This window comes from Scyliorhinus canicula, chromosome 7 (assembly GCF_902713615.1).
Source record: "Scyliorhinus canicula chromosome 7, sScyCan1.1, whole genome shotgun sequence".
Lineage (NCBI taxonomy): Eukaryota > Metazoa > Chordata > Chondrichthyes > Carcharhiniformes > Scyliorhinidae > Scyliorhinus > Scyliorhinus canicula.
The window spans coordinates 42,254,978-42,327,066 of NC_052152.1; the positions used below are offsets into that span (position 1 = coordinate 42,254,978).

Sequence of the window (72,089 nt, forward strand, 5' to 3'; positions counted from 1 at the left end):
GGAACGATGGAGATTGAGGGGCGACCTGACAGAGGTCTACAAAATTATGAGGGGCATAGACAGTGTGGATAGTCAGAGACTATTTTCCAGGGTAGAGGGGTCAATTACTAGGGGGCATAGGTTTGAAGTGCGAGGGGCAAGGTTTAGAGGAGAGGTACGAGGCAAGTTTTAGACACAGAGGGTAGTGAGTGCCTGGAACTCGCTGCCAGAGGAGGTGGTGGAGCAGGGACGATAGTGATGTTTAGGGAGCATCTTTTTTTTTTTGTTTTGTTTTTATAAATTTAGAGTACCTAATTAATTTTTTCCAATTAAGGGTCAATTTAGTGTGGCCAGTCCACCCAGCCTGCACATCTTTGGGTTGTGGGGGGAGAAACCCACACAAACATGGGGAGAATGTGCAAACTCCACACGGACAGTGATCCAGAGCCGGGATCAAACCTGGAACCTCGGCGTCGTGAGACAGCAGGGCTAACCCACTGCACCACCGTGCTGCCGATTAGGGGACATCTTGACAAATACATGAATAGGATGGGAATAGAGGTATACGGACCCCGGAAGTGTATAAGATTTTATTTTAGATGGGCAGCATGGTCGGCGCAGGCTTGGAGGGCCGAAGGGCCTGTTCCTGTTCTGTACTTTTCTTTGTTCTTTGTTTTTTGAGAGTTCAAGATAAATAAAGCTCAACTGTTTTGGTTAACATAGGAAATTCATTACAGAGCAGATTCTGAAGCAGGACTCTTCTTGGTCTGTTGTACTAAATATTAAAAACACTAGATTGTGCTTTAAAAGATGTGACCTGTGCGTAGACATTGGGTTGCTACTTTTTTTGCAAATGTGAGCTGGGATATTTGAGTTATTTTTACTGTTGTTGAAAATTGAGAACGTTGCCTCATTTGCTAGGACTTGGGTACAAAGTGATGTAACTATCTGAAGTAGACTTCCTAACAGCCAAGTATGATCTTTAATAACACAATGTCCGGTATGTACTGTTCTGTTTACAAGCTATTTCCAAATTAGAAGTAACGCAGAGTCCCAAATATACTACCTTAGTTTGCAGATTTCCTCCTGCAATTTAGACAAAGGTTATATTTTCCAAGGTCGAGACTCTTGAGAGGTTTAATAGAGAAATGAGAGTCTGTTTTGTCCTTGCAGAAATACTATCTTGGTTGGCCAGAGTGCTGTCTTAGAAATGTAAAGTGTGTTGGTGCATTCCTTTAGAATTTGATTTACTGCAGTCGCCGGAGGCATTAGTGCCTCTTTAAAGATAATAAAGTCCCTTCTGGTTTTCTGAAGGCTAGAAATTCTTCTGCTCTGAATCATGGCTTTTCAGGCGTGACAGGTTAAAGCCTTTGCCCATTTAAAAAATAAAATAATCATAAAAAGTAGCCACGTTGGCATAAATATATATTTTGCATCCTGGCTTCTGGACAGGACATTACTTTTACAGCAGTATGCTGAGGGGGGGGGGGGGGGGGGGGGGGGGATTGGGAATTACTCAAACTGTTTGGAAGATTTGCAACTGAACCTGAATATTTTGTGCACGTGGCTCACCTGTTGGTCACTGGAGAATGTAAAAGGACCATAGCTCTGGGAAATTCATGTTCAATCCCAGCACGATGGACGCCTCTGAAAACGGGTTACAGGCTCTACAGGCTTAAGGTAGCCTTGGGAAACATCGGAATATTGGAATTGCTAGGCATAAAAAAATACATTGTTCACTTCTTGCCATCCTGTTAATCATATGATTCAATGATAATGGAGTTGTGGGCTGATCACAACAATCAATCTCTATTAATTCAAATACTATGCAATCCAACCGTGAACTGAGGAAAACATCAGCAGTGGGAAGTTTTGGGCATTATTGCTCCAAACTCAACATGTCCCTCCTCAGCCTGCTATGCTTACTATCACTAATTAACCACACTGCACTACAAAATATTTTCAGATCATGTTCTTGTCTCCTCCTTGGTAAAAACTGAGACAATAAAACTTTTGAGCACTTTTGACCCCACTCCATGCCTTGATTTCCTTCTTCTTGTAATATACAGTGGCACAGTGGTTAGCACTGCTGCCTCATCGCGACAGGGACACGGGTTCAATCCGGTCTTGGCTGACTGTGTAGAGTTTTGCACGTTCTCCCTGTGTCTGTGTGATTTTCCTTCGGGTGCTCCGGTTTCCTCCCACAGTCCAGAATTGTGCAGTTTAGGCGGATTGGTTCTGCTAAATTGCCCCATAATGTCCAAAGATGTGCAGGTTAGGTGGGGTTAGGGGGATAGGGCGACAGAGTGGGCCTCCTTAGAATGCTCTTTCAGAGGGGTGGTGCACACTCATTGGGCCGAATGGCCTCCTTCCGCACTGCAGGAATTCTATTGTTCTATAACTAGAATAAATTACAATTGCTCATCACTTCTCTTGTCTTATTCAACACAAATATTTTCTTTGTGACTTTGATGCCTTCTTTCCACTTCAGGCATATTCTTTCATCTTAATTCTGTGCTATTTCTCTTCATTAAATGCTGGGTTTGGGGCTGGTTTAGCACAGTGGGCTAAATAGTTGGCTTGCAATGCAGAACAGTGCCAGCAGCACGGGTTCAATTCCCGTACTGGTCTCCCCGAACAGGTGCTGGAATGTGGTGACTAGGGGCTTTCACAGTAACATCATTGACGCCTACTTGTGACAATAAGCTATTATTATTATAAATGCATTTTCCTTTCTTTGTGAGTTGCTTGGCAGTCCCATTTAATCAGACAGTTTTGTTTATAAGCTTGGTACCTTGGTTTGACCCATTGTATTCAGTATCAGCACCATTTACATTCCTAGCCATATTCAAACCTTCAAGACTCACCCTTAACAAGATTTCTCAAACTCCTAAAGTTGGTCCTTAAATTTCAGCAGTTATGTTTCGCCATTAGTAACCTTTCCAATTCTTGTAATATCAAATGTGATCATTGTGATCACTGGTTCTTGTGTTGGAGATGTGAGAGTCCCTGTTCTCAAAAACTCCAGATGTTGATCTCCCCTTGATGGCTCTTTTACAAACTAGAGATTTTCAAGAAATGACAGCTTTGGCATCAATGTTCACATCCTGGAATTTAAGCTCTTTCAATTGACTATTATATGGAGACTGGATGAAGAAAGCACTATATTCACTCTCTCCGGCAACTTGGCAAGCCTTCTTCTAGCAGCATCTTCCAAACATGTGACCTGTACCACAGACAAAAGGATAAGGACAGCAGAGGCATAGGAATGCCATCACCTGGAAGTTCCCCTCCAAGCCACACATCATCCTGACTTGGTGTTATATCAACATTGCTTCACTGTCGCTGGGCGCCAAAAACATTGATCTTCCTTCCAACAGCATTGTGAGCATATCTACATCATATGGGCTTGCAGTGGTTCAAGTAGGCCGCTCACCACCACCACCACCTTCTCCAGGGTAATTAAGGATGGACAATAAATTCTGGACTTGCCAGGATTCATATTCACAGGGTTCACTGTCACGGGATACACATTCACAGACGGTGGTATGGTGGCACAGTGGTTAGCACTGTTGCCTCACAGCGTTAGGGACCCAGGTTCGATTCTGATCTTGGGTGATTGTCTGTGTGGAGTTTGCACGTTCTCCCCGTGACTGCGTGGGTATCCTCTCAGTGCTCGCGTTTCCTCCCACAGTTCAAAGATGCGCAGGTTAGACGGGTTGGTCATGATACATAGCCCCATAGTGTCAAAAAAGTTAGGGGGGGGGTTACTGGGTTATGGGTTAGCTTGGGGGTGAGAGCCTAGGTTGGGTGCTCTTTTGGAGGGTCGATGTAGACTCGATGGGCTGAATGGCCTCCTTCTGCACTGTAGCGACTTTATGATTATACAATAGGATTTACATTCACAGGATTCACATTTAAAGAATTCACAGTCAGACGATTCAGTCACAGGATTCACAGTCACAAGATTCATATTCACAGGATTCACAGTCACAGGATTCACAGTCACAGGTTTCGAAATTCACTTTTTAGACATTTGTTACATGTAAACCTTGCTGATACAAATAATTTGTCGATCATACCATTGTACAGCTGCAAAGTGAGTTTCCTTCGCACCAGTACTGTGAGATGAGCACAAACGCAGTTTTGATGCACAGTCAGACCAGACTTGATAACAGAACAAAGGAGAATGGGACCTCCTCAGAGGAGCAAGTCTGGTTATGCTTTGCTTCAGAATCAGTTTTGATTTAACATAGAATTTACGCTTCACAAGTTTAGCGTCGGTATGGAAGCACAGCAGCTTTACACTGACACTAAAGTTGTATATCAATACATTTAATCTTTGTTTGTACTGTTCACAGAATCACAAGACCTTCATGGGTGAGAAAGGCCATTTAGTGAAATGAAGTTCGGTCATCCCGAATTGCACCAAATTCCCTCCTGTTTCAGCATATAACTGTTTCTTAAATCATACAACACCAGGTTACTTGAGGAAGGAGCAGTGCTCTGAAAGCTAGTGATTTGAAACAAACCTGTTGGACTTTAACCTGGTGTTGTAAGACTTCTTACTGTGCTCACCCCAGTCCAACGCCAGCATCTCCACATCATGTTTCTTAAATGATTCCGGGGCTGTTGCTTCCACCACTTCATGTGGAATCCATAATATGTTGATCGTTCTCTGTCTGAGGAGTTTTCTGATACCACTCCTAATTTTTGCCTTTTGCTGGTTTGGACCTTGTCCCCTTGGTTTTAAAACAATTGTGCATATTTATCGTTTCCTTATCATTTAATATTGTTTCTATCTCTATATCTATATATATTCTGTCTGGACGGCACAGTAGCACAGTGGTTAGCACTGTTGCTTCACAAAGCCAGGGACCCGGGTTCGATTCCCAGCTTGGGTCACTGTCTGTGTGGTGTCTGCATGTTCTCCCGGTGTCTGCGTGGGTTTACTCCGGGTGCTCCGGTTTCCTCCCACAAGTACCGAAAGACGTGCCATTAGGTAATTTGGATATTCTGAATTTTCCCTCTGTGTACCCAAACAGGCGCTGGAATGTGGCGACTAGGGATTTTTCACAGTAACTTCATGCAGTGTCAATGTAAGCCTATTTGTGACAATAATAAAGATTATTATTATCTCTTCTAGGAAGCCATCCTCATGGCTGAAAGACATATGTTTATCCAGTCCTTGCTCAAAGTGGAGGATCAATCTTGTGACTTCTCTCTGTTGTTTCAATGCTTGAATATCCTTTCTGTTCCTGTGGTGAGAATTCGACACAGTGAGTATCCTTTCAATTTGTGGCTATCCATTTTTTGAGTTGCTGGAAAGGTTGGAGTCTGGATTCATGCTGTGAGATGCTCTGGGAGATTTTTCTATGTTACAGGCCCTATATGAAAGCAGTCAGATGCTGCAGATTACTTGCTAGGTAAACTGGTGTTAACGTATTGAGATACATATATTGACATGGGGCTATTTCTGCATGCTAGTATTTGTGCTTTTACACCACAATGTTGAGCCATGTGGCTAGGGGTAATATTTGATAAATGTCACTCCCACACCTCATGGAAAATATTCCCTGATTTTCATTTCATGTGCAGAAGGCAAGGTATCGAATACAACACAATCATTGGATTAACCAAAATCATTTAACAGACCTTCGGAGCCTCGTTTATTTTCGTTTAGAAATGGACCCTTTTCCAACATAGCTCACCCGGCAGAACAAAGTTTTAAATAGTTTTGGAGTGATCAGAGTCTGTGTGGCAATCAACTTCACTCCTAAAATGTCCTGAATGGTGATGACTCTGTCATTTAGTAACTTTATAGCCAATCAATCCACAGCTACCAAGTTCCAAAACAACATCTCAGAGGAAGTTCTTTGGACCAGAAGCACAAAACTCCAAGACTGTTGGGGTAATTCACTCCCTTCCCCCCCCCCCCCCCCGCAGCAAATTGAACGGGTGTGGAAAATGCAAAATTAGGACACGAAGCTGCAAGCTTCAAAAGTCAAAGTATTAAAAGAGCTGAAGGGCTGATGTTTGCAATTCCTCCACGAAAACAGGAGGGAATAGAACAGTGGGACTAAGTGACGTGGGGGAACAGTGCACAGCCTCAGACTTCAAGGCTCCAAGACCCTTGGGTGAGGGTGGGGGTGGGGGCCCTTGGCTGGGCACCAGTTCCACCTCAAGAAGGCGCCCCACCTTTACACACGTGTCATTGAGCAAGCACACAGTGTGCAGAGCTCTCTTTCTGCATTCACTCGGACGTCGTATGTGTTGCTGAGCGCCGGTAACTTTTTGTTTTCATTCCTGAGCAGCTCCCCCAGACTAAAAGAGGGGAAAATATTTATCCGCCTGTTTATTGCAGGAGCAAGCGGTAGGTCAGAGAAGTAGGGACCGAGGTGAGATTCGAACATTGGACAGTGGGTGCAATTAGATATAGAGACAACCAAAGATTGGGGCAGAGATACTGACTACTGAAATTAATTGGAAGACTGGGCCTGACTGGACATTAGGAAACCAGAGAACCATTAGGAAACCGGGGGAGTTGAAGAACTTGGGAGGCACTGCACAGAGTGAGATCAAGGAAATCAAACGGGGGAAATCAGGACTGGAGGGAGAACAGAGGCAAAATATTGGAAGGAACGATTTAGAGGCTGAAAGGAACACAGAGAAATGGGACAGGACATGTTGAGCTGTTGGTTTTTAACAGTGTGCTGCATGGTGCTGGTTCTGTGGGTTCCCATTGATCAGGTAAAAAGTTCTAGTGTTGGGAGGGAAGGTTCAAGGCGATCATCATCTAACTGGAGCAGAAAGGCATTTGAGATGCTGAACGGTAAAGTCCTTTGCCAAAGACGGGCAGGGTCGGCACACATCCGTGATCTCCTCAGAAAGGGAGATACATCCATTGACACTTACTGCAAATACTTCTCAGGTTTAAGGAGAAATCAAGGAGGTGACTGGAAGCGGGGTGATAGAGATGAAAGGAGGGGGTTTGCAAAGGAGATTGAAGCTAGGTCAGGTCTGAGGGCCGTGCAGAGGTCGGAATGTCTGAATGCCTGGGAGCGGGAAATGCTGAAAGCATTTGTGCTGACTGCTTCCCCCAAGTCAAGCTTCAGCGGGTGTGATGCTGAGAAGGAAACAACAGCCCAGAGTTTCCGACAACGTCTAAACCTGCATTTACTACAAAGCATAATAACACTGCCACTAATACAAGGTGAGGAGAAAAATATTCTGCTTTTCCGCTGCATGGTTAGTATTGCAAACGGAGAAAAATGTAAAACGAATCGTGGTATTGTATAGCACCATGATAGTAAGGGTAGGCTTTAATCGGGAATGATGAATGGTTTTCCTCAGAATTTCCCCCCTGAATCAAAATATTGTTCCGACACACAATCTTGAGAGGGGAAGAACACTGTCATTATTCCAATGAATGAATCAATTTACTTAAGTTTTAACATTGCAGTTCCTTGATGGAAATTGAATAAATATCCAATCATATTAACTCTGTGGTGCTGACCAAATAGCAGAGGTCCCTAAGCAAGGTGTATGTGTGAGTGTTTGCAGCATGTCTAACCTCTGTCCTCACTCCCAACACTAGACTTGTTCTCAAGAGTTAGGGATTGAGGGATAGAATCACACACCACAGAAAGTGGCTAGTCTGCAGATCAGGCTAGTGCTTGCTCTCTGAAAGACATAGCAATTTGGCCCTTCCCTGCTCTTTCCCCCATAGCCCTTCAAATATTTCCTTTTAAAGTAGAGATCCAATACCTTTTTGAAATTACTATTGGACGTCATTCCACCACCCTGTCAGACAGCACATTTCAGATTTTAACAAAGCGATGAGTAAAAAGGATATAATTTAATGGAGCAAATGTTACATTGTCATGGTGCCTTCTGCTTGCTGACTGCAACCCATTAGAAAACAGAGTGAGTTAGGATCACTACAATACAGAAGGAGGCCAATTGGCCCATCGAGTCGGCATCAACCCCCAAAAGGGCACCTTAATCAGGCCCACGTCCCTACCCCAGCCCGGTAACTCCACCTAACCTTTTTTGGGCACCAAGGGGCAATTTAGCATGGCCAACCACCTAAGCTGCACATCTTTGGGCTGTGGGAGGAAGCCGGAACACCGGAACAAAACCTACGCAGACACGGGGAGACCGTGCAAACTCTACACAGAGTCACCCGAGGTTGGAATCGAACCCTGACCCCTGATGGTGTGAGGTAACAGTGCTAACCACTGTACCACCGTGCCGTCTCCAGTTGGACTATATTGATCCATACTTATGTGGGCTGAAGAAGTAATTTGTTATCTAGTAGTACCACTGATTGATGTTCGGGCAGCACGATAGTACAGTGGTTAGCACTGTTGCTTCACAGCTTCAGGGCGCCAGGTTTGTTTCCCAGCTTGGGTCACTGTGGAGGCTGCACATTCTCCCCGTGCCTGCGTGGGTTTCTGGGCACTCCGGGCTCCTCCCACACGTCTCGAAAGACATGTTGTTAGGCAAATTGGACATACTGAATTCTCCCTCAGTGTACTGGGGTCGGAATGTGGTGACTAGGGGATTTTCACAGTAACTTCATTGCAGTGTTAATGTAAGCCTACTTGTGACAATAAAGATTATAACGCTGTGTTACTTCAAGTTTAAGCCTTTTCGCAGCCACCATTGAAGTACAAATGTGAGTACTGCTGGTCCCTGGTATTGGGCTATTGAGTTATCCTTCTGCTGTCTACCAAAAATTCTCTAAAAGGACTGACTAGAATGTGCAATAAGCATTGCAGTTCTTTTCTTTCAGAAAGGAAGGATTCTCACTGTAACACCTCAATGTATTGTAAAACTACAGCAAATGTCCCAGCGAAGGATGACTGCATAGTATAATGGAATGAGAACAGTAATGTGGCCATGCAGTTGTATGTTCAAAATCTGCTGTGTAAGGCAGAACTTGAACAATAATATTAGATATTCACCATGTGCTCTTTAGTAATTCATGGCATGTATTGATCAAATCGAAGAGTTTTTTGCTCATGAAAGAATTGAGCAACAAGATTCACGTGCCATTTTCATCACGTGGCTTCATCTGCAAGTGGAATAATGCTGTCAACTTTATATCGTTGCAGCTTACGTTTATCAAACAAGTTCTCATTTGTTTACATGAAGTTTTACATCAAGAGATTTTGAATAAAGATATACCCCTTGTGTTATTTCTGGGAAACAACAGAATGATGGGGTGAACTCCAGTGATTGGAATGAAACTTTTATAAAGTTGTTTTTAATACAATGGTGTCCGGTAATAAGTTTTAAGTTAGAGAAGAGTTTTGGGTCACATAGAAACAAAAACAGCATCACGATAACCTTCAAGTTGTTTTGTTTTCCAAGTGTAATTTGCTAAATATTTATGCCTGTATTATGAAACAGTGAGCTGGAAAGAAGACATTGAGCTGGAGTTCCGAAATTATTCAGTGGAGAAGGAACTGCGGAAGGAGGTCAACCTGTTAGGTGCTTTCCTCGTGTTCTTTCTGGGTGACAAAGAAAAAGATTGGCTTCAGAGCGAAGGGAGGAACTTCAGCGTCACTCTCAGAAAAGGCAAATGGTCTAAATACGAGGTAAATTCAAATTATTCATGCTGTCCACTGGATAGATTTTGAAGCTTTCAGACGATATTTTTCAACTTCCTCTTCCCTGCTTCCTCATGTTGGTAGTGGTGTTCGAGAGGATTTCTTAATAAATACAGCTTAATTTCTGGCCTCCCTCTGGCAGTTCATGTCTTGTCTTGCAAACAGAGAGGTAATCTGACGTTATAAGTTTAACACGCACACTGAGTGACAGACAAGTCTATTTTCCAACCTATTGTGTGTGGCTGCAACTGATCATGTACTCTGCAGCTAGTGCATATAGGAGTTAAGATTTGAATCTGAGAATAGTTTCAAGATAGAAATTGCAGCATACATGGGAGCCACATTGCAGCGTGACCATGCATAGTCAGCTACAATAGCTGCTGATTAGGTCGCAGTGTTGGAGGTGGGGTCGCTGAGTGGAGAGATGATGTGATGGTCACCGGAGGCAACTGCGCGTGTGTAGGTTAGGGTATGATCCCAAGGGTAACCTTTGGGAATAGGGGGCACATTTTGTGCAGGTGCGGATACTGAGGTTGGGGGTCTAGCAGCCTGTTCATTGATCAAGGCAGCCCTGAAGTAGTGGTCTTGAAGCACAGGTAGAGTTGAGAGCAGGCACTGACCAGGGCACACTGACTCTCTCTCCCTTTGGAATAATGGGGCAATCCCAATGAGTCTGCTTCTTTAGTTTGGACATTGTACCACCGTAGCCAGACAGTAACTTCGGACAGGCTTTCATCTGTCAGTCGTTCTATTTCGCTCCAATAGCTCCAAGCAATTTCACTGAAAAGCTTGTGTTCTGCCTGAGAGGCTACTTCAAACCGCTTTGTGACATCAAGACTAGTAATCACTCAGCGGCCATTCGCCCCTAATGCCTTCTGCTGCATGCTGGCCGCTCGTTTTATTTTCCTCACTATTGCATGATTGCCATATTGCAGAGGTAGGATCTTGCTCAGGTAACCTAAATCAATGCTGAGGGTCAAAGCCGTTGCAAAGTAAAGGCCTGCGGCCAAGATTACTTGTAACAGTTTTGCTTTGTGCAGCTTGAAACCTCCGTTGCAATTTGTGTTAACGGCACCCTGTTGTCTCCGTCGCTTGGTGGTGTTGTCTCTCGATGGGCAGTGTTCTCGATCTTGTCATTTTGTGGAACCTGCGTCTGGAACGCCATCACACTCAAGTTTGGGAGGCTGTGGAGGAGCAGGTCGTTCGAAGTCGCGGCAAAATCCCACGACGCCGTCCGTCTACGCTGTTCTTTTCCTGGCAGCGACAGATTGGCTCATTTTCACAAAATGAAGCAACGTGGCGGTTTAGAAACAGGGTGACCCGCATGGCCCAACCGGTCCCTCCTGTTTGGTTAGCTTTCAGTCCTGCCTGCCTGGATCCGGCCTCCTGGCATTTTTAAAAGATGCAAAACTGCCATCCGGTTATATTCTTGCCACTGCAGCGCGGTATACAGAAGCAGCACATCCCACTAGGCCACTAACCTAAGCTAAAAAAAGAAAAAACTCCAGTCCCAATCATCTGTACCTGGGGCTGGGTTTCATTGCGATGGTGAAGGCAAGATCCGATACAAAGAGCAAAGAAAAGTACAGCACAGGAACAGGCCCTTCGGCCCTCCAAGCCTGTGCCGACCATGCTACCCGTCTAAACTAAAATCTTCTACACTTCCTTGGTCCATATACCTCTATGCTCATCCTATTCATGTATTTGTCAAGATGCCCCTTAAATGTCACTGTCGTCCCTGCTTCCACCAACTTCTCCGGCAGCAAGTTCCAGGCACCCACTCCCCTCTGTGTAAAAAACCTGCCTCGTACATCTCCTCTAAACCTTGCCCCTCGCACCTTAAACATATGCCCCCTAGTAATTGACCCCTCTACCCTGGGAAAAAACCTCTGACTATCCACTCTGTCTATGCTCCTCATAATTTTGTAGACTTCTATCAGGTCGCCACTCAACCTCCTTCGTTCCAGTGAGAACAAACCGAGTTTATTCAACCTCTCCTCATAGCTAATGTCCTCCATACCAGGCAACATCCTGGTAAATCTCTTATGCACCCTCTCCACATCCTTCTGGTAGTGCGGCGAGCGACCAGCATTGAACACTATACTCCAAGTGCGGCCTAACTAAGGTTCTATACAGCTGATATGGGACTGCAATTTTTGCAGAGACTGTGGTGGTAAAATGTGTTCCTGATGGAGCTGTGCTTCCACCTTGCAGTTGTGTTTATTTTAGGAATCATGGGACGGCTCGGTGGTACATTGGTCAGCACTGCTCACAGTGCCAGGGATCCAGCTTCAATTCTCTCTTTGGGTGACTAGAGTTTGCACATTCTCCCCCGCCCGTGTCTCTGTGGGTTTCCTCTGGTGCTTTGGTTTCCTCTCACAGTCCAAAAATGCCCAGTTTAGGTGGATTGGCCATGATAAAATTGCCCGTTAGTGTGCAAAGATGTGCATGTTATGTGGGATTACTGGGATAGGGCGCAGGAGCGGGCCTGTGCAGACTTGATGGAGCAAATGGCCTCCTTCTTCACTGTAGGGATTCTATGGTTTGAAGAAAGGGCTGTGAGGTTGCGTGGAAGTTTTAGCATTCTGAAGAATGTAATACCCAATATAGATTAATTAAAATGAGCACAGAATGCACTGCCCACTGGAGCATAAAGACAGAACCAACGGTCTGACAGAGGATTCAGAAATTGTCACTGTCGAAATCTTATTTTCATAAATAAATACCGGGGGTTCACAGAAAAAGACAGGGTGGATAAAGAGAAACTATTTCCACTGGTTGGAGATTGCATACCCAGGGGGCATAGTCTAAACATCAGGGCCAGAGGGTTCAGGAGAGATGTTAGGAAGAACGTCTTCACGCAAAGGGTGGTAGAGGTTTGGAACTCTGTCCCACAAACAGCAGTTGAAGCGAGATCAGTTGTTAATTTTAAAGATGAGATCGATAGATTTTTGTTAAGCAAAGATATTAAGGGACATGGTGTGGTAAACCACTGTTGCACCTATATTAGGTGATGTATGGTAGGACCTGTACTACAGGTACGACGGTAGTCCCTGCCTGCTGGCTCCGCCCAATAGGCGGAGTATAAATTTATACTCCGCACGGACACACATATTTATATGTGTGTCCTCCGTGCAGCAGCCATTTCGCCAGCTGCTGTGGGAGGCCACACATCTTAGAGCAATAAAGCCTCAGTTGTATTCAACTCTCGTCTTTGTGCAATTGATCGTGCATCACATGGGAAGGCCCATATGGAGTTAGGCCACAGATCAGCCATGAACTCATTAACTGGCAGGATAGGCTCGAGGGGCTGAATGGCCTACTCCTGTTCCTATGCTTTTAGCTCCCCAGTATTAAGCATGTAACCGTCAGAGTTTATCTCCCATATTCCTCTCTTTAATCCTTCTGGGCCATGTGCCCTTGCAAATGGTAGAGTGGACCGCCAGGTTGCTCCCAAACCAGTGGCAATATATTATTTGACTAGTTATCATGGACTAGCTTGTCACAGATTCACTTGGGACTCCCGACTCTGCTTCGCAATTGTGTGGGCAAAATGGCCTCAACTTGGAAATGAAAAGAACAACCTGCTAGTCTGAGGTGCTGTGCCTCAATGCTCCAATACACAATGTTGTGGATGAAATTAAATGAAAATGAAAATCACTTATTGTCACAAGTAGGCTTCAATGAAGTTATTGTGAGAAGCCCCTAGTCGCCACATTCCGGTGCCTCTCCGGGGATCGAACTGTGCTGCTGACCTGCTTGGTCTGCTTTAAAAGCTAGCGACTTAGCCTAGTGAGCTAAACCAGGATGTTGTAAAGCTGTAGCAAATGTGTTATGGGCTGAGTCACAGTTCTGGTGCCCATATAAAGTTCTCTTTTTCATCACAAGATTTTGAATACAAATATACAGGGCACTGTTATCCAAAGAGCCTTGGTGACGAAAAGGGTGTGTACATTTGATATGACCAAGTAACATCGCATAATTAAATAGCCTGTCAGCACTCATTTGAACAATGAACAATTACCACTTGGTTGTGGTACCTGACCGGAGAGAAGAGGGACATTTTTAGAGGCGATGGTTTAGGGGCAGCGAGAGAGAAACAATATTCAGCGAACAACTGTGGAATTCCAAACATTCTCTGTGAGGAAGATCTTGAAATTTTGGATTTTGCCTATATTTGGTGGTGGATTAATTGCTGTGCACGTCATGCTCCCTTCATCTTTATTTTGCAATCTCTAATTCTTGTTTTTTCAGCCAGTGTGTGTTACCAACGACTCGAACTATATCATACTGGAGCTGCCAACCAAAGCCTGCAAGTGGTTTTATTCCAGATCCCTTCGCCTTTCAATGCAGATGTGGCCCGTAACTGTTGATGGTAAGTATTATTTTATTGTCACTCTTCAAATTGGGGTCATTCTAAGGTTACTTTTGAAATTGAAATACATTGGATTCCTGCTAAATATGTAATTTCCAAATTGGTGTGTGGAACAGCCATCCCGCAGCAGGGTAAACATTGGTCACAGTTGTCCCCATGTTTGTTTTGGACAGTTTTCAGGCATCTGGAGTGGCTACCATAGACAGGTGGTTAGGACCCTGAATATGCTAGTACTGAGGCTCTTGAAATCTGCTAAGGTCCCATCTTAGAAATTGGGTTGCCTTGTGTTGTCACCATGAGTAGTATATTACTTGTATTACGGCACTGCCCGTATATTAGAGGTACAAGGGTAAATCCCTGCCTTCTGGCTCTGCCCAGTAGGCGGCATATAAATATGTGTGCTCTCCTGTGCTGCAGCCATTCTGGTTCCAGCTACAGGAGGCACAACATCTTTGCTCAATAAAGCCTCAATTATTCCACTACTCTCGTCTTTGTGGTAATTGATAGTGCATCAATTTATTGAGCAAAGAATTTTTTAAACAACAAGACCCTGAGGTGGAGGATCGAGCTCTCCACCTATAATTACGAGATTTTGTATCGCCCGGGGAAGCTCAACGAGCCCCCTGATGCCCTATCCCGCGGTACATGTGCCAGCGAACAAGCGGACCGACACTGGGAACTCCACCATGACCTCTGCCACCCGGGGGTCACCCGGTTCTTCCATTTCATCAAGGCCCGCAACCTGCCCTACTCCATTGAGGAGGTCAGGACCCTCACCAGAGACTGCCAGGTCTGCGCAGAGTGCAAGCTGCACTTCTATCGGCCAGATCGAGCGCACCTGGTGATGGCCTCCCGCCCTTTTGAACGCCTCAGCGTGGACTTCAAAGGGCCCCTCCACCGACCACAACACGTACTTTCTGAACGTGATTGATGAATACTCCCGATTCCCTTTTGCCATCCCATGCCCCGATATGACTTCTGCCACGGTAATTAAAGCCCTCCACAGCATCTTCACTCTGTTCGTTTTCCCCACCTACATCCACAACGACCGGGGATCCTCCTTCATAAGTGATGAGCTGCATCAGTTCCTGCTCAGCAAGGGCATCGCCTCGAGGAGGACGACCAGCTACAACCCCCGGGGAAATGGGCAGGTGGAGAGGGAGAACGGGACGGTCTGGAAGGCCGTCGTGCTGGCCCTTCGGTCTAAAAATCTCCCAGCCTTCCGCTGGCAGAGGGTCCTCCCCAACGCGCTCCACTCTATCCGATCGCGCCTCTGCACCGCAACTAACGAGATCCCTCATGAACGGGTGTTTGCCTTCCCCAGGAAGTCCACCTCCGGGGTCTCGCTCCCAACATGGCTGACAGTTCCTGGACCCGTCCTCCTTTGGAAGCATGTGCGGACCCATAAGTCGGACCCCTTGATCGAAAAAGTCTACCTCTTACATGCTAACTCGCAGTACGCCTACGTGGCACACCCCGACGGGCGCCAAGACAGTCTCTCTCCGGGACTTGGCACCTGCTGGATCTCCACCCATGACCCCTGACCTGACACCGCCCCCCCCGGTTGCCTCTTTCACCCCTGCGCAACTCATCCTCCCTCCAGCGAACCTCACCGCAGCCCCCACTCCTGCAGGATCCGTCCTTCCACTGGTTCCACTCAGGGGTGACGAGGACAACACGCTCCCGGGGTCACAGGTGACCAAGTCGGCGCCCACATCACCACCAGGACTGAGGCGATCACAGAGGAGGGTCAAGGTCCCCGACAGACTTAACTTTTAATGATTTCCACCACCCCCGCCGAACCCTTTTTTTTAACAGGGGGTGAATGTGGTAGTCACCACTAGTAGTATATTGCATGTATTACAGCACTGCCCGTATAATGCTGGCTCCGCCCAGTAGGCGGCATATAAATATGTGTGCTCGCCTGTGCTGCAGCCATTCTGGTTCCAGCTACAGGAGGCACAACATCTTTGCTCAATAAAGCCTCGATTGTTCCACCATTCCCGTCTTTGTGGTAATTGATAGAGCATCACCCTGAGCTTAGCTGGTATTGGTCCTACTCTGCTAAGAGTTTCTGAGCCTGGTTGCTGCTTAGCCATCACAGTAAAAGGAAGGTAATGTTTGTCTAGCTCAATGTGAAGCCAGGGGAAGCAGAAATACTCCTTTCTGCCCCACAGTACTCCAGAGGCCGGCTGTCGACCTGTGACCACTCTTACCCATCTTCTATGGCACTTAACCTGCTGTTTGCAAGACAAATAGCCCAAAATTAATCTTTCAATTGGGTCAGTTGTCTCTAGGGGTGTCGAAAGCAAGCCACAATCAACTTGTACATCCTATGAAACAGTAAAAATGCTTTATCAGGGTGTATTGGAAATACTGTTTGAACTGCTGGCAGATAAGATTTACACATTGTGGAACCATGCACAGAAGTTGGGATTCTCTCTTATCTTCTACCTGAGCCCACCTCATCCATCAGACCCATCACCTGCTTGCTTGCTTGACCCATTGCTGTCCTAATTGCTGACCTCCTAATATCCATTTCCTGCCTCCTCTCCCCACCGTACCAACGCCAATTGCAAATGGTACCCATAGAATCATAGAATTTACCATGCAGTAGGAGGCTATTCAGCCCATCAAGTCTGCACCGGCCCTTGGAAAGAGCACCCTACTTAAGGTCACGCATCCACCCTATCCCAGTATCCCCACTTAACCTTTTGGACACTAAGGGACAATTTACAATGACCAATCCACCTAACCTTCACACCTTTGGAAGTGCAAGGCCACTGCTAAATTGAGCATTATCAACATCGATCGGATACAAATTTGTTGTATGTCTCAGCCCACCTCACAGATCTTATTCTTAAACCAACAGGAAGAAATGAATTTACTGCTTCAGGTAGTTGTGCCAAAGCCCTCGGGACTGTCCAATGCCAAGAGTCCTTAGCACAGAAGTTGCTGTTTGGTTGGGATGACAAGCGATACACACGCCTTCCTCCTGTCATTCTTGTGGCACTGAAAAATAGAAGATCTACCAAAAACAAGGAGCCCTAAGGCATTTTGCTGCCCAGCTGCCCCAAAGAGTGGGCAAACAGTAACAGAGCAAGAGATTAAACAAAACAAAAGGCTTGGCTGAGCGACATCACACTTGTCATCTAAACGCGGGGTTAGATAGGGATACACGGTTTCATGATAATATTCTGTTAATTTCTGGAAGATGCATGCATATCACTTTTAATTTACATGCACAAATCCTCACATCTATGAATGTTTTTTTTAAAATTGCTGTACCAGCATTGTGTAAAGAAAGCACTTAACAAACAAAATGAAACAACATTTTATGTTCATTAAGAATTTGCAGACCATGTTGGCCTGTTAGAGATGTTTTATTTTTAAGTTCTCTTACTTTGAGCTTGCCAAAATCGATGTGCTTGAAAATATGTTATAAAAAATAGCTAATGTAGCAATCAAGTATGAAAAATTTAAACTTGTTATTTCTGATTGGGATCAGTAAGGAAAAGATGCTTGGTGTATTTTGAGTTGTCTATAATTATTTGACTATGGAGCTATCAAGAAGCAAATGGAGATTGTTTACAGCCTACAATATGTAGCATTTGTTTGTTCTCCACCTGACTGATTAATAATGTGTTTCTGCATTCAGAAGGCATTCTGGCACATTAGTAGACATTTATTCTGAGAAGTGAGGGTTTTTTGTTTATATCATCTACTTAAGATAAGTGTTTGGTGCAAGAAGTTAAAGAAACATTTTATTTTATTGGTTCCACACGCCTTAAGTACTGTAATTTATTTTCTGCCTTGCACAAGGGCTGTCCCGATTATGTAACTAAAATAAATATTGAAAATAGTAACAGTGACTGCCATGATGATTTGCGCTTGATGTCATACACGTCCACTTTTTTTGAAGGTTGATATTTTCTGTCCTGCCATGCCATTTATGGGGCGGGATTCTCCGGTCTCTGACACCGAAATCCCGCTGGTGCTGAAATCGAGGGCGGCGCCGCTTTGCGATGCTCCGCCTCCTCCAAAACAGCGCACTCGCAGAGTACGCCGTCGGGACGGCCTCAGGAAGTTACCTGAGGCCCTCCCCGATGCTCTGCCCCCGATGGGCCGAGTTCCCAACGGCGTGAGGCGCGTGTCCTATTTTTCTTCGAGCGGCTGGGGACTAAGTCCAACTCTGCCAAAGTCGGCAGGGTAGCCGATCCGTGGGCATGGGGCGTTTGCTTGCGGATGACACCCCTGCTCCCATAGATAAAGATTCTGCTCAGTGTGGGCAGCTCCCTACAGAGGAGCGCTAGCTAGAGTGAGGCCTAATTTTCTACCAGAATTGTCAGTGGCGGGGAGGAACACCCTTCGAGACCTTAAACAGGACCTTAGAGATGCTTTTGCAAACTTGACAGTCCTGCAGGAATTGAGCAACATGCATTCCACGAGTGCTTTGCCCAAAGGCAGGTCCCTTTGCCTCATTTTCTGTTGATGTTGCTTTATCCTGAGCCAATTTTCTTGGCAGGTTTCCTCACTGCCTTCCACTCTCGAGGGTGGCGAGGAGGCAGATCCCATATCCAACTGGAATTGGACCTGTGCTGTCGGTGTTTTCTCAATCACGTGCTTACCATTTAACCAATGGAGCTAATTGTACCTCTTCGCTTGCTGTACCCTGGATTTGGACATTCCTAGGGAAGTGGCCCCTGAAACATTGTTGGCAAAGTACATCAGAATGAGCAACATTCCGAGAACGCCATAGTGATTAGAGCAGGGGTGGGCAAACTTTTCCGTGCAAGGGCCACATTCAGAAATTCACAATTCACAAAGGGCCGCATAGTATATTAAGTAAAATAATTACTTCACCCGGTTATGATTCTGGGCGCCTCATATAGAACATAGAACAGTACAGCACAGAACAGGCCCTTCGGCCCTCAATGTTGTGCCGAGCAATGATCACCCTACTCAAGTAAACGTATCCACCCTATACCAGTAAGTAACCCAACAGCCCCCCCCCCCCCATTAACCTTTAAAAAAAAAAATTTTTTTTAAAAAAATTTTTTTAAAGAAATTTTTTTTTTTTTTAATGACTTGGTGGGCCGCAGAAATACCTTTGGCGGGCCGCATGCGGCCCGCGGGCCGTAGTTTGCCCACCCCTGGATTAGAGCAACAAGGGCAACAGAGCTCAGTTGATCACAGGTTTTCGATTCAGTTTAATGCAGTGAATTACTCAATTTAATCATCACTATCAAATAGGTGCACCTCAACAACAAAACATGACAGACATAAGGCACTTATTGGGTTACAACTGTCCAAAAGGAACCCAGGCCCAACAAAATGCTATTCTCGAGTGAATAAATGTGCATTTCTTTCTCATGTTCAAGTGCATCGGCCATCTGTAAATGGTCGTTGACGGCTAATGTTCTGCAATGGGTAATGCGAGGTATCCTGAATCTGATATCAGCTAAGTGGAAGTGATGAGGTTTTGGTTTCTTGAAGCCACTCATTCGATGTTAGATGTACTGCCCTCAGTTAGAAATTTTCAGTGGTATTAGACTAGAACCAACAGTGCAGAAGGAGGCCATTCAGCCCATCGAGTCTGCGCCAACCTTCTGAAAGAACACCCTACTGAGACCCAATCCCCACCCTATCCCTGTAACCCCACCTTGGGACAATTTAGTACAGCCAATCCACCTAACCTGCACATCTTTGGACTGTAAGAGGAAATCAGAGCACCCAGAAGAAACCCACGCAGACATGGGAAGAATGTGCAAACTCCACACAGAAAGTCACCCAAGGTCGGAATTGAACCTAGATCCCTGGTGCTGTGAGGCAGCAATGCTAACCACTGCCACCGTGTCATCCCTTGGCATGTTGCTACAAAGGTATTTTCCTGTCTCGCCACTAGATGGGGATAATGAAACAAGTAATAAAGAATGAGCTAACAAGTGCAGGAATTTGGCTAAGATCACAATCACATCAAACCCACGATCAGCAGGGCTCTTCCTGTCAGTATGGATCTTGTATGTCTTCTTGTGGGGACCATGAATTGGATTCAATTTAAATTTAATAGCAGAGCACTTGGGAAAACTGGCAGAATCAAACAGCATGGGCGGGATTCTGTTATCCTGAGGCAAAGTGTTGACGCCGTCGGAAATGCCGTTGCGTTTCTCGACGGCATCAACACGGCCTCAGGATCAGCAATTCTGGCCCCTACAGGGGGCCAGCACGACACTGAGGTGGTTCACGCTGCTCCAGCTGTTAATCCCGACGTTAAATTGGCGCTGCGGGATCTGCGCAGTGGCTACCTTCAACATTCCGGCCCCGGCGCAACATGGCGCAGGACTACAGGGGCCGGCACGGAAGAATGGAGGCCGCCCGCCAGAGAGAGCGGGCCCTGATCGCAGGCCAGGCCACATCGGAGGCCCCCGATCCTTCCACGCTGAGTTCCTGCTGGCTGAGAGCAGGTATGGACGGCGCCAGCGGGACTCGGCTATTTTACGACGGCCGAGAATCCTGTGCCGAGAATTGGCGGGCTGGCCGCGTAGAGCGGCCCCCGACCAGCGACGTGCCAACTGCCAACCACGGCGGTGCCAATGGCGCCGATTTTCCGCTCTGCATAGAATCGCGTGCCGGTGTCGGGGCGGCCTGGCACGATTCGCGCCGGACGCGGGGATTCTCCGGCCCGGCCCGAGCTGAGAGAATCCCGCCCCATGAATTTATGAAAGGGAAATCATGCGTGTCAAATCTACTAGAAGTCTTCGAGGATGTAACTAGTAGAGTTGATGAGGGGGATGTGGTTCATTTGGACTTTCAGAAGGTTTTCGACAAAGTTCCACATGAGATAAATACAAATGGGATTGGGGTAGTAAATTGAGATGGATAGGAAACTGGTTGGCAGACAGAAAACAAAGTGTAGGAGTAAGCAGGTCTTTTTCCGATTGGCAGGCAGTGACTAGTGGTGTACCGCAGGGATCAGTGCTAGGACCCAGCTATTCTCAATACATATTAATGATTTAGATGAAAGAACTAAACATACTATCTTCAGCCTTTCAGAAGACACAAAGCTTGGTGGGGGCGGGAAGGGTGGGTGGGTGGGGAGAGGATCACTTCAGGCAGCAAAACGGGAACATCTGTAATTTCAGCTCGGGTGCTCAACAGCCAGTTTACAAGAGAGCTGGGTTACTCATCCACATTGGCATCACTGCATTGCAGCAGCAAGGTAGGCAGTCCAGGGTGAAGGAATTGCAGGCTGTCCCAAGATTCAGGGCAGCCGCTTTGCTTGGCGAGCTCTGCCATAAAAGTTTAATTTCCTCATCAGGAAGGCTGCATAGATGATGTGTGACACCATGCTGAGGATTCTTCAGATCAATCAGAGAGATACAGGAAATCGTCATGATGTATTCGCGTTTCAAAATATCAATCTCCCCGACTTCTTCAAGGAGATAATGCAGTGAACCAATTGCTTGTGGATGACACCCCTGCTCCCATAGATAAAGATTCTGCTCAGTGTGGGCAGCTCCCTACAGAGGAGCGCTAGCTACAGTGAGGCCCAATGTTTTACTAAAATTGTCAGTGGGGGGAGGAATGCTAAGACCTTAAAGAGATGCTTTTGCAAACTTGACAATCCTGCAGGAATTGAGCAACACGTTTCAGCACAACTTGCTGTTCCATTCCATTCCATGAGTGCTTTTCCCAAAGGCAGATCTTTGCCTCATTTTCTGTTGATGTTGCTTTATCCTGAGCTGATTTTCTTGGCAGGTTTCCTCACTGCCTTCCACTCTCGAGGGTGGCAAGGAGGCAGGTCCCATATCCAACTGATATTCACCTGAAGAAGGAGCCGTGCTCCGAAAGCTCGTGTTTGAAACAAACCTGTTGGACTTTAACCTGGTGTTGTAAGACTTCTTACCATATCCAACTGGAATGGGACCTGTGCTGCTGGTGTTTTCTCAATCACACGGTTACCATTTAACCAATGGAGCTAATTGTACCCCTTCGCTTGCTGTACCCTGGATTTGGACATTCTTAGGGAAGTGGCCTCTGAAACATTGTTAGCAAAGCACATCAGGATGAGCAGCATTCCGAGAACGCCTTAGTGATTCGAGCAACAAGGGCAATAGAGCTCAGTTGATCACAGGTTTTTCGCTTCAGTTTAATACAGTGGCTGCCATTTTGAATTGCTCAATTTAGTAATCACTATCAAATAGGTGCACCTGAATAACCTGAATAACAAAACATGACAGAAATGAGCAACTTATTTGGTTGCAAAAGTCCAAAAGGAACCAAGGCCCAACATAATGCTGTTGTTGAGTGGCTAAACGTGCATTTCTTTCTCATGTTCAAGTGCATCGGCCACCTGTAAGAGGTAGCTGGCGGCTAATGTATGGCGGCTATAGTATGGGGAGCTCACGGGCCACTCTCCAGGTGTGGTACAGCAGAAATGGAAAAGTATTTTTTAAAGCAAAACAATGTTCATGCTATGAACTCAAGTTAACCTTTTTAAAACATACAGTGAACATCTTAGCAACCATCAATTCAAATACAACCCCCAAAGAATGCAACACTAAGTAATCCTTAATAACGTCCCACACAACATCCAGAAGACAAAAGAAACACCTTTTAACAGAAGCACATCAGGTTTACATTCACTACTGAAAACATTTATAATTCCAAATTCACCAAATCATCAAGAGATAGTCTTTTCATGGCAGAGAGCTCAACAGTACACCTGCTTTGTCTGGCTTCAGCTCCAACACTGAAAACGAAACCAAAAAAAAACACACACATCTAAGCTTTTCTCAAAGTGAAACTAAAAAGCAGAGCCAGAGCTCAGCTCCACCCACACTCTGACATCACTGCAGTAACATGAGCAGCCAAACATTTCTTAAAGCGACATTCTCGTGACACATAGCCAATCCACCTAACCTGCACATCTTTGGACTGGGGGGAAACCCAATCAGACACGGGAAGAATCTGCAAACTCCACACAGACAGTCATCCGAGGTCGGAATCGAACCTGGGTCCCTGGTGCTGTGAGGCAGCAATGTGCCACCCTGTCTCCCATTGGTATGTTGCTGCAAAGATATTTTCCTGTCTCGCCACTAGATGGGGATAATGAAACAAGTAATAAAGAATGAGCTAACAAGTACAGGAATTTGGCTAAGATCACAATCACATCAAGCCCAAGATCAGCAGGCCTCTACTTGTCAGCATGGATCTTGTATGTCTCTCTTGTCGGGACCATGAATTTGATTCAATTTAAATTTAAAGCAGAGTACTTAGGAAAACTGTGTCAGAATCAAACAGCATGGATTTACGAAAGGGAAATCATGCTTGACAAATCTATTAGAATTCTTCGGGGATGTAACTAGTAGAGTTGATGAGGTGGAACCAGTGGATGTGCTTCATTTGGACTTTCAGAAGGTTTTCGACAAAGTTCCACATAAGAGATTAACGTGTAAAATTAAAGCACATGGGATTGTGGGTAGTGTATTAAGATGGATAGAAAACAGGTTGGCAGACAAAAAACAAAGAGTAGGAGTAAGCAGGTCTTTTTCCGAATGGCAGGCAGTGGGGGGGGGGGGGGGGGGGGGGGGGATTAGCTGTACAGAGGATGCAGTGTCTTTTGGACAAGTTGAGCGAGTGGGCAGATGCATGGCAGATGCAATAAAATGTGGATAAATGTGTGGTTATCCACTTTGCTGGCAAAAACAGGAAGACAAATTATCCGAATGGCTATAAATTGAGAGAGAGGAATGAGACCTGGGTGCCCTTGTATGCCTGTTGGTTCTCACCCTCCTGCTGCATCTAGGTATATTACTAGGATCCACAGTTGAGATTAAGGCGGCCTGCTGCCTTCCATGCTCTGTTGCCTGTGATGACCTTGGCGGACGTCCCCTGTGGGGCCTGGACCTTGAGGGTCTGGGCTTACTTTTGGGCTGCACTAGTGTTGCAGTACTTGTCTCCTGGATGGCTCCTACCCGATCCTCATCCTTTCGGGTGCCCGGGAGCCCCTGTGTTCCTCCACGGGCTAGCAGGACAGCTGGAATCAGATCCAGAAACTCCGTTGCCCCACCCGGGAGCTCGCGCCCTCAGCCATGGAGGTCATGAGCTGAACCATGGAGCAGACATTCCCCCGCCATAGAGTGCATGTCCTGTGCCAATGTCTGTACTTTGAATGCCACCCTCACGATGTTGATCTTATTGCATTGGAGTGACGGCACCATCTCCTCGGGCAGAAGGCGATGGGAATCCTCCAGTTGGCCTTGCAGTTCGAGGAGGGATGTTGTCATCCCTTCCTGATGCTCACAGCTCTGCCTTTTTAGCAGTTCTGGGACGGCTGAACCCAGGGGAACGTCATTGACCTTGGACTCAGCAGAGTCTTCGGCCCTAATGCCAGATCCCTGACATAATCCTTCTTCCACTTGCTGCAGACCGTCAGCTCTGAGGTGCTCACCAGTGAGGGAACCGGAGCCTGCCCACCGGTTAATCCCACCGCGGTGTATCTGCGCTGGTGGAGGGTGTGAGTGACAGGTGTGACACCTCTTCAGTGCTGGCCTCTGAGAAGTCTCCCTCAGAGTTGCTCTGGTCTGTAGTCTCCACAGGGCATGGGGATCTTCAGACAGGTTGAGAGACTGACCTGCAAGAGATGGCATCAGTGCACCACAAGGGAAGATCGATGGAAGAAAGTCCAGGCTTGCACCATGGCTGTATGCGTTGAGGGTTCTCACTTGTGCCTGGTGCCCCCAGCTCTGCATTGTTGCGGTCCTGCTCCTGGCTGGCCAGCTCAAGGGCACTCTCCTGAAGGGGCGTTAGGGTTCTGAGCTCGGGCATGCCTCTGGCAGGCTGCACCCCCTCACGCTGGTTTTGTTCGAGTTTGTCCTGCAGTGAGACAGATGGGGAGAGTCGAGTCAGGAATCCTGCCAGATCAGATGGTGATGAGGTCTTGCAAGCGTACGAGGTGATTGGGAGCGAGTATGTGAGGAGCAGATTATCTAATGGGGGGGCCATGGGGAGTTGAGGGCGGGGGGGGGGGGGGGGGGGCATGACAAGTATTGGGAACCCGCGAGGTTTGTTTGGAGAGAGATCACCGTGGAGGTGCTAGTGGTGTGTGAAGGCTGTGCAGTGATATGAATCAGGAGGCAGACTTAGCCTGACTTCCTTCAACACTGTAGCCCTGTCCTCTTGTGGAGCCAGCTGACACTCACTATCGTGGCCACAGCTTCCAAGGCAGGATTGTGGCGACCTTGGTTGCTGGACATCTGCACAATCACGGTTAGAAGATGTCACACATCTGCTCAACACCATCCAGATGTTTGGTGAGGGCTCTGCAAACCATGATGCTGTCTTTCTGGCAGCCAGAAACCCCGACTGGACTTGGAGAAAGTGCTGGTGAGGCATTTAAAAGTAGCTCTCCCAATGACTACAAAGGTTAGGTTTTCCCAGGGAGAGCGAATCAAAGGCAAGTCTCCACGTGCACGGCATGAATCACGTGGAAAAGACAATTGTTAAAAAGGCTGAATATACGGTGGCCATGATTCTACGGCTACACGGCACTGGAAAAGCAGCTCGCTGCGGCGCAGCATGGCCTTTGAAAGCTGGGAGACCCCGCTCCCAGAATCTACCCGGCTCGCAACACCTCACGAGATTCAACGCAACATGATCCTCTGGAACACAATGAGAGCAGTAGGCACCCCAGATAATGATATTTAAATGGTCCATTTGGCTCATTTAAATATCCTGACACCATATTCACCTGGCACCCGGGAGTCAACAGCCACGCCTGCGATGCCTCGACCGAACACCGATTAACACTGATTTCCACAAGCAGGACCAGGTATGATGGCACCTCAGAGGGTCTCGGAGGCCATTAGAGCCCTGAGGTGGCCAGGGACAGGGCACCCCCTCGTACCTCGGAACTCTGGCAGTGCCCCTCGGCATTGCCAGTGTGCACAATTGCCTGAGTGCCAGGTTGGGGGGGAAATGGTTCATGCCCATGAAAGGGGGGGGGGGGCAAGGGGGGTTTGAGGGGCTGCAGAAAGGTTAGGGAGTCCTGAAAAGGAGTCCTGAAAGGGGGGGGTGTAGAGATCGGGGAAGCCTTTCAAAATGGCGCCCTGATCTGGGAGGAGCTGGTCCTGTTGGCGAGCCACAGTGCCAGAAATATGTCTGATGCACTATCAATTACGACGAGACGAGAGTAGAATGTAATCGAGGCTTTATTACACAGAGATGTGTGGCCTCCTACAGCAGCTGACGAAATGGCTGCTGAACGGGGAGCACACATATTTATACTCCGCCTACTGGGCGGAGACAGCAGGCAGGGATCTACCCCCGTACCTGTAGTACAGGGGCTTTACCATAAAACACATATATATATATATATATATATACAGTATATACATCAGTGATGACTACCATATTCACCCCCTGTTAAAAAAATGAGTCCAACGGGGGTGGTGGAGAACTATATACAGAAAGTTGTGTTTAAAATCACAGAGAATATTAAGGGATAGAGGTGGGCTGGCGCTGCCCAACCTTCTGGGGTACTATTGGGCAGCCAATGTGTCAATGGTGCGTAAATGGGTGATGGAGGGGGGAGGGACGGCGTAGAAAAGAATGGAGATGGCGTCATGTAGAGGTACGAGCCTGGGTGCCATGGTAACGGCACCGTTGCCGCTCTCCCCTAAGAGGTTTACCACGAGCCCAGTGGTGGCGGTGACCCTAAGAATCTGGGGACAGTGGAGACGGCATCGGGGGGAAACAGGGGGCTCGATGGAGGCTCCACTGGGTGGCAACCATCGGTTCATCCCGGGGAACACGGATGGGGGATTCAGGGGGTGGCAAAGGGCGGGCATCAGCAAATTGAGGGACCTGTTTATTGGTGGGAGGTTTGCGGGCCTTGGGGAACTGGAAGATAAATTTGGCCTTCCCCAAGGGAACATGTTCAGATACCTGCAGGTAAAGGCGTTTGCTAGGCGACAGGTAGAGGGATTCCCTTTGCTGCCGTCGCAGGGGACGATGGACAGAGTGCTTTCGGGGGTGTGGGTCGGAGAGGGGAAGGTGTCTGACATCTATAAGGTAATGCAGGAGGTGGAGGAGTCGTCAGTGGAGGAGCTGAAGGCTAAATGGGAGGAGGAACTCGGGGAGCAGATAGAGGACGGGACTTGGGCGGAGGCCTTGGAGAGAGTCAACTCTTCCTCCTCATGTGCGAGACTTAGTCTCATCCAATTTAAGGTGCTGCACCGGGCCCACATGTCCGGGACTAGGATGAGTAGGTTCTTTGGGGGTGAGGACAGGTACACCAGATGTTCGGGGAGTCCAGCGAACCACGCCCATATGTTCTGGGCATGCCCAGCACTGGAAGAATTCTGGAAGGGGGTGGCGGGGACGGTGTCGAGGGTGGTTGGATCCAGGGTCAAACCAGGGTGGGGACTCGCGATTTTTGGAGTTGCGGTAGAGCCGGGAGTGCAGGAGGCGAAAGAGGCCGGTGTCCTGGCCTTTGCGTCCCTAGTAGCCCGTCGAAGGATTCTGTTACAATGGAAGGATGCAAGGCCCCCAAGCGTGGAGACCTGGATCAGTGACATGGCGGGATTTATAAAATTGGAAAAGGTCAAATTTGCCCTGAGAGGATCAATACAAGGGTTCTATAAATGATGGCAGCCTTTTCTGGACTTCCTGGCTCAGAGATAGGTAACTTGGTCAATAGCAGCAGCAACCCGGGGGGGGGGGGGGGGGGGGGGGGGGTGCATTATTGTAGTGTTTATTCTGTAACTTTATAGTGTGTTAATTTGCGTTGTTAAAATGCTGGGTTGTTCATGGGGATGGGGCGAATGTATATGTATGTTAATATTATTGTTATTTTCGGTATTTTACTAAGGTGCGTCAATGTTGTATAAAATCAAAATTTTTCAATAAAAATTATTTTTTTAAAAAATCACAGAGAATATTACAAATTCAGGCGGTCCGGTGCCTTGATCTGCAGTAGAGAGTGCCGCACGGCTGGTGGCGACTCAGGCGGCAGCTTGGTCTTCGGTGACTCCGGTAGCGTGTCAAAATCCTCTTCAGCCCCGGGTGGGAGCAGGGGGAGGACGGATTGTCCTGGAGCGGGGTCTGCGGTGGGGTGCTCCGGGGGAAGGGAGGGTAGCGCCGGGGCAGGGGGAGGCTGGTGCCAGGTCCCTGAGTGAGACTGTGTCTTGGTGGCCATCGGGGTACACTACGTAAGCGTACTGCAGGTTGGCGTGGAGGAGCTGTACCCTCTTACCCAACAAGTCCGCCTTGTGGAGTCGCATGTGTCTCCGGAGGAGAACGGGTCCTGGAGCTGCCAGCCAGGTTGGGAGCGAAACCCCGGAGGTGGACTTCCTGGGGAAGGAAAAGAGACGTTCATGGGGGGGTTTCATTAGTCGCGGTGCACAGGAGTGACCAAATGGAGTGGAGTGCGTCGGGGAGGACCTCCTGCCAGCAGGAGGCCGGGAGATGTCTGGACCGTAGGGCCAGCTGGACAGCCCTCCAGACCGCCCCATTCTCCCGCTCCACCTGCCTGTTTCCCCGAGGGTTGTAGCTCGTCGCCCTGCTTGAGGCAATGCCGCTGTTGAGCAGGAACTGGCGCAGCTTATCGGTCATAAATGAGGATCCCTGGTCGCTGTGGACGTAGGCGGGGAAGCCGAACAGAGCGAAGATGGTGTTGAGGGCTTTGATGACGGTGGCAGACGTCATGTCGGGGCATGGTATGGCAAAGAGGAATCGGGAATATTCATCGACCACACTGAGGAAGTATGTGTTTCGGTCGGTGGAGTGGAGGGGCCCTTTGAAATCCACGCTGAGGCGTTCAAAGGGACGGGAGGTCTTCACCAGACGCACACGGTCTGGCCGGTAGAAGTGCGGTTTACACTCCGCGCAGACTTGGCAGTCTCTGGTGATCGCCCTGATTTCCTCGATGGAGTAGGGCAGGTTGCGGGCCTTGATGAAATGGTAAAAATGGGTGACCCCTGGGTGACAGGGATTGTCGTGCAGGGTCCGGAGTCGGTCCACTTGTGCGCTGGCACATGTACATCGGGATAGGGCATCGGGAGGCTCGTTGAGCTTACCGGGGCGATACAAAATCTCGTAGTTTTAGGTGGAGAGCTCGATCCTCCACCTCAAGATTTTATCATTTTTGATCTTGCCCCGCTGTGTGTATTAAACATGAAGGCAACCGACCGTTGGTCAGTGAGGAGAGTGAATCTCCTGCCGGCCAGGTAATGCCTCCAATGCCGCACAGCTTCAACGATGGCTTGGGCCTCCTTTTCGATGGAGAAGTGCCGAATTTCGGAGGCATGGAGGGTGCGGGAAAAGAATGCCACGGGCCTGCCTGCCTGGTCAGGGTGGTGGCCAGACCGACATCTGATGCATCGCTCTCAACCTGGAAGGGGAGCGTCTTGTCGACGCATGCATCGCAGCCTTGGCGATGTCGGCCTTGATACCGTTGAAGGCCTGGTGAGCTTTCACCGTCAGTGGGAAAGCGGTGGATTGAATGAGTGGGCGGGCCTGGGGGAGGGAGAGTTCCATGAGGGGGCGCATGCGATCGGGGTCAGGCCCCAGAACTCCGTTCTGGACCACATAGCGGAAGATGCCTAAGCGGTTTGTGCTGAACACGCACTTCTTGTTATACATGAGGTTGAGGAGAGTGGCGGTGTGGAGAAATTTGGAAAGGTTGGCGTCATGGTCCTGCTGGTCGTGGCCGCAGATGGGGACATTGTCCAGGTACGGGAAAGTGGCCCGCAGTCCATACCAGTCAACCATTCGGTCCATCTCCCGTTGGAAGACCGAGACCCCGTTTATGACGCCAAAGGGAACCTGAAGAAAGTGATAAAGGCGGTGGTCTGCTTCGAACACCGTGTATGGGGGGTCCGCCTTACAGATGGGGAACGGTGGTAGGCAGATTTCAGGTCCACTCTCAAGAAGACCCGGTACTGTGCAATCTGATTAACCATATCAGATATGCGTGGGAGGGGGTACGCGTCGAGCTGCATGTACTGATTGATGGTCTGACTGTAGTCAACGACCATCCTGTTTTTCTCCCCAGTTTTCACCACTACCACTTGGCTCTCCAGGGACTGTTGCTGGCTTCGATGATACCATCCCGAAGCAACCACTGGACTTCAGACCTGATGAAGGTCCTGTTCTGGCTGCTGTACCGTCTGCATCTGGTGGCGACGGGTTTGCAATTCGGGGTTAGGTTTGCAAAAGGGGAAGGCGGGTCGACCTTAAGGGTCGTGAGGCCGCAAACGGTAAGAGGTGGTAGGGGCCCGCCAAATTTCAGGGTTAGGCTCTGGATAGGGGCTGGTTTAGCACACTGGGCTAAATCGCTGGCTTTTAAAGCAGACCAAGCAGGCCAGCAGCACAGTTCGATTCCAGTACCAGCCTCCCCGAACAGGCGCGGAATGTGGTGACTAGGGGCTTTTCACAGTAACTTCATTGAAGCCTACTCGTGACAATAAGCGATTTTCATTTTTCATGGAGGTTGCACTGGAAGTCCAGGCCGAGTAATAAGCAAGCGCAGAGGTTGGGGAGGACGTCGAGGCGGAAGCCGCTGAACTCCACGCCCTGGACGGTGAGGGTGGCGATGCAGTACCCCCGGATCGCCACGGAGTTAGCGGGGTGTACCGTGAGGGGGCAGCGCCTTACCATATCGGGGTGGATGAAGCTCTCAGTGCTCCCTGAGTCCAGAAGGCAGGGTATCTCGTGCCCGTCGACCTTCACCTTTGTCGAAGCAGTCGTGAGGTTGTGTGGTCGAGACTGGTCAATCGTGACCAAGGTGAGACACAGCTGGTCGTCGGCGGTCGCAGGCGATGAGCGGCCTAATGAGGTGCCCAACGGGCAGGGGTCCTGAGGCGGGTAAGCTGGCGGAGCCCACTGGCCGCACGTGTCCTGGGGAGAAGATGGTGGCGCCCTGGGGCTGCACGTATCCTGGGGAAGGCAAGATGGCGGCGCCCATTGGTTCTGAGAGACAAGATGGCGCTGCCCACGGGCCGCACGTGTTGTGAGTAGAGCAAGATGGCGGCACCCACGGGCCGCACGTGGTCCGAGGAGGGGAAGATGGCGGCGCCCACTGGCCGCACATGGGGGGTGCCGGGACAATAGCGGCGATTGAGCGGGCCTGGCACACTGCAGCGAAAAGTCCCCGGGTTTTGTTGGCTGCCGTGCGATAAAGCCATGGGGCTGGCTGGGGGCGGTCGCTGATGGGGTCCATGATGGGGTGGCCGTCGGCGGGGTCACGATGCACGGGGGGGGGATGGGCCGCGCGGTCAGGGGCAGAGGCCTGAACGTTGCGTGAGGCGACCGTAAGTGTGAGCGCTATTTTTTGGTTGCCGCGAGGTCGAGCATGGCCCCTTCTAAGAGGCTCTGGCGAATGTAGTCAGACCCTATGCCCGTAACGAATGTGTCTCTCATCAGCAGGTTTGAGTATTCAGTGTTCAAAACGGCCTGACAGTCACAGTCTCTAACTAGGGCGAGCAGGGCACGCAAGACATCTTCCACAGACTCACCGGGAAGTTGGCGCTGCGTGGAGAGGAGATGCCTGGCGTAGATTTTGTTAGTCCGCTGAGCGTAATTTTCCTTCAGGAGCTCCATGGCCTCTGCGTAGGTCTGCGTGTCCTGGACAAGGGGAAAAACATTGGAGCTCAGCCGCGTGTACAGAATCTGGAGCTTCTGTGCTTCTGGGATTGCGTCTGGCGCAGACCTGATGTACGCTTCAAAACAGGCTAGCCAATGTTCAAAGTCCTTTTTGGCGTTGTCTGCATGAGGATGCAGCTGCAGGTGATCCGGCTTGATGCGGAGGGCCAGCTCTGAAAAATATCACGTTAATAAATTGATGCACTATCAATTACGATGAGACAAGAGTAGAATGTAATCGAGGCTTTATTACACAGAGCTGTGTGGCCTTCTACAGCAGCTGACGAAATGGCTGCTGTACGGGGAGCACACATATTTATACTCCACCTACTGGGCGGAGCCAGCAGGCAGTGATCTACCCCCGTACCTGTAGTACAGGGGCCTTACCGCAAAACACATATATATACAGTATATACATCAGTGGTGACTACCACAATGTCAAAATGTGGCCTCGACCAGGGAGAAAATCTCCGAGGCTCAAAAACGGTTATTACCTTTGAGTAGCGGTCTCCATCTTGGCAGTGAAAGGCCAGGATTCTCTGAGCCTGTGGCGGGTTGGAGAATCGCCGTTGACGCTAAAAATTCCCGCCACACTGCTCCGACACCGGGACGCGATTCTCCGACGACTGGAGAATTGGCGGTAGTCACCCGCGTGGTCGACCGGCCGAGTTCCTGCAGAGTTCCGCCGGCGTGGTTCACATATGGTATCACTCGCAGGAGCTCGGACCCGCGGCCGTGGCGGCCGTCCTGGTGGGGGAGAGGGGGGGGATCAGACTCCGGAGGTGCCTCCACGATGGCCAGGACCGCACTCGGGGGCTACTGAGTGGCGGGCGTGCGCGATCTTGGGGGGAGCCTACCTTCTTCTGCACAGGCCCGCTGTGTCGCTACGACATGTTGCGCGGCTCCGGCACAGAGACAGCCATCACCCACATGCACCGGCGTGGAAATCGCCACCACGCGCATGCGCCGGTCCGGAAACAGCCGGCGCGCGCTTGCACGGAGAATCTCGGCCCAGATGTCACGAAACACTCTGCCAAACGTGCCCAAAACTGTACATTGAAATTGTTCCGGGAGACGACGCCCTTATGAAGATGAAATGAAAATCGCTTATTGTCACAAGTAGGCTTCAAATGAAGTTACTGTGAAAAGCCCCTAGTCACCACATCCTTGCGCCTGTTGAGGGAGGCTGGTGCGGGAATTGAACCGTGCTGCTGGCCTGCCTTGGTCTGCTTTCAAAGTCAGCTATTTAGCCCTGTGCTAAACCAGCCCCTTGGTCTCCCAAACTAGTTATTAGAATAACTAGTTTGTTTCACACCAGTTTTGTGTAATGGAATGTGACTCAGAGATTTCTTGTGAGATAACAGATACAGCTACAACTGTACCAACGATACAAGTAAGTGTGAATTTCCGACTTTCATTTTTACTGTGGGTGCTGGCATTCTATCTTCTTTTATTTTCATCTATCACCTGCTGGTTTTCTTGCTCCCTGACCAAGTACAACTCTTGATTTTTCTGCTTGATTGCATCAATTTCTGTTTCCATAACTATCATCTGTGCATTCGAGGTCTCCCAGACTCCTGAACTACCATTACCTCAACCTGGGTGCAGCTGCACCTGGAACATAGCTATTTCTCATATCCCTGCAGCCACCTCAATATGGCAGACTTTCCCACAAGCATAGCTTTTCGAAACTATTAACCCGCTGCCGTGGCCTGGATCCCATTAAATCCATCGGACCTCCCACTGCCCAATCAGAAAATAGCTCCCTTGCAATTTGCAACTACCTCTTTCTGCCGTTTTCATGGCATTACCCACATCTTGAGAATGAATTAGATTTAAAACTCCACTTCAGCAGTGGCTCATGATAACATTATTGGTTGTAAAGCATTTTAGGATACCTTGAGAATGGGCAAAGGGTCAATGTAAATGCCTTTGTTTCTAAACAAAAAGCCATTAATGCTGCACAAGTTAAAATGAGCTAATGTTAAGCTGTCAAATACAAATATAAATTTGTATTAATTTATTTTAAGTATTTATATCAGCGAGGCTGAAACTCCCCGCCCCCGTTGTTGGTCTGCAGCAGTTGCCAAAATGTAAATCAGTATTTTGCACTATAATGGCAGCAAAATAGAAAACAAGCACCGAGCAGGTTATAATTCACAGAATAATTCGAATGTTGCTGAAATCCTCAAGAAATGGGCAGTCAATCGTCACGGTGTACATTCAATCCCTTGCTTTTAATTTTTCTTGGCGCTGCTGAGCCTCGAGCAGTTTTCTTATCCTGTCCACGACGAACTTTGAATTTTTTTTTACAGCTGTAAACCTGTGCAAACATGACACCACAGATTCACCGGAGAGTTTCTCTCTTGCAAGCACTGCAATATGCCTGGCGCGCTGCAGAAGAGGCTGGTTCTATGCATTTGTGTTAAAAGTGAGGAAGCAAAACAAAAACAGCCCTGCTGCGTCTGAAGCTGGAGTTGGCAATCTGTAACTTTATAAAGTACTGAACCATCTTTTAAAGCATTGAAACCAGTTTACTCTGCATGCATTCATTAGAGGATCTCCGTTGCATTAACGCAAGCTGTCGCCTGGCATTTAGGTTTGAAGGGGATATCCTGCCATTGGTGAGAATAGGAATTGTTGGGACCTCCTTCACCAGCCTTAACCCATTGTGCTGCATCAGACGCCTGTCCCTCAGTTCACCATGAATCGAAACATCGACACCAATCTCTTTGTTGCCATGGTCACAGGCAAGCATTCAGCAAAGGCCACCGCTCGGTCACACAACAGTCACAATTGACCTCACCATTTTCAGGAAAAGGAGGAAAGGAAAGGGAATACAATTGGAGACATTAAATCTTTATTTCTGGCACTTACAACTGAAGAAAATATTTTCCAATGTATTGAGCAATAAAGGAATTAAATTTGTTTCTGCAAAACCTTTTACTGTCTGTGAATGGAAACAATGGCAGAATCAATCTTTAATCACAAACAGGAAGACGCCTGCCTTGAATCCGCAGAACCCACAGTTATTATATTCCAGGTGTTGCAACCCACGACTGCATCACGTGTATGGCCATAAAGAGTCAAATGAGAATTTCACCACCGTGCAAACATTTAAGATAAGTGAAAAGTAGCCCAGAATTAGAGAGCACGATTCTCCGGCCTCGTTATGCTCTCGCTCAAGCGAAACGAGGCCGGTGAATAGCGGGAGAGGACAAAAACGAGATCCGCACCAGGCACCAAACAGTTTGCGATGCACCCGACCCGAAATCGGGATCTTGCCATAGTGAGGCGAGAAACCAATTATCACCACTTAAGCACTATTTCCACACAATTAACAGTGGCCACCCTAGCAGTGTTGGCCTCAGTGCCACGCATTGTCGGCGACATCTCCCTGTAGCCTCTGGGACTCCTCCAATCGGCTATGGGTCTGCTGGAGTGACACTTACATCTCCCTCTCAATGTCCCAGCTGCACCCTATTGTCCCCATCGTCTCCGGGTAACCCTGTACCACAGTCTCAGCATCTGGCTGGGACCCAGCTGGGTCCTGGGATCCAGCAAACCTCCAATTGCTGTCTCGCCTGGGGGTTCCTGCCTCCACCTAATGTACATCATCAGCAGTGGCTGCTCACCAGATTGTGCCCAAGAAGCCTGACCACTAACACGTCCCACCGACGTGTGTGTATCTGCGCAGGTGGCGGGAGGGAGGGAGGGGGGTGACGGGTGACAGCTGTGCCACAACCTTAACGGTTGCGTCCTTGGAACTCCCCCCTGAGGTGGTGTCCTGGGCGGCAGGAGGTGGTGTCATCTGGGATTGGCCGGTGCTGTCAACTGGAGGACCCGCTGGAGAATGGACATGTGGTCAGTGGGAGGGATGGGTCAGTCAGTAAGGCAATAACAACTCACGTTTGACAGGTCCCCCGGATGGAGCCCGGTGGTTACTCATCTCTGCAAGTATGCCAGCCTCCGCGTGGGTGGCCAATCTGTCTTCGGCCACCCTGGCACCTCCAGGGCCTGCTCCTTGAAGGAGGCGAGGGTTCTTTTTTTAAATAAATTTCGAGTACCCAATTTTTTTTTTCCAACCCAAGGACCAGTTTAGCGTAACCAGTGCACCTAACCTGCGCATCTTTGGGTTGTGGGGATGAAACCCACGCAGACACAGGGAGAATTTGCAAACTCCACACGGACAGTGACCCAGGGCCGGGATTCGAACCTGGGTCCTCAGCGCCGTAGTCCCAGTGCTAGCCATTGTGCCACCATGCCGCCCCTGGAGGTGAGGATTCTTAAGACTGGCACCTCTCCGACAGTCTAGGCCCTCTCCCGGCGGTTATGGGAGAGCTTTTCCTGAGGAGACAAAGAGAGGGTATCGTTAGTCACACGCATGGTTCACAGTGGTGGGAGGGGGCTGTGGAGGGAGGGTTAGGGTGGGGGGGGTTGAAGGGCGAGGGGGTGGAGGGAGGGTTGGAGGTCACCTGGGGGTCGGATGCTCGCATGGGGGAAGGGGGGTTGTTGGGGGGTATTGGGTCTCACTCATGTTGCCTGGTGTAGGTCATTGACCTATTTCCGGACTGGAGGACAGTTTTCCTGGTCACACTGCCCGAGCTGACAGCTGCTGCCACCCCAGGCAGCACCAGAAATTATTCCGGAGAATCGCGCATAGAGTGTTTACAGCAGGAGATAGATTAACACTGATGGCGGGATTGTCCGATCGGCGACGTCCAAATTGTGTTCGGCGATCGGCCGGAGAATCTCTGTGCCAAAATTGGAGCAGCTCCACTTTTGCGATGCCCCATCCCCTCGGGATGGCCTCAGGACGGTGCGGAACACTTATGGTATTTTTTTCCGTGGACCTCACTTTGCGGCTGCGGACTGTGTCCAGCGCCCCCACAGTCGGGAGGGGGAGGGGGGGAGCCGTGCTGCTGGCTGAGTGGGCTGGGGGGGGGGGGGGGGGGGGGGGGGGGGTCCGAGTGTGGCAAGGGGGGGTTACCGGGGGTCATTATTTGGCAGACCGGGTCTGCGTGCTCCCGGCACCATATTGCATGGCACGGCTGCCACAGGCCATGGACCCGGCCATTCTCCAGCCGTTTTTGGCGTGGGAACCGGGTGCTTTACCCAACGCAGCTGCTAGCCCCCCCAACGGTTCCAGAATCGGTGAAGCTATAAAATGCCACTGTTCCCACGCGGCGCCAGCATTTACACTGGAAATCGGAGAATCCAGCCCTGATAATTGCAATGTGTGGTTCTTACACAGTTTATTCAAGCAGTAATTCCATGCAGTTAGAATATTATATTATTAAAGTACTGAGTCAACCTTGAATACAGAAGACACATGGAGTGCAATGCGAAAATTCAAAGAAAATCACTTTGTACAAGTCAACTTGGTGATGCCACTCAGCCCCCTCGACATTTAGAAGTTTATTTTCAGGTTCCGCATTGTGGCCATAGTTGTGATGCCGGGGATACTGTTTCAAATCCAAAATAACACACTTTTGGTGTTGAACGTGCCAGATGCCATTTTGGGTTGGTTATTGACACATTCACTGGCGTACACAGAGTGGGGAGATTGTGACATCATTATAATAATAATCTTTATTGTCACAAATAGGCTTACATCAACACTGCAATGAAGTTACTGTGAAAGGCCCCCAGTCGCCACATTCCGGCGCCTGTTCAGGTACGCAGAGGGAGAATTCAGAATGTCCAAATTACCTAATAGCACGTCTTTCGGGACTTGTGATAGGAAACCGGAGCACCCGGAGGAAACCCACGCAGACACAGGGAGAACGTGCAGACTCCGCACAGACAGTGACCCAAACCGGGAATCGAACCTGGGACCCTGGAGCTGTAAAGCAAAAGTGCTAACCACTGTGCTACCGTGCTGCCTGTGTAACTGCGATTTGGCACCAGTGGAGTTACTTTCAACCAAAATGTTCCAGCTAATGCATTAATCACGTACAGCTGAACATGCATTCAGTTGCAAGAAGGCCCCAACCCACCGACACTCTTTAAAAGGACCATCATTTACTTTCAGGTTATTTCCGATTGACTTTCACTGCCTCTTGCTGAGTTTGTGGAAGTGTTTGGAGGTTTGCACTGTTATATGACAGGGAGTGGTCTGATACATGGTCAAAGGCCACGGTTCGAAATTTACTTCATAACTTCATTCTCCAGAGAGCCACTGCCAGTCCCGCAGGGCACACCTCAGAAATCTTATCAATATGGGAGAGGTCAGGTTGCTGGGCTGCTGTCAGATCTTCCAAGCTCCTTTCTACCCTGCTACCCGCAGCTCCGATGGCAGCAGTCTGAGCAACAATCTGAGCTTGCATGACTTCAGTCTGAGCTTCCAGTGCAACAATCAGCCTTTGGGCGGCTTCAAGTTCTGCTACCATGGAAACTGGCACCAGATGTTACAGCATGGCTGTGTCCACATGTGTGGTAATAGAGTTGGCCCCCCTTATACACTGGGAAAGATGGGCTCCAAACTCTGTGCAAGACATGTGTCAGACTCCTAAATGTTTCCTTGAAAGTCACCGTGGGCTTCCTGCCAGGCTTTCCAATGTACCACGAATTTCAGTGTGCATATTCATCAGTCTTCTTAGGTCACCCATTTGAAATGTTCATCTGAACCCTCTGCAGCAGAACCTGTGTGTGACCTCGTCCTCCAATGAGCTACCCTTTCCCTGGGCCCTGGCTGTCAGTCACTCATGCCCAATATCCCACCACGTGCAGATCCCACCTCTAAGCCACCCTCCACGTGGTGTCAGTATCTGAACTGGTGACTGCGAGGCTGAGAACGAGTGATGATGGTTCCCAATCATCCGTTTCCTCTTTCTCTTCCACCGCTTGCTCCTGCACCACCGGCTGACCTGGTTGCAATTCGTAGGTATCTGAAAGGAGAAAGGGACAATGGTAAATCGGTGATGAGCGAAGAGGGAAAGTCGGAAGTGGATCCTTATGTCATCTGCAGTTTATGATTCAGATGAGATTGTAGGGTAAGGGGTGAATTGGAATGTGAGAAGGGATTAGGTGTGAGCTTTGTGTTTACGTGGCTACGGCCTCAGTATTGAACATTTCAATTGCGGTGAGTACTCCATCACTATTACGATGCCAACTAAACCCCAACCGTGGCTAGGTTACTGGGCTGAACCCCCAATATTTGAGTTAATTTGTAAGACTGTATGGAAGGAATCATTCGGTCCAGGAGTGATTGCATGAAAAAATAGGGATTTGGTATTTTTTCAAACCAGAACTTTATTAACTTCACCACCCAAAAAGAACAGCTTACAATTACGCCATAAACACCACTGCTCAATTGCTCATTAAACAACAAGAAAAGAAACATACAGCTCTCAATCTATCTTAAAATCAGCATAGCATAGAGTAATACTTGCTTTACAAAACAGATTTGTTTCCTATTAGAATTCCTTCAGACTCTGGCTGAATATCTTCAAGAGGTTAGTTCACCTGGCATGTTTCAGCTTCTTCCTTGCCCTCACACAAGACTGCTCTGCTTTAAATAGTTTTATTCTTGTGCTAACTATCTTACTGTGAGAGAATTGTAGGATCAATGTTAGATAGATCAGACTTCAACTCTCCTCTTCAAAGCTTTCTCCCCAAACTGACTCGCTAAAATTTGGAAATGCGATTTGGCGGAGAATAGCTTCCAATGCCAAAATCGCAGCAGGCGCTGATCTGATTCCAAAACTTCAAAAATACCACCAATGCTTTTCACTCCGCGTGTACAGTAGGCACCATTTGCACATCTTTAGTGGGCCTGACCTGGTACTCTCCAGGGCCTTCTCCGATGGGCCGAGTTCCCGATGGCGCAGTTCACTTGTGTTTTCAAACATTATGAAACTGGTGTGGCGGATGCTGAGGAAGAGAGAGGGTGAACGGAAAGTCTCCAACATGGCCATAGTGTGCTGACAGTTGTGCCGCTGGCCGGGGGGGTGGAGGGGGTGGGTGTTTCTCCCAGGGCTGGGTAGATGGGTACGGAACACCATTTCCGCAGCCGGCAAGGCAGCCATGCACCGCTAACAGCCCGCTTTGAACCTGGTACCACAGGTCATATAGGTGTCCCCCCCCAGCGCACCCTCCTGGGTGATCTCTGGCTCAAGCCGACCTATCAGTCGTATGGGCACACTCCAGCACAACCAGTGCCATCTTTTTGGCTGGGATAAGTGTGTGTGGGGAGTGTAATGCGTATGTGCGGCCGCAGCTTGTCAGCTTCCCAAGTGTCAATCACGGACACGGCAAATCCGGCACCATTTTTCAGTGGAATCTAGTTGTTCCATGCAGCACCGGTAACAGCCCCTCAACGGTAGCGGTCCAGGTGTGGTGCCAGTTTTTCTGCAATAGAAGTCCACGGATTCTCCGTTTGCGTCAACGCTATCTCAGAAACAGAGAATTCTGCCCATTAACTCCCCTGAAACTTTCCCCAGTCAAACCACAGTGCATTAGCCCAGACTGAAAAACCACATTCGTTTGGTCAATTTCACCTTCTGATCCTAAAAGCTCCCAGGCCTTTACAAAACAAAATCCTTTTTTAAGAACATGACCACTGCAGTCAAACACACTATAACCCCGTGTTTATAACCCTTAAATTGTCCCAATATTCAGAAGCCAATATTGTAAAATCCTCCTTTTGTTTATGGGCAGCACGGTAGCACAGTGGTTAGCAATACTGCTTCATAGCGCCAGTGGCTTGGGTCACTGTCTGTGCGGATTCTGCATGTTCTCCCCATGTTTCCTCCGGGTGCTCCGGTTTCCTGCTGCAAGTCCTGAAAGACATGCTGTTAGGTAATTTGGACATTCTGAATTCTCCCTCCGTGTACCCGAACAGGCGCCGGAATGTGGCGACTAGGGGCTTTTCACAGTAACTTCATTGCAGTATTAATGTAAGCCTACAATAAAGATTATTATTATCATATGCAGGAAGCCAGACCTGTCCCTGTTAGCTGTTGGCTTGTGCTTATGCACCATCTTTTCCTTCAAGAGGGAGCAAAGTGCTTCAGTGAGTGCGGTGCAATTTGTTTGTTTGATGTGGCTGTCAGGACGGCAAGGTGGCGCAGTGGTTACCACTTCTTCCTCACGGCGCCGAAGACCCGGGTTCAATCCCGGCCCCGGGTCACTGTCCGTGTGGAGTTTGCACATTCTCCCTGTGACTGTGTGGGTCTTATCCCCACAACCCAAAAGGATGTGCAGGGGAAGTGAATTGGCCACACTAAATTGTCCGTTAATTGGAAAAAAATAACTCTAAAAAAGTGCCTTTTAAATGGTTGATGTGGCTGCCATGGTTGATTAACTGCATGTGTGTGCAACCTGTGAGATATGAATGTGAGCCTTGCAGCAGTGCTAAGTTTGTGAGGGTTTGGTGAAGCTCTGAGTGGTAGGTATGAGTTGTGGTTGATAGAGATTGCTGGTAGGAGAGTGATCTGAGTTGTGGTGAATGGAGCAGCACATGTGAGGCTAGTGGTTCACTTGTAAAGGCACAGCAAGTGAAGATGCTTCCGCTGACCTTGACCTAATTGTGAGAAGTCATTGATAGTTTTGCAGCACATTATTCAGGTTCTTGGGGCTACATTGTTGGCATTGACCATGATGGCTCTCTGCTCCCATTGCCTTTGCTGCATCTGTTTGGCAGGCCTCTCTGTATTGTAGGGATAGAGAACTTCTTTCCTGTCTATGTCTTACACCAAGGCCTTCAGAACAATGCCAGAGACCTATGGAACATGCCCTTGGTTCTGTTGCGTGACTGTATGAATGTTCTTCATAATCGGATAAAATACAGGTATTATCTCCTTGTCTCCAAACAGTGAATTTAGTCAATATAAGAATTTCACAACATATTCAAAACATTTAGGACTGGAATTTGTTTGCCCAATTTTGTTTCCTTTAATAAATTTAGAGTACCCAATTATTGTTTCCAAATAAGGAGCAATTTAGCATGTCCAATCCACCCACCCTGCACATCTTTGGGTTGTGGGGGTGAGACCCACGCAGACACAGGGAGAATGTGCAAACTCGACACGGCCAGTGACCCGGGGCCGGGATTGAACACGGTTCCTCGGCGCCGTGAGGCAGCAGTGCTAACCACTGTGCCGCCGTGCCGCCCTGTTTGCCTAATTTTGTGTGTGGTGGCTGCGATTAATGGCCTTCCAAGTCTTGTTCCGTTTGGGGATGGGCAGCAGCCAGAAAAGGGAGGCACCACGTCACCCATGATACATGAGCAGCTTGTGGGCCAATCCAAGCACAGACGCCCCAGGAGATGGTCGCCAAAGGTCACAGGGTGGGAATCATAGCAGGCTGCGTCCACTCCAGCTGTACCGTCTGGAGATCCATCTAAGCATAGCAATAGGGCCCATAAGGCCAGAAAGGTAGACACCAGTTAAGTTGGCACCAGTGCAGAGCACAGTTTAGTTACCGGGGCTAGGGCATGTATATGGATATATGCTTTCACATTAAACACCTGTGCACAATGTTACATCCTGCCTCGGTGCTCTGTCAGAAGGGTGTGAGGGGTGGGCTGGTCTGGCCGCAGAGGGGGGGGGGGGGGGGGGGGGGGGTAGGGGAGGGGGGGAATGGCCGAACATTATGGGTGGGCTTGATTCAGGGACTGCAGTTCAGCCAGTGCTAACCCCGATCGTTCAACCTCCGCCACCCCAGCGATTCGATGGCACCGTGTGATGGAATGGCCAGCTCGCATGCAGGGATCACCCAGCTGGATGGAGCTACCGTGGGAAAGTGCTAAACTGGGGGAAGGCTAACTACAACCAGATTAGGCAGGATTTGGAGCCTGTTGTTTGGGAGAGGCTGTTTGAGGGTAAATCCACATTTGGCATGTGGGAGTCATATAAGGAGCAGTTGATGGGAGTGCAGGACAGACATGTGCCGGTAAAAAGGAAAGACAGGAAAGGCAGGATTCAAGAACTGTGACTGACCAGAGAAATTACGAATCTAGTCAACAGGAAAAAGGATGCATACATGAGGTCTAGACAACTAAAAACAGTTGAAACACTTGACGAATACGGGGACAGTAGGAAAAAGCTCTAACAGGGAGTTAGGAGTGAAAAAAGGGGTCATAAAATGTACTTGGAAGACAGGATTAAGGAGAATACCAAGGTATTTTATATGTACATTAGGAACAAGAGGGTAGCTGGAGAAAGAGTTGGTCCACTCAAGGACAAAGGAGGAAAATGATGTGTAGAACCAAAGGAAGTAGGTGAGATCCTGATAGAGTATTTTTCATCGGTATTCACAAAGGAGAGGGACACGTTGATTGGTGGTGTCTCAGAGGGATATGTAAACACTTCAGAACAAGTTATTATTACGAGGGAAGAAGTGGTAGGTGTGGTAAAAAGCATTAAAGTAGACAAATTCCCAGGGCCAGATGGCATCTATCGCAGATTACTGAGGGAGACATGAGATGAAATCGCTGGGGCTCTAACAGAAATCTTTGTTTTCTCGTTGGCCACAGGTGAGGTCCCAGAGGATTGGAGGATAGCCAATGTTGTCCCATTATTTAGGAAGGGCAGCAAGGATAATCTGTGTAATTATAGGGCAGTGAACTAGTCCCTAGTCGCCACATTCGCCACATTCCAGCGCCTGTCCGGGGAGGCTGGTACGGGAATCGAACCGTGCTGCTGGCCTGCTTGGTCTGCTTTAAAAGCCAACGATTTAGCCCAGTGAGGCAGATACATTAGCAACTGTTAAGACTTATCTAGATAGACACATGAACAGACCGGGTATAGAAGGATACAGCCAGTTGGTCTAGTTAGGACACATGATCGGAGCAGGCCTGGAGATCTGAAAGGCCTGTTCCTGGGCTGTATTGTTCTTTGTTTTTTGTTCTTTGAGTCAGACATCGGCAAACGATGCGGAGAACCACAGCTCATCGCAGAGCGGGTTGTCATCATCCTCCATGCCATGGACCAGAACCGCTGTTACTGTCAACCTAGGTCCCACATCCTGTAGTGTGGCAGATATGTATCATGAAGGGGACTGCAGGTGGCAGGGGGATGCCCCCATGCCCTGCCCATCCTCACCTTCACCGCATCCTCTTCATCAGATGAGGACTGGTGTTCATCCTCCTCCTCCAGCTCGTCGCCCCTCTGCTGCGCGATGTTGTGGAGGATGCAGCAGGCCGCAAAGATCTGAGTGACCCTCCCATACTGGCATCTGAACCACATCATCAGGAGGCCGAAGGACTGCTCGATTACACCGGTGGTTGCTGCATTGATGTTGTTGTAGCGGGTCTCCACGTCGGTCTGTAGCCTCCGTATTGGTGTCATCAGCCACAACCCCAGTGAATAGCCCCTGTTGCCCAGGAGCCAACCCCCAGACAGGGGTGAACCTCGAAGAAGTCGGGAATTGTCGAGTGTGCCAGATTGAAGGAGTCGTGCACACTGCCCGGGTCTCAAGCGCAGAAGTGCATGATGCGCAGCTGATGGTCACACACCAGCTGCATGTTCATCGATTGGAACCCCTTTCGGTTTGTGTAGAGCGGCTTGTCATGTGCAGGTTCCCGTAGGGCGACATGCATCCCGTTGATCACCGCCTGGACCCGGGCGATGGTGGTGAACCCTGCTGCCCGGGCATGCTGGTGGGCTTTGTTCACATTGAAATGGATGTATTATGGTGAGTAGGCATATAGGGCCCAGTGACGGCATGGTTACACCTTTGCACCGAGCTGTGTGAGATCCTGGACAGGTCCCCACTCAGCGCCTGGAAGGATCCGTTGCGTTGATGTTCAGGACCACCGTCATCTTGACGGCCACCGGGGACGGGTGTCCTCCCCTATTCCCCCGCAGTGCCAGGTGCGCCATCATTTGGCAGATATGTCACACTGTCCCCCACACTCAGCGGGAGGCTTTGACAGAATGCCCAGTCCGGCAGGTCCTTGAATGACAGCCGCTGCCGGTACACACAAGGCTTCATGCGGCACCTCCTTGGCACCTTCTCCTCCGTGGCCTGTTTAGCGGACAACGCTCCAGCCTCAGCAACTGCCTCCTGTTCCTCTGGAGCAGGATCTGCTGCTGCAGCTTCCTCCTCCTCCTCGAGCAAATCCAGCTCGTACAGCTGCGATGCAACCCCCAGGCTGCAGTGACGAGGAGGAAAGACACCATTGCTGGTTGTATTTCAATGCTTCCCGTACCAGCCTCCCCGAACAGGCGCCGGAATGTGGCGACTAGGGGCTTTTCACAGTAACTTCATTGAAGCCTACTCGTGACAATAAGCGATTTTCATTTTTTCCTTTCATATGGTAAAAGGCAGACATGTTAGCGTGGTGTGCACCCCCATACTCAACGAGGTACAACGAACAACAATTTGCCCCTGGTTGTTACTGTGGTTTCTGCCCCCGCATGTTCCCCCTCCCCATCCCCACACCCTGTGCCTGGCACCTGGAGGGGGGTGGGGGGGGTGGGGGGGGGGGGCTCTAGCCCTGGTGCCCGTCCCTGCTGCCAGCGGTACCGTCAGCTGGTGCTGCCTATGCCAGTGGTATGCGCCATGGCCCCAGTCTGGTGCCTCCCCTGTAAGAGCTACTGTGGCCATTCTGCTTGGGTGGGCCACCTGATTCCTCACTGGCGGGTGGCGGCCAGCAAGAGGGGGGGGGGTATGATGGAGGGTGGGGTACAGGAATGCTGGTGGGTGATGGAGTGGGAGAGTGTGGGCTGGGGTGCGGGGGTGAGGACACCCATAAGGGTAGTGGCACTCTGCCGAACAGGGGCCAAGATGGGTGCTCAGTGGGGTGCGCAGCATGATTGGTTCCTTGCAGGCCGTGGCAATTGCGGTCTGCGCCTGGACACTGTCTCCCGGTTGTTCCTCTGTCACCCTCCTCCACCCCAGCCAGCCCAGCCAGTGTCAGGACCGGCAGCCCACAGTCACGCCTCTCCGTGTTCTACCTCCTCTCTCTCCCTCATCAACCTGTTTCTCAATTTGTAAAAGCAGAAGTGAATCTCGTCGACGGGAATGCCACCCCCCCCCCCCCCCCAAACCCGTGGAAAGCGGAGATCCGCAGAGGCCCCTGGGAAACCGAGTCAGGCCGCTAATGATATGCCAGCGGCGTTTACTGTACGTGTGAAATGGAACACATTGACGCCGTGCCGCTGTCGAGGCACCGAAGAATTGCGATTTGGTGTGAAACTGCCGGATTTTGCCGTCAGAACCGATTCTCTGCCCAAACACCTTTCCCGATTCTGGCGTCAGCCGATGGATGATCGATTTTTGAAAACGAAAGGAGAAATGTTGACTGAGGTACTGAGGGAATTTTCTGCTCCTTTAATTGTCATCGGAAAAATTGCTGACTGGCTACATCAAAAATGCAAAAAAAATACCATCTCAATAAACATAAACAAAAAGGACAACTACATTCTTGAAATATATTCAAGGACAGCGTACAGTGCAACACTTTATCGTATTTTCCTATTATTCCGAGAGTAACCTTGGTAGCCAGATAGCAGAGGGGAGGAGTCATTGAATGGGGTTCCCGGTTTCTCCCAGAGTACAGGGAGCCATCAATAGCGCTCACAATGCATTGAAGACACCCACAGACAAGCCATTTACCTATGTGAACAGGCAGGCTTTCCACTCTCTGAACATGATCAATTGCAGAATGAGATAGAGGAGGATAGAGGGGATGCAAACTTATAATGTGAGATGGAGGGGGAATAGAAGACTTCAGAAATCAATTGCAGAGTGTAAAGGGAGAAATGGACAGGCTGGAGGCTGGTTACCCAAAAACAGGAAAAATAGACAAAGTGAGGGAGAATAGAGTGGGACAGTGGTTAGCACTACTGCCTCACAGCTCCAGCGTCTCGGGTTCAATCCCAGCCTCGGGTGACTGTCTGTGTGGAGTTTGCACTTTCTCCCCATGTCTGCGTGAGTTTCTTCCGGGTGCTCCAGTTTCCACCCACAGTCCAAAGATGTGCAGGTTAGGTAGATGGACCATACTAAATTAGCCCTTAGTGTCCAAAAGGTTAGAACGGGGATAAGGTGGGGGCCTGACCCTCGGTAGGGTGCCCTTTCAGAGGACTGGTGCAGATTCAAAGGGCCAAATGGCCTCCTTCTGCACTGTAGAGATTCTATTCTATTCCAGAATAGAAAGGTCAGAGGTCAATTATTGAGGTAATGGGATTGAGGTACTGAATTTGAGGAGGTAATGGGGTGAAACTATCTGGATATTGAGTGCTCTATTTGGGGGAGGAAGATAGTGGCCATGAAATTTCATAAGGCCAGAAAACAGCATGGTGCAGACTGCAGGCAAACTTTGTGCAGTCTGCCTCGTCTGGAGGGTGTTAAAGAAAGAACAAAGAAAATTACAGCACAGGAACAGGCCCTTCGGCCCTCCCAGCCTGCGCCGATCCAGATCCTTTATCTAAACCTGTCGCCTATTTTCCAAGGATCTACTTCCCTCTGGTCCTTGCCCTCTGTTAGCTATGCAGAGAGGCTGAGTAGACTACGTCTGTTTTCATTAGAACGATGGAGGTTGAGGGGTGACCTGATAGAACTTTACAAGATTATGAGGGGTACGGATAGAGTGGATGGGCAGGCACTCTTTCCCAGGGTGGAGGAGTCAGTCACCAGGGGGCATAGATTTAAGGTCCATGAGTAAAGTTTAGAGATGTGCAAGGCAGGTTTTTACCTCAGAGGGTGGTGAGTGCCTGAAACGTGTTGCCAGGGGAGGTTATGGAAGCATATACATTAACGGCGTTCAAAAGGCATCTTGACAAAAACATGGATAATAATAATTTTTTGTCACAAGTAGGCTTCAATGAAGTTACTGTGAAAAGCCAATAGTCGCCAGATTCCGGCGCCCGTTCAGGGAGGCTGGCACTGGAATTGAACCCACGCTGCTGGTCTTGTTTTGCATTATAAGCCAACTGTTTAGCCCACTGTGTTATAGGATGGGTACAGAGGGATACGGCACAAGGAAATGCTGAGGGTTTTGGCCAAGGTTGGTATCATGACCGGTACAGGCTTGTGGGCCGAAGGGTCTGTTCCTGTGCTGTATTGGTCTTTGTCCTTTAGTCTATTGCCTTGTAACGAGCAGCAAATGGAGACTCTGCTACTGAGTGACTGCATGCCTGAACAGGTGGTGCAAAACGGCGAGAGACATGCACAACTTAAAGCTCGCCCGGCGCCAGTGGCGTGCAGAGGGGGGGGCCGACGGTGCGCTGGCCCCGGGCATCGATTGGATGGGGGCAGCAGCGTGAAGAGAATGGAGCGCGCACCGCGGTCGGCCAGAGCGCGCCTGCGCACCGCGGGCGGCCGGACCGCGCCTGCGCACCGCGGTCGGCCGGAGCGCGCCTGCGTACCGCGGTCGGCCGGAGCGCGCCTGCGCACCGCGGTCGCCGCTGGTGAAGAGGCGGCTTTGCACTCGGCGGCTGGAGCGTGAACAAAAAGGGCGCGAATTCTCCCGAATCGACGGCAATCAATGCCACCATGGGTGAGTTTTATTTATTCTTTATCTTTTGATCCATTTTTAAACTCTTCTCTGCACCCTCTCTATAGTTGTCAACTTACTAAACTGTCGTGCCCAGAATTTGACATTTGGGCCAGGGGCACCCATTTGGGACAGAACCAGTATTTTATGAAGATTCATCATGGCCTCTTAACTTTTGCCCTCTTACCCTTTATACTTAAAGCCCAGGGTCCTATAAATGGGAGATTCTCAGAGACAGGGGCAGCACGGTAGCATGGTGGTTAGCATAAATGCTTCACAGCTCCAGGGTCCCAGGTTCGGTTCCCGGCTAGGTCACTGTCTGTGCGGAGTCTGCACGTCCTCCCCGTGTGTGCGTGGGTTTCCTCCGGGTGCTCCGGTTTCCTCCCACAGTCCAAAGATGTGCGGGTTAGGTGGATTGGCCATGCTAAATTGCCCGTAGTGTCCTAAAAAAGTAAGGTTAGGGGGGGGGTTGTTGGGTTACGGGTATAGGGTGGATACGTGGGTTTGAGTAGGGTGATCATTGCTCGGCACAACATCGAGGGCTGAAGGGCCTGTTCTGTGCTGTACTGGTCTATGTTCTATGTTCTACTTGACTGCAAGCTGCTGGAGCTCGGATCTTGAACAGAGCTTTATATCTGGATTTGGGGACCCTTTATGCACTGGCATAGTGCACAAACAGGCCCCACATGACCAGGGTTTTGTGAAGAAGAAGGGATCTGGAAATGTGTCGACTGTGAAAATTATATTTGTGGAAATTGGGTGAAGTAATGCCGGTGTTTGATGAGACTTGGTGCTAAAGCTTTAGAGAAATGAAGATGGAATTTGATTTGAAGAAGTTCAACGTTTTGAAGGATATTGTGGCTGAAATGAATGCGATACGTGCTGAATGGGCTGACTGAGAAATGTGAGATATGTCTTTGTATCTGCTATGTGTAATTTATCGGTCATATTATTGCAATTTTCCTGTTAATTCATGTTTAATTTACTTTGATTTTGGTGTGATTGCTAATATAAAAGTGAAGTCTTGTATATTGGTCTTAGTTGGGTTGTTTGTAGTTTGTTTCCACAAGGGTCATAACAGTATTTCCATGACGTTGCTGCTCTTATCCTTCTCCATGGGGGTTGCAGAGGAGGGAGGCACAACTTTCGAGACATAACATCTCACCCATTGCTGCAAAGCAAAATGACTGAAGAAGAGAACAATATCCCTAGAATCCCAGCGCTAAGGGGAAATTGACTAACTCTTACAGTGCAATTTATCCTCAGGCAGCCGTCCTATACCTTAGAGATGACCTCGAGGCAGCTTGGGGCCTGTCGTGAAGGTGAGTGAGTGGCTTTAAATTTGCTTACCTTTCACCGGGAGCAGGGTTTGAGGGAATATCAGGTAAGCTCTTCGTTTATTTTTCTTCTTCTTGTTTTTTTTTAAATCTAGAGGTGATGTCAGGGAAGGCAGTACAATGCTCCTCCTGCAGAACGTTTGAGGTGAGGGACGCCGTCAGTGTCCCTGCTGATTTCATCTATGGGAAGTGCACCCAACTCCAGCTCCTCAAAAACCGTGTTAGGGACCTGGAGCTTGAGCTGGATGAACTTCGGATCATTCGGGAGGCAGAGGGGGTCAGAGATAGGAGCTTCAGGGAAGTAGTTACACCAAAGACTGGAGATAGATGGGTAACTGTAAGAGGGACTGGGAAGAAGCAGTCAGTGCAGGGACCCCCTGTGGTCGTTCCCCTGAGTAACAAGTATACCGTTTTGGATACTTGTGGGGGGGACGACTTACCAGGGGTAAACCATGGGGTACGGGCCTCTGGCACGGAGTCTGTCCCTGTTGCTCAGAAGGGAAGGGGGGAAAGGAGTAGAACATTAGTAATTGGGGACTCAATAGTCAGGGGCACAGATAGGAGATTTTGTGGGAGCGAGAGAGACTCACGTTTGGTATGTTGCCTCCCAGGTGCAAGGGTACGTGATGTCTTGGATCGTGTTTTCCGGGTCCTTGAGGGGGAGGGGGAGCAGCCCCAAGTCGTAGTCCACATTGGCACTAACGACATAGGTAGGAAAGGGGACAAGGATGTCAGGCAGGCCTTTAGGGAGCTAGGATGGAAGCTCAGAGCGAGAACAAACAGAGTTGTTATCTCTGGGTTGTTGCCCGTGCCACGTGTTAGTGAGATGAGGAATAGGGAGAGAGAGCAATTAAACACGTGGCTACAGGGATGGTGCAGGCGGGAGGGATTCAGATTTCTGGATAACTGGGGCTCTTTCTGGGGAAGGTGGGACCTCTATAGACAGGATGGTCTACATCTGAACCTGAGGGGCACCAATATCCTGGGGGGGAGATTTGTTAGTGCTCTTTGGGGGGGTTTAAACTAATTCAGCAGGGGCATGGGAACCTGGATTGTAGTTTTGGGGTACGGGAGATTGAGAGTATAGAGATCAGGAGCACAGATTTGACTTCGCAGGAGGGTGCCAGTGTTCAGGTAGGTGGTTTGAAGTGTGTCTACTTCAATGCCAGGAGTATACAAAATAAGGTAGGGGAACTGGCAGCATGGGTTGGTACCTGGGACTTCGATGTTGTGGCCATTTCAGAGACATGGATAGAGCAGGGACAGGAATGGTTGTTGCAGGTTCCGGGGTTTAGGTGTTTTAGTAAGGTCAGAGAAGGGGCAAAAGAGGGGGAGGTGTGGCGCTGTTTGTCAAGGACAGTATTACAGTGGCGGAAAGGATGCTAGATGGGGACTCTTCTTCCGAGGTAATATGGGCTGAGGTTAGAAACAGGAAAGGAGAGGTCACCCTGTTGGGAGTTTTCTATAGGCCACCTAATAGTTCTAGGGATGTAGAGGAAAGGATGGCGAAGATGATTCTGGAAAAGAGCGAAAGTAACAGGGTAGTTGTTATGGGAGACTTTAACTTTCCAAATATTGACTGGAAAAGATATAGTTTGAGTACATTAGATGGGTCGTTCTTTGTACAATGTGTGCAGGAGGGTTTCCTGACACAATATGTTGACAGGCCAACAAGAGGTGAGGCCACATTGGATTTGGTTTTGGGTAATGAACCAGGCCAGGTGTTAGATCTGGAGGTAGGTGAGCACTTTGGAAACAGTGACCACAATTCGGTGGCCTTTACGTTTGTGATGGAAAGGGATAAGTATACCCCGCAGGGCAAGAGTTATAGCTGGGGGAAGGGCAATTATAATGCCATTAGACATGACTTAGGATGTGTAGGTTGGAGAAGTAGGCTGCAAGGGTTGGGCACACTGGATATGTGGAGCTTGTTCAAGGAACAGCTATTGCATGTTCTTGATAAGTACGTACCAGTCAGGCAGGGAGGAAGGGGTCGAGTGAGGGAACCGTGGTTTACCAAAGAAGTGGAATCTCTTGTTAAGAGGAAGAAGAAGGCCTATGTGAAGATGAGGCGTGAAGTTTCAGTTGGGGCGCTTGATAGTTACAAGGAAGCGAGGAAGGATCTAAAGAGAGAGCTAAGACGAGCAAGGAGGGGACATGAGAAGTCTTTGGCAGGTAGGATCAAGGAAAACCCAAAAGCTTTCTATAGGTATGTCAGGAATAAAAGAATGACTAGGGTAAGAGTAGGGCCAGTCAAGGACAGTGGTGGGAAGTTGTGTGTGGAGGCTGAGGAGATAAGCGAGATACTAAATGAATACTTTTCGTCAGTATTCACTCAGGAAAAAGATAATATTGTGGAGGAGAATGCTGAGACCCAGGCTATTATAATAGATGGCATTGAGGTGTGTAGGGAAGAAATGTTGGCAATTCTGGACAAGGTGAAAATAGATAAGTCCCCGGGGCCTGATGGGATTTATCCTAGGATTCTCTGGGAAGCCAGGGAAGAGATTGCTGAGCCTTTGGCTTTGATTTATAGGTCATCATTGGCTACAGGAATAGTGCCAGAGGACTGGGGGATAGCAAATGTGGTCCCTTTGTTCAAGAAGGGGAGTAGAGATAACCCCGGTAACTATAGGCCGGTGAGCCTAACGTCTGTGGTGGGTAAAGTCTTGGAGAGGATTATAAAAGATACAATTTATAATCATCTAGATAGGAATAATATGATTAGGGATAGTCAGCATGGTTTTGTGAAGGGTAGGTCATGCCTCACAAACCTTATCGAGTTCTTTGAGAAGGTGACTGAACAGGTAGACGAGGGTAGAGCAGTTGATGTGGTGTATATGGATTTCAGTAAAGCGTTTGATAAGGTTCCCCACGGTCGGCTACTGCAGAAAATACGGAGGCTGGGGATTGAGGGTGATTTAGAGATGTGGATCAGAAATTGGCTAGTTGAAAGAAGACAGAGAGTGGTAGTTGATGGGAAATGTTCAGAATGGAGTTCAGTTATGAGTGGCGTACCACAAGGATCTGTTCTGGGGCCGTTGCTGTTTGTCATTTTTATAAATGACCTAGAGGAGGGCGCAGAAGGATGAGTGAGTAAATTTGCAGACGACACTAAAGTCGGTGGAGTTGTAGACAGTGCGGAAGGATGTTGCAGGTTACAGAGGGACATAGATAAGCTGCAGAGCTGGGCTGAGAGGTGGCAAATGGAGTTTAATGTGGAGAAGTGTGAGGTGATTCACTTTGGAAAGAATAACAGGAATGCGGAATATTTGGCTAATGGTAAAATTCTTGGTAGTGTGGATGAGCAGAGGGATCTCGGTGTCCATGTACATAGATCCCTGAAAGTTGCCACCCAGGTTGATGGGGTTATGAAGAAGGCCTATGGTGTGTTGGCCTTTATTGGTAGAGGGATTGAGTTCCGGAGCCATGAGGTCATGTTGCAGTTGTACAAAACTCTAGTACGGCCGCATTTGGAGTATTGCGCACAGTTCTGGTCGCCTCATTATAGGAAGGACGTGGAAGCTTTGGAACGGGTGCAGAGGAGATTTACCAGGATGTTGCCTGGTATGGAGGGAAAATCTTATGAGGAAAGGCTGATGGACTTGAGGTTGTTTTCGTTAGAGAGAAGAAGGTTAAGAGGTGACTTAATAGAGGCATACAAAATGATCAGAGGGTTAGATAGGGTGGACAGCAAGAGCCTTCTCCCGCGGATGGAGGTGGCTAGCACGAGGGGACATAGCCTTAAATTGAGGGGTAATAGATATAGGACAGAGGTCAGAGGTGGGTTTTTTACGCAAAGAGTGGTGAGGCCGTGGAATGCCCTACCTGCAACAGTAGTGAACTCGCCAACATTGAGGGCATTTAAAAGTTTATTGGATAAGCATATGGATGATAAGGGCATAGTGTAGGTTAGATGGCCTTTAGTTTTTTTCCATGTCGGTGCAACATCGAGGGCCGAAGGGCCTGTACTGCGCTGTATCGTTCTATGTTCTAAAGATAAAGAGGTCAGTGAATAGCTCTAGAACGGGTGCAACTACGTTTTCTATAGGTTTTTTGGTGATATTTAATTAAATATTTACGTGGGGCTTTGGGGCATACAATCAAGATTTGCCCCGGGCATCACCAGACCTCTGCACGCCACTGCCCGGCGCTATGTAAACTCAGACTGCACCTCTAAAAGGGGAGGTGCACCCTGATTGCAGGAGTTGCTGCTAATGGATTTCCCATGATAACTCAAATCAAAAGGTTGGTGAGCTGATGATGTTAGCCTCCACGCAGATTCAAGTTTCTTTTTAAACATACATGCTTTGATATTTATTGGCAAATAAGGGTATTACATTAAAGAGCAAACCATATTAAGACAAGCTGTTTTATCTTTCCACAAAGTCTCATTCAGGTAAATCAGTCCTTTATTTGTTTGTGGACGTGCTTCTGACCACCCCAGGAGTGGTCTGGCATTTTGGAGCAACATGTCCCATTCTTATACCATTTGGCTACGTTGGGTTCCATCGAGGCACAGCCCCTGTGTAGGTCCATCTTTGCTGAGAGCACTTGTTTAGGTACCTGGTTTAATCTTTCAGCTTTTATCTCTGTCCAACATGCTTTGTTTTTGGCCTTGTAAACACATAAACCAAATGACCTTTCCGGATTTTCAATATAGTGTGACCTGGCAACAGTCTCCTTTTATAGATATGGACCATCTCCTGACCTGGATGTTTTTCATTTTATGTCTTTTGAGTTTCCAAACAGCCTTTGTTGATACATTTTCCCAGATTAAAATGCCAGAAATACTGAGATACCTGGAACAAGTTACACCGTTTTAAGCTAACCTAGCACACAGAGGTTGATACCTTTCCTCGAAGTGATCGGCGCCTTACATGAAAGACCATGCCTTCCAGTGTTACAATGGACAGCAAGAGAACTCTCACAAGGTCATCCGGAGCTCAGGAGCAAAAGAGAAATGCAGTCGAAAAGAGAAGAGAAAGAAAACTTTGGAAAACTTTGGAAAGAGAATTACATTAACCCTACATCCACCCGCCCTCAGGCGGGTCGCATTGAGGTGAGGGTCTGCTTCTCTGCCCTCTGTCTCAGTGTGGCTTGGGGACTTAATGGAATCCAAGCACGGATTCTCCGTTGCCTGACGCCGATATCGTAATCGGCGATCGGGTGGAGAATCCCTTCCAAAGGCATGCGGTGCTGGTTTAACATAAAACATAGTGTAGAAGGAGGCTATTTGGCCCATCGAGTCTGCACCAACCCACTTAAGCCCCCACTTCCACCCTGTACCCGTAACCAAATAACCCCTCCTAACGTTTTTGGTCTCTTAAGGGCAATTTACCATGGCCAATCCACCTAACCTGCAAGTCTTTGGACTGTGGGAAGAAACCGGAGCACCCGGAGGAAACCCACACAGACAAGGGGAGAACGTGCAGACTCCGCACAGACAATGACCCAGCGGGGAATCAAATCTGGGACCCTGGCGCTGTGAAGTCACAGTGCTATCCACTTGTGCTACCCTGCTGCCCAATTTGATGCTGGTTTGATGCCAGTTTTTGAGACTCAGCCCCCTCTGAAATTGCATCATCGTGTCACGCGCCGCATGCCATTGAAACGCTGTTGGTACATTATCGGAAGGCCCATGGGGTGGCCAGGGAGTGGCCTGTGGGGCCATATTGGGCAGGCCGGGTCTGCGCACAGCCGGCGTCATGTTGTACGCCGCGATCGCTGCAGGTCATCACCGTGCACATGCGAGTCGAGGGACGCAGCTATTCTCTGGCCGTTTTTGCAACGGCAGCTGGGAGTTTCACTCGGCACCACTGCTAGCCCGTCACCAGTTAAGGAATCAGTGAGGGTTCGGCGCCAATTTTGGCATCGTAAAACACCCGCAAATTCTCCGTCTCAACCGGCACTCAGCCACTGAAATGGAGAATCCAGCCCCCTGTATTTGGAGAAGGTTAAGTTAGCTTTGAGGGCGGAAGGTATGGGGAAGGGAAATTGCGGGGACAGGTACGGACGACTGTTGGAAATGGCGCGAACACCACTGGACAGAGAAAGACAGAAATGGGAGGATGAACTAGGGAGTGAGACGGGTGGAGACTCTGGAGTGAAGCACTGAGCGGGGCCAACTCCACCTCCCACTGTGCAAGGCTCAGCCTCATGCAGTTTAAAGTGGTGCACAGAGCGCACCTGACCAGAACCCGAATGAGCAGGTTCTTTGCGGAGTAGAAGGACAAATGTGAACGGTGCCAGGGAAGCCCAACCAACCACGCCCACATGTTCTGGGCTTGCCCCAGACTTGTCAGGTTCTGGACAGCCTTCTTTGAGGCAATGTCCATGGTTGTGGGGGTGAGGGTGGAGCTGTGCCTGAGAATGTCAGTCTTCAGGGTATCGGACCAGCCAGAACTACACATGGGGAAGAGGGCCCTTGCTTTTGCTTCCCTAATTGCATTCCGAGAATCCTGCTCGGCTGGTGATCAGCAGCACCACCCACAGCTGGGACTGGCTGGAGAAGATCAAATGAAGATCATCTGAGTGTCGGACGAGAGCTTCCACAAAGCATTGGGGCCATTCATCAGCCTGTTCCAAGACTTGGTCAAGGCCAATAGTGAATAGGAAGGGGTCGGGGGGTGGCAGTGAAGGCAGACAGAGTAGATAAGAACAAGGTAGGGAGGGGGGAAGCAAGGGAGGAACCCAGGGAAACATCAGGGGGGAAGACAGGGAAAGACCGAAGAAGAGGTCAGAGGGGCCTCCCCACCAACAAAGTCATAGGGGCAACAGTAACAAAACCATACATACGAACCGTCACACTCACCTACTGTACAGTGTACAGATGTAAAAATTCAACAAAAATATTTGAAAGTAAAATAAAAAGGACAGTGGGATCAGGTGGGGGGGCGGGGGTGTGGGGGGGGGGGGGGCAGGGGGAGACTTGGGGGTTACCTCCAATGTTTGGCTTTTGTAAATTGTATCTGGTCTACAAAGACATCTTTATTTTGTATTGTATAAATAAATAACCTGAAAAAAACATTTTCAAAAAAAGGTTTGCTTTGAGGGGGCGATGGAAGGGTTCCAAAAAGGATGTACGGCTGGATTCACTGTCAGCCAACGCCGGAATTGGGAAACGCAATTGGGCAGAGAATCGGTTCCGATGCTGAATTCACGCTGAATCGCAATTCTCCGTCGCCTCGACAGTGGTGTCAATGCGTTCCAGAACGCACATACAGTAAACGCTTTTGGCATATCATTAGCGGGCCTGACCCAGCATTCTCCGGGGCCTCCGCGATTCTCATCCTCCAATGGGCTGAATTCCTGATGGCGAGATTCACTGGTGCTTTTAAGAATCGTGAAGCAGATGCCATGGCTGCTGAGGGAGAGAGCGGATGAGTAATGTGTCTAACGTCGCTATGATTTGCTGACAGTTGTGTCGCTGGCCGGGGGCTTCTGCCAGGGCTGGGGGGAGTAGTGAGGGTGACCAGAAAGTGGGCTGTGGGGCCAGAGTGGATGGGCATGGAACACCATTGCCACAACCTGCAAGGCAGCCAGCAGCTGCGTATGGCGCTGATTGCCCACTGTGAACTTAGGGCCACAGGCCATATGGATGTCCCCCAGGCCACCCCTGCTTGGTGCCCTCTGCCACCCAGCCATATGGGTGCACTCCAGCACAACCAATACCAATACAACAATGGGTCGGGGGGAGGGATCTTTTTGAAGTATTGGGGTATTGGTTGGTGGTGTGGGGGGCTCTGTAGTTTTTGATGTTTTGTGTTGTTTTGTTTTATGTATAAAATGTTAAAAACCATATTTAAATATTTTTTTAAAAATCGTACATCCACCCATCCTTTCCAAATCTGCCTAGTGCTGTCAACACTTCATTCACATCAACTAATAGCCAATAAGATAATTCGGTCTTTCGATGCGAATAATCCATGTACTCATATTTTGCACAAAGCGTAGTGGTAAGTTGTGACATTTTAAAAGCTGATTGAGCGCATGTGGTTCAGTTACAGTTGAGTTTTTTTTAGAACTAAAGGGCTTTTTTATCACATAATCCATCTGCATGTTACTACTGACTACCTTAAATAGAGGTAGCTTTTGCATTCTCATCTTTACAGGAAATATATTATTTCCGGCAGACTTCTGTTTATGTGCAAAATTTGTTACTATTTCAATTCATAAGTTACCAATCACCTAAGGTAGGACATAGATTCATAATTTATTTTATAATAATGTGGGTTGTAATTGAAGTTGAAAATCTATTTATATATTTATGGACCACGTTGTATGTCTTGTAAATGTGGTGAGACTGCTAAAATTTACATCTATTTAAACATCATGAGGAAGGAATTTTAACCTGGGGGAGTGGATGGTTTAAAGTGGCTGAAAGTGCGTTATGTCCACTCCAGTGTTTAACTCGGACATGTTTGGCTGGTTGTTCATAACCCCCCTGTGGAGAGACCAGTAGGCAAGTTACATGTGTTAATGGATCAGTTCCAACACGACCTCAACCTACATTTACATTTAATTGTGTGTCCACCGTTTTCCTGGGCTTCCCGAAACTCACCATTGAGTGTTCAGGCTCACATCAGGGTTGCTGGTCCCTTGGCTATCGACCACAGAATGAGATGACTATCCGCAGCAGCAAGAGTCTGCTGTAGGAGGACCTGCCAGTGATGAACAGGGGTTGGAGCAGCAAAGGGGGGAATCAAGCTCACAAGACGCATATCAAAATTTACCAAAATTCACTAGACTCTGGGGTGGTCCCGGTGGATTGTAAATTAGCAAACGTGACGCCACTGTTTAAAAAAGGAGGTAGGCAGAGAGCAGGAAATTATAGGCCAGTGAGCTTAACTTCGGTAGTAGGGAAGATGCTGGAATCTATCATCAAGGAAGAAATAGCAAGGCATCTGGATAGAAATTGTCCCATTGGGCAGACGCAGCATGGGTTTGTAAAGGGCAGGTCGTGCCTAACTAATTTAGTGGAATTTTTTGAGGACATTACCAGTGCAGTAGATAACGGGGAGCCAATGGATGTGGTATATCTGGATTTCCAGAAAGCCTTTGACAAGGTGCCACACAAAAGGTTGCTGCATAAGATAAAGATGCATGGCATTAAGGGTAAAGTAGTAGCATGGATAGAGGATTGGTTAATTAATAGAAAGCAAAGAGTGGGGATTAATGGGTGTTTCTCTGGTTGGCAATCAGTAACTAGTGGTGTCCCTCAGGGATCCGTGTTGGGCCCACAATTGTTCACAATTTACATAGATGATTTGGAGTTGGGGACCAAGGGCAATGTGTCCAAGTTTGCAGATGACACTAAGATGAGTGGTAAAGCGAAAAGTGCAGAGGATACTGGAAGTCTGCAGAGGGATTTGGATAGGTTAAGTGAATGGGCTAGGGTCTGGTAGATGGAATACAATGTTGACAAATGTGAGGTTATCCATTTTGGTAGGAATAACAGCAAATGGGATTATTATTTAAACGATAAAATATTAAAGCATGCCACTGTGCAGAGAGACCTGGGTGTGCTAGTGCATGAGTCACAGAAAGTTGGTTTACAGGTGCAACAGGTGATTAAGAAGGAAAATAGAATTTTGTCCTTCATTGCTAGAGGGGTGGAGTTTAAGACTAGGGAGGTTATGTTGCAATTGTATATAGTGTTAGTGAGGCCACACCTGGAGTATTGTGTTCAGTTTTGGTCTCCTTACTTGAGAAAGGACATACTGGCACTGGAGGCTGTGCAGAGGAGATTCACTAGGTTAATCCCAGAGCTGAAGGGGTTGGATTATGAGGAGAGGTTGAGTAGACTGAGACTGTGCTCGTTGGAATTTAGAAGTATGAGGGGGGATCTAATAGAAACATTTAAAACTATGAAGGGAATAGATAGGATAGATGCAGGCAGGTTGTTTCCACTGGCTGGTGAAAGCAGAACTAGGGGACATAGCCTCAAAATAAAGGGAAGTAGATTTAGGACTGAGTTTAGGAGGAACTTCTTCACCCAAAGGGTTGTGAATCTATGGAATTCCTTGCCCAGTGAAGCAGTTGAGGCTCCTTCATTACATGTTTTTAAGGTAAAGATAGATAGTTTTTTGAAGAATAAAGGGATTTGGGCCGGAACCCTTTCTGCGCTGTGAATTATAAAGGCAGAACCCAGAAACTTTGCCAAAAGTTTTTCCCTCTCTCTCCGCGCGTTTTTCCTGTTGTTGTGAAACTGACCTGAAATCGCAGAGGCTGAAGCAGAAATAGACAAATCCAGACACATCTCCCACCCGAGGATCCCAGCATTTCCCTCTGCATTCTAACCAGGCAATATTCCTGGGTTTAGGCAGATTGCAATATACTCACCAAAGCCCTGCTCTCAGCCAGAGGACGGACGGGACTCCCTCTCTCTGTCTGCCCCCACAGTCTCCCTCTCTCTCTCTCTCTCTCTCAAACAAAGACAAGGCAGCTGGGAGGAAGGGGAGCCTTGAGGAAGATCTGCTGATGCCCCCATCCAATGGATGCCCGGGGCCAACGCACCGTCGCCCCCCCTCTGCACGCCGCTGCCCCCTACTCCTACCCCCCTACCCCAACCCCCCTACCCCCCTACCCCTACCCCCCTACCCCCAACCCCCCTACCTCTACCCCCACCTCTACCCCCACCCCACTACCTCTACCCCCACCCCTACCCCCACCCCCCCATCCACCCCTACCCCCTCACGCACTCGATGTAGTTAACTGAACGGCGTCAACCATCATCAATGGTTGACGCCGTTATAAACCTACTTTGATTTTCACCGACGTGACCCGTGGCCACGTCGGCGGGACTTCGGCCCATCCGGGCCAGTGAATAAAAAAGCTTAAAAAAACAATGGCATCCCGCCGGCGCCAGCCTTTTTCCGAGGCGGCCGGCGGGATTTGAAGAACGCCGTTTTATGGCGGGTGGGTGAATCTTTAACATGGCGGGAGCGGCAATATCGGCGCCGCCGGCTGATTCTCCGACCCTGCGTGGGGTTGGAGAATTTCGCCCACTGTGTCTACAAGAGCAGATCAGAGGCTGGGAATCCTGTGGTGCTACAATAACACTCAAGAAGCTCGACACCATTCAGAACAAAACAGCCCGCTTGGTTGGCACCACATCCACAAACAGTCACTCCCTCTGCCACCGATACACATTGGAAGCGGTGTGTACCATCTACAAAATGCACTGCTGGAACTCACCAAACCTCCTTTGACAGCATTGACTACAACCATGACCACTACCATCTAGAAGGACAAGGGCAGCAGACATACGAGAACACCACCACCTGGAAGTTCCCTTCCAAGACACCCACTATCCTGACTTGGAAATATATCTCTGTTCCTTCACTTTGCTGGGACAACATCCTGGAACTCCCTCCCTAACAGCACTGTGGGTGTACCTACACCATATCGACGGCAGTGATTCAAGAAGGCAGCTCACCACCACCTTCTCAAGGTCAATTAGGGACGGGCAAGAAATGCTAACCACCAGGAACGCCACACCCCATGAATAAATAAAAATAAATAAAAAATGCGTTTACCCTTACCTGAACCCTCCCTTCCCTTATTATGTGATGATTTGAAATGGACTCAGTCAGTGTTAATATGCAACATGACCTATATTTTATTGTGTGGGGCAGCACGGTGGCGCAGTGGTTAGCATTGCTGCCTCACAACACTGCGGTTCCAGGTTCGATCCCAGCTCTGGATCACTGTCCGTGTGGAGTTTGCACATTCTCCCAGTGTTTGCGTGGGTTTCGCCCCCACAGCCCAAAAGATTGGCCACACTAAATTGCCCCTTAATTGGAAAAAATGAATTGGGTACACTAAATTTTTTTTTTTTTTAAATATTTTATTGTGTGAGTTCTGGGCCATCTTTAAGGAAGATTGTGGCCTGTATTGATAAATATGTTAAGGGAAATGCACCAACATTCTCTCTAAAATGTGTGTCCATGTGGGTGTGCAGTAGGCCGCACACAAGCTGGCCCCTTTAAGTTACCACGTGTGCAGGGCAGAACAAACAATTTAAAGGGGCCAGGTACTTAAACAAATTGCCCCTGCACACCAAAACACAGGTTTGAGGGCATACTTGAGCCTATACAAACAGTGTTGCAGGTTTTATGCGCCATGATTAAAATGGGATGGTAGAGGCCTATCTTGTGTACCTTGATATTGCTGAAGTTGGGCTAAGACTTCCGCCAACATCATTTACATTGTCACCTGAAGGATGGCCCACGTGTAATAATGTAACTTGCAATTGAAGACTTGATGGGCTGAATGCCTCCTTCTGTAGTAATTCTATGATTTTATTCTAATAGTTGAGTGCTAGTCACATCAAGTAAAACCTATGACCATATTTATCATCTATATAAATGTAGATGGATAGATAGATAGATTTGCAATAAGCAAACATCAAACACCAGAGATGTCACACGTTAAAGCATAATCATTTTTTACGGCATCCAAAACAATCTCATAAAAGAAAAAACATCTATTGTTGACCGAGAGCTGAAAGGCAGTTACTACAGCCTAATGTTGTCCAGTTTAGAACCAGTTAGTTACCTGAATTTGCCTATTAGGACAATGGTTTTACAAGGATAGGAAAACATAGTAGCTAAATATCACCTTCAACCCAATGCCACTTGTGATCAATATCATAAGATATAGGAGCAGAATGAGCCATTCAGCCCATATGGCGTCTGCCCCGCTATGGGAAATGCAATTGCATTTTTCCTTAGAGATTACAGATGTTGATATCACAGTAGTTATGGTTATGCATTTGTGTCTTTTCAAACCTTCTTACACAAAAAAATACAGCTACAGTCCTGAGGAATGTTTCATTAGAACAAAGCAGATTCCTGGTCCAGTGTAATTGACGAATTTAAAATTATGAAAGAGTAAATTGGAGCATAGTATTTCCAGTTGACGAGTGGTGAAGAAAAGAGGAATATTACAAGATTAAATGTAAGAGATAGAGAAAGAGAGCAAGATGAGCTTCTGCAAATAGAGGGCTGGAAAGCCAGGATTCAGGAAGAAATTATACCAGTATTCAAGATTCACATTGACACCTTCTGTCCTCCTGTTCTTTCCAACTTAAAATGATCAACATTTAACAGTGGGTCATTTATTGGGCCAGCACTGGACTCTATGACCAAGAAGGTACAGCAGCGCCTAGACTTCCTCAGGTAACTAAGGAAATTCGGCATGTTCACATTGCCTCTTACCAATTTTTACAGATGCACCATAGAGAGCATCCTATCTGGCTGCATCACAGCCTGGTATGGCAACTGCTCGGCTCAAGACCGTAAGAAACTACAGAGAGTCATGAACACAGCCCAGTCCATCATGCGAACGCGCCTCCCATCCACTGACTCTGTCTGTGCCTCCCACTGCCTTGGGAAAGTGGGCATCATAATCAAAGACCCCTCCCACCCAGGTTATTCTCTCTTCCAACCTCTTCCATTGGGCAGTGGATACAAAAGTCTGAGAACACGCACCAACAGATTCAAAAACAACTTCTTCCCCGCTATTACCAGACTCCAGAATGACCCTCTTATGGACTGAACTGATCTCCCAAAGCATGTCTCTACTGTTGTAGCACTATACTCTGTATGCTTCACTTGTTGTCTATGTCTATTTATTTACCTTGTATATTTATCGTATGTCCTACATGTCATAATATACATCCATGTGTATAATGGAGTGCAGACAGGTAGTGATTGACACACAGGATGACCAGTAAGCACACAGAACACAGCAGCCAATCACCGGACAGGACACGGCCACTATAAAGCCAGAGGGCACCAGATTTCCCGCTCTCTCGGGATCCAGCCTCTGAGGCAGTGAGAGCTCGTGAGCATAGCCAGTGCAAACACCATGTGGTAGTCAGTAAGTCTGGTCAGGCTCACATCAGGTCTCCAGTCAAGTCAGCATAGTGTCAACCCACAGTTCAACATGTAAAATAGTTAGATGTTAAATAAAATCGTGTTGCATCTCATCAAGTGTTGGAAGTCTGTCTCCTGCTTCACTGCATTAAACGCAGTCCACATAGACCCAGCCTGCCCAACACATCACTATGTATTTTTTTTCATGCATGGAACGATCTGTCTGGTCTGTACGCAGAACAATACTTTTTACTTTACCTTGGTACACATGACAATAAATCTAAATCTAAATTTACAGTAGACAATCCCCTGAATCACACTTGGTTTCTCTGGAGATGGGAGTTCTAATTTCAAATTGAAATTGAAATGATTTACACTGTGCCACATTCGTCAGCATGTTAGCTGTATGGCTGCAACAACTGCTAAGGTGGAGTTATACATGTAATAAAAATGCAGTGACCAATAAGAGGAAAACCACTTGTCCATTTGGTCAGTGGCTGACCAGATTGTGGGTTTTTAATCACAGCCAAGTTTGTGTTTAAAGGAGCAAAATGTGGTCATTATAAACATCAGCCACTGGTGTGACCTCTGGAATGAACCCTTGCTAAGGTAGGCTCTGTGAAGAACCTAAGGGAACACAGGGGTGTCATCAGCTGGAGCAACTCAAGCTCCAGGTTTCAGATTATTATAATGAAGAGAGTAATGCAACAGTGACAGGATTTTCTATAATTAGGGCAACAGGGATGTCTTGCTGCAATTATTCAGGCCCTTGGTGAGGCCACACCTGGAATGTTGGGCGAAATTCTCCCAAAGGGAGACTGAGTGCCGACGCCAGGGTGAAACCTGGAGTGTTTCACTCCGGCGTCGGAGGCCGTTCCTCGCCCCCTATTCTCCAACCCCACCCCCGGCTAGGAGCGGCGTTGTGGGAAACTCGGCCGCCAGGCCTTGATGCTTGCGTCAAAGCGGCGCACCAAGAATGACGCGGCCGGCGGCGCCTAAGTAACGTCAGCCGCGCATGCGCAGGCTGGCCGGCTCCAACCCGCGCATGTGCGGTTGCCGTCTTCCCCTCCGCTGCCCCGCAAGATGTGGCGGCTTGATCTTGCGGGGCGGCGGAGGGGAAAAAGTGCATCTCTTAGAGACGCCGGCCCGACGATCGGTGGGCACCGATCGCGGGCCAGTCCCCTCACGAGCACACCAGTGGTGCTCAATCCTCCCTCCGCCCCCCACAGGGCCCACACTTACCTGTCGCGCGCTGTTCACGCTGGCAGCGACCAGGTGCGGTTGCCGCCGGCGCGAACTCGTCAGGGTTGTCGGGCCGCTCAGCCCATCCGGGCCGGAGAATCGCCGGTCGCCGGGAAAAACGGCGATTCTCTGAGCGGCGTGTCGCGTTGGGGGCGGGGGGGGGGGGGGGGGGGGGGAGAGAATCGCGGTTGGTGCTAGGGCGGCGTAGCATGATTCGCCCGGTGCACCAGGGTAGGTGCAAGAAGGATGTTATCGCTAGTGGGTATGTCGAGAACCAGGGGTCACAATCTGGGAAATTAGCAAACAGGATCTCAGGAGTTACTCATCTCCAGATTACACCTGGTCCCATGTGCTAGTGAGTATTGACATCGAAGGATAGAGCAGATGAATGTGTGTCTGGAGTGATGGTGCAGGAGGGAGGGTTTTAGTTTCCTGGTACAGTTTTGAAGAGATGAGACCTGAACAAAGCTTGGACCAACGTTATTGTGAGGAGGTTTGTTATTGGGAAGGATTGAAATTTCAATGGATTGCGAATAGATCTGGCCCAGGTAAAATTGGAATCAATGACTGGTAGGCTAAACAATGTACTCCCTTTAAAGAGAAGATGGTTACGCCCATCGAGTCTGTTCTGCCATTCAATGAGATCATGACTGATCTGATGTGATAATCCTCAACTTTCCACCTTATCTCCATAACCCTTGATTCCCTTACTGATTAAAAATGCCCTTCTCAACCTTGAACATACTTAATGACCCAACCTCTACAACCCTCTGCAGCAAAGTTTTCCACAGATTCACTACCCTCTGAGAACAATAGAACATTACAGCGCAGTACAAGCCCTTCGGCCCTCGATGTTGCGCCGACCTGTGAAACCAATCTAAAGCCCATCTACACTATTCCCTTATCATCCATATGTTTATCCAATGACCATTTGAATGCCCTTAATGTTGGCGAGTCCACTACAGTTGCAGGCAGGGCATTTCACGCCCCTACTACTCTCTGAGTAAAGAACCTACCTCTGACATCTGTCCTATATCTATCTCCGCTCAATTAAAAGCTATGTCCCCTCGTGCTAGGCATCACCATCTGAGGAAAAAGGCTCTCACTGTCCACCTTATCTAATCCTCTGATCATCTTGCATGCCTCTATTAAGTCACCTCTTAACCTTCTTCTCTCGAACAAAAACAGCCTCAAGTCCCTCAGTCTTTCCTCATAAGATCTTCCCTCCATACCAGGCAACATCCTGGTAAATCTCCTCTGCACCCTTTCCAATGCTTCCACATCCTTCCTATAATGCGGCGACCAGAACTGCACGCAATACTCCAAATGCGGAGGCAGCAGAGCTGCAACATGACCTCATGGCTCCGAAACTCAATCCCTCTACCAATAAAAGCTAACACACCGTACGTCTTCTTAACAACCCTATCAACCTGGGTGGCAACTTTCAGGGATCTAGGTACATGGACACCGAGATCTGTCTGCTCATCCACACTACCAAGAATCTTACCATTAGCCCAGTACTCTATATTCCTGTTACTCCTTCCAAAATGAATCACCTCACACTTTTCTGCATTAAACTCCATTTGCCACTTCTCAGCCCAGCTCTGCAGCTTATCTATGTCCCTCTGTAACCTGCAACATCCTTCCGCACTGTCCACAACTCCACCGACTTTAGTGTCATCCACAAATTTACTCACCCATCCTTCTACAACCTCCTCCAAGTCATTTATAAAAATAACAAACAGCAGTGGCCCCAAAACAGATCCTTGTAGTACACCACTAAAAACTGAACTCCAGGCTGAATATTTCCCATCAGCCACCACCCTCTGTCTTCTTACAACTAGCCAATTTCTGATCCAAATCGCTAAATCACCCTGAATCCCATGCCTCCATATTTTCTGCAATAGCCTACCATGGGGAAACCATGGGGAAACTTATCAAACGCTTTACTGAAATCCATATACACCACATGAACTGCTTTACCCTCGTCCACCTGTTTGGTCACCTTCTCAAAGAACTCAATGAGGTTTGTGAGGCACGGCCTATCCTTCACAAAACCATGTTTAGTATCCCTAATCAAATTATTCCTTTCTAGATGATTATAAATCGTATCTCTTATAATCCTTTCCAAGACTTTGCCCACAACAGAAGAAAGGCTCACTGGTCTATAGTTACCAGGATTGTCTCTACTCCCCTTCTTGAACAAGGGGATAACATTTGCTGTCCTCCAGTCTTCTGCCACTATTCCTGTAGACAATGACAACATAAAGACCAAAGCCAGAGGCTCTGTAATCTCCCCCCTAACTCCGCAGAGAATCCTAGGATAAATCCCATCTGGCCCAGGGGGCTTATCCATTTTCACACTTTCCAGTATTGGTAACACCTCCTCCTTATGAACCTCAAGCCCTTCTCATCTAGTAGCCTGTATCTCAGTATTCTCCTCGACAACATTGTCTTTTTCCTGTCTGAATACTGCCAAAAAATATTCATTTAGCGCCTCTCCTATCGCCTTGGACATGACGCACAACTTCCCACTACTGTCCTTGAATGGCCCTACTCTTACTCTAGTCATACTTTTATTCCTGACATACCTATAGAAAGCTTTAGGGTTTTCCTTGATCCTACCTGACAAGAACTTCTCATGTCCTCTCCTGGCTCTTCTTAACTCTCTTTTTAGGTCCTTCCTTGTTAACTTGTAGCTCTCAAGCGCCCTAACTGAACCTTCACGTCTCGTCTTTACATAAGACTCCTTCTTCCTCTTGACAAGTGTTTCAACTACTTTAGTAAACCACGGTTCCCTCGCTCGACCACTTCCCCCTGCCTGACAGGTACATACTTATCAAGGACACGCAGTAGCTGTTCCTTGAACAAGCTCCACATTTCAATTGTGCCCATCTCCTGCAGTTTCCTTCCCCATCCTGTGCATCCTAAGTCTTGCCTAATTGCATCATAATTGCCCTTCCCACAGCTATAACTCCTGCCCTGCCGTATATACCTATCTGTTTCCATTGCTAAAGTAAACGTAACCAAATTGTGGTCACTATCACCAAAGCACTCACCTACCTCCAAATCTAACACTTCTCCTAGTTCATTACCCAGTCCCAAATCCAATGTGGCCTCGCCTCTTGTTGGCCTATCTACATACTGTGTCAGGAAACCCTCCTGCACACATTGGACAAAAACTGACCCATCTAAAGTACTCGAACTATAGCGTTTCCAGTCAATATCTGGAAAATAAATAAATTCCTCCTCATTTCTGTCTTAAATGGTTGATCCCTTATTCTGAGATTATGCCCTCTCTTCCAAGACTCTCCCACAAGGAGAAACAATCTCCCAACATCGACCCTGTCAAGCTCCCTGAGAATCCTGTATGTCTCAATAAGGTTGCCTCTCATTTTTCTAAACTCCAAAGAGTACAGGCCCAACCTACTCAACCTTTCCTCATAAGAAAAGCCTGCCTGCCATACCCGGGATTCACCGAGTGACTGACTCTGGACTGACTCCAATGCCAGTATATCTTTCCTTAGATAAGGAGACAAAAACTATTCACAGTATTTCAAGTGCAGTCTGAATGAAATGAAATGAAATGAAAATGAAATGAAAATCGCTTATTGTCACAAGTAGGCTTCAAATTAAGTTACTGTGAAAAGCTCCTAGTCGCCACATTCCAGCGCCTGTTCGGCCCAGTCTAATTAGTATAGTAGAGTTAGTTTTAGCAGGACATCCCTACTTTTACACTCCATTCCCTTTGAAGTAAAGGCCAACATGCCATTTGCCATCCCTATTATCTGCTGAACATGCATGCCAGCTTTTTGTGATTTATGCCCAAGGAACTCCAAACCCCTCTGTGCTGCAGTTTTCTGCAGTCTTTCTCCGTCTAAATAATATTCAGATCCTTTATCTTCCTACCAACGTGCATAACTTCACATTTTCTGACATTATTGTTAAAAGCTGCCTGAATCCTATTGGCTGGGGACTCTCGGGGAGTTTGTGCTCCCCCAGTGAGGGGGGGGGGGGGGGGGGGGGGGGGGGGGGGAGGTGGGGTGATCATTAGTAGTTACAGATGTATAAATAGAGCTGGCCAGTGTGGTACCGACTAGAGAAGGAAGCAGTGGTGAACTACTGCTGCCGTGGAAATATTGTTGTAAATTAAGTTACTTTCTTTTCGACTCGACAAACTCATGCTGGATTCTTCGTGGCCCTCACAACAATTAGACTTCATCTGCCACGTTTTTGCCCACTCACTTAACCTTTCTATATCCTTCTGTAGGCTCTTTGTCATCCTCGCCACTTGCCTTCCCACTTATTTTTGTGTCATCCATAAATTGCCAATAGTACATTCACTTCCCATGTCCAATCACTAGTATATATTGTACATAACTGTAGACGCAGCACTGATCCCTGTGGCATTTCACTAGTTACAGGCTACCATCCTGAAAATGCTCCACTTATCCCAATTCTCTGTCTTTTATGTTAGCCAATCCTCTATCCATGCTAATATACTACCCCGAACACAATGTGCTCTTATCTTATAAGGTAACAAGATAATAAAGTAAACAAAAGAAGATAAAGTTAGATAGCTGCTCTGGGAGAAGAAAAGAGCAAGAGAGAGACTGAGAGCGGAACCAGGTGGAAAAAGGAGCGACAGAAAGAGTGAGACTGAGAGTGGTGTGCTACTTTGGATCTCCTGCAGTGAGGTCAGGATTCAAAAGTGATGCAGGGCAAGCGGAAGTAGCTGATTGGGTGAGTATGGTCAGTAAGTGTTTACTACTTTTGCTATTTACTCTTTTCGCTTATAGTTTTTAAGGTCTTATTTTGTGGGTCATCATTTGTGAGGCTATGTTCTGTCAACAATGAGGAGCAGGGAAGAAGGGCCCTAGAGTAATTGATATTATTTGATATTAAGTATCTTTCAAAAGGTTTTCTTTGATTTAAAGAGCTAAGTCATGGCAGGAGAGCGCAAAGTCGTGATGCGCTCTTCATGTTCTCTGTGGGAAGCCAGGAACATTTCAAATGCTCAGGGGGGCCAGCATGTGTGCAGGAAGTGTCTCCAGCTCCTGGAAGCCCAAGTATCGGAGCTGGAGCGGTAGCTGGAGACACTATGGAGCATCCGCGAAGTGGATAATAATGGATAGAACGTATAGAGAAGTGGTCGCACCACAGGCTTTGACTCCACAGACAAGAAGGGAAGGGGTGACCACAAGGCAGAGCAGCAAGACTAGGCAGGTGGTGCAGGAATCTAGTGCAGCTATCCGCTCCAATGCAGACATGACACTTTGGATACTTTAGATGGGAATAGCCTCTCAGCAGAAAGAAGCAAAAGTCAAATTTGTTGCACAACAGTTAGCTCTGCTGCACAGGGGATGAGTAAAAGGTGTGGGAATACAATTGTTATAGGGGATTCACTTGTAAGGGGAATAGATAGGCATTTCTGTGGCCACAGGTGAGACTCCATGATGTTGCCTCCCTGGTGCTAGGGTCAAGACTGTCTCAGAGTGACTGCAGGATATTCTGGATGGGAGGGTGAACAACCAGTGGTCGTGGTACACATTGATAAAAATGACATCGGTAAAACAAAAGGAATGAGGTGCTAAAAGCAGAATATAGAAAGTTCAGAAGGAAATTGAAAAGTAGGGGCAGCACGGTAGCACAAGTGGTTTCACAGCGCCAGGGTCCCAGGTTCGATTCCCTGCTGGGTCACTGTCTGTGCGGAGTCTGCACGTTCTCCCCGTGTCTGCGTGGGTTTCCTCCAGGTGCTCTGGTTTCCTCCCACAGTCCAAAGACGTGCAGCTTAGGTGGATTGGCCATGATAAATTGCCCTTAGTGACCAAAAAGGTTAGGAGGGGTTATTGGGTTACGGGGCTAGGGCGGAAGTGAGGGCTTAAGTGGATCGGTGCAGACTCGATGGGCCGAATGGCCTCCTTCTACACTCTATGTTCTATGTTCTGGGACCTCAAATGTAGGGATCTCAGGATTACTACCTGTGCCAGATGCTAGTCAGAGTAGAAATAGCAGGGTATATTGGATAAATGCCTGGTTTAAAATATGGTGTGAGGGGGAGGTTTGAGATTGCTGGGACACTGGGACATGACAGTACAAGGTACAGTGACTGAGGGGAGCACAGTGAATAGGCCCAGTAATAACAAAAGGAATAAAACTGGAGATGTTAAGATTCAAAACAGAGGTAAAAAAAACAACATAAGTGTACTTTACCTGAATGCTCGTAGTATTCGGAATAAAGTAAATGAGTTGGTGGCACAAATCATCGTGAATGACTATGATTTAGTGGCCATTACTGAAACATGGTTAAAGGATGGTCACGACTGGGAGTTAAATATCCGAGGGTATCAAACTATTCGGAAGGACAGAGTGGATGGTAAGGGAGGTGGTGTTGCTCTGTTATTTAAGGATGACATCCGGGCAATAGTAAGGGATGACATCGGTGCTATGGAGGATAAGGTTGAATCCATTTGGGTGGAAATCAGGAATAGTAAGGCGAAAAAGTCACTGATAGGAGTAGTCTATCGGCCACCAAATAGTAACGAGATGGTGGGGCAGGCAATAAACAAAGAAATAACTGATGCATGTAGAAATGGTACAGCAGTTATCATGGGGGATTTTAATCTACATGTCGATTGGTTTAACCAGGTCGGTCAAGGCAACCGTGAGGAGGAGTTTATAGAATGTATCCGCGATAGTTTCCTAGAACAGTATGTAATGGAACCTACGAGGGAACAAGCGGTCCTAGATCTTGTCCTGTGTAATGAGACAGGATTGATTCATGATCTCATAGTTAGGGATCCTCTCGGAAGGAGCGATCACAATATGGTGGAATTTAAAATACAGATGGAGGGTGAGAAAGTAAAATCAAATACTAGTGTTTTGTGTTTAAACAAAGGAGATTACAAGGGGATGAGAGAAGAACTAGCTAAGGTAGACTGGGAGCTAAGACTTTATGGTGGAACAGTTGAGGAACAGTGGAGAACCTTCCAAGCGATTTTTCACAGTGCTCAGCAAAGGTTTATACCAACAAAAAGGAAGGACGGAAGAAAGAGGGAAAATCGACCGTGGATATCTAAGGAAATAAGGGAGAGTATCAAATTGAAGGAAAAAGCATATAAAGTGGCAAAGATTGCTGGGAGATTAGAGGACTGGGAAATCTTTAGGGGGCAACAGAAAGCTACTAAAAAAGCTATAAAGAAGAGTAAGATAGAGTATGAGAGTAAACTTGCTCAGAATATAAAAACAGACAGTAAAAGTTTTTACAAATATATAAGACAAAAAAGAGTGGCTAAGGTAAATATTGGTCCTTTAGAGGATGAGAAGGGAGTTTTTAATAATGGGAAATGAGGAAATGGCTGAGGAACTGAACAGGTTTTTTGGGTCGGTCTTCACAGTGGAAGACACAAATAACATGCCAACGACTGATAGAAATGAGGCTATGACAGGTGAGGACCTTGAGAGGATTGTTATCACTAAGGAGGGAGTGATGGGCAAGCTAATGGGGCTAAAGGTAGACAAGTCTCCTGGCCCTGATGGAATGCATCCCAGAGTGCTAAAAGAGAT

General features: G+C 48.3%; 1 protein-coding gene across 1 annotated transcript; it reads left to right on the top strand.

Annotated features, from left to right (window-relative positions):
- The first annotated feature begins 6,164 nt into the window (after positions 1-6,164).
- On the top strand, positions 6,165-17,798 carry LOC119968606. The gene is made up of 4 exons (XM_038801229.1): positions 6,165-7,192; positions 9,397-9,584; positions 13,851-13,971; positions 16,844-17,798. Exons 1-4 carry the CDS (start codon positions 6,652-6,654, stop codon positions 17,020-17,022), a joined length of 1,029 nt encoding a protein of 342 aa, XP_038657157.1. The 5' UTR covers positions 6,165-6,651; the 3' UTR covers positions 17,023-17,798.
- The last annotated feature ends 54,291 nt before the right edge of the window (positions 17,799-72,089 follow it).

What these genes read in the sequence shown, in the direction of transcription:
- LOC119968606 (XM_038801229.1), top strand. Translation starts at nt 6,652, where the DNA reads ATGGGACAGGACATGTTGAGCTGTTGGTTTTTAACAGTGTGCTGCATG. An exon ending in GCAAATGGTCTAAATACGAG is followed by an intron (nt 9,585 to 13,850) that starts GTAAATTCAAAT and finishes TTGTTTTTTCAG; the next exon opens with CCAGTGTGTGTTACCAACGA. An exon ending in GTGGCCCGTAACTGTTGATG is followed by an intron (nt 13,972 to 16,843) that starts GTAAGTATTATT and finishes TTAAACCAACAG; the next exon opens with GAAGAAATGAATTTACTGCT.